This window comes from Pan paniscus, chromosome 8 (assembly GCF_029289425.2).
Source record: "Pan paniscus chromosome 8, NHGRI_mPanPan1-v2.0_pri, whole genome shotgun sequence".
NCBI classification, from domain to species: Eukaryota; Metazoa; Chordata; class Mammalia; order Primates; family Hominidae; genus Pan; species Pan paniscus.
In genome coordinates, this window is record NC_073257.2 from 42,971,390 (window position 1) to 43,043,478 (window position 72,089).

The 72,089-nt window shown below is 42.6% G+C and overlaps 1 protein-coding gene and 1 pseudogene across 3 annotated transcripts; both read right to left on the minus strand.

Annotated features, from left to right (window-relative positions):
* Nucleotides 1–1,921: 1,921 nt before the first annotated feature.
* MTPAP (mitochondrial poly(A) polymerase) lies at nt 1,922–49,533 on the minus strand. Of its 3 annotated transcripts, none has more exons than XM_003821448.5 (9): nt 48,211–49,533; nt 40,562–40,734; nt 39,325–39,549; nt 35,895–36,119; nt 25,538–25,749; nt 21,506–21,732; nt 15,209–15,301; nt 15,054–15,127; nt 1,922–13,082 (listed from the first exon to the last, which is right to left on the minus strand). In XM_003821448.5, exons 1-9 carry the CDS (start codon nt 48,365–48,367, stop codon nt 12,720–12,722), a joined length of 1,749 nt encoding a protein of 582 aa, XP_003821496.1. In that variant the 5' UTR covers nt 48,368–49,533; the 3' UTR covers nt 1,922–12,719. The 3 variants fall into 3 exon arrangements, with proteins under 3 accessions (XP_003821496.1, XP_063463376.1, XP_054948554.1); XM_063607306.1 differs by lacking the exon at nt 48,211–49,533 and adding an exon at nt 47,954–48,204; XM_055092579.1 differs by lacking the exon at nt 48,211–49,533 and adding an exon at nt 47,861–48,204.
* A 13,800-nt stretch (nt 49,534–63,333) lies between these two features.
* Nucleotides 63,334–72,089, minus strand: part of LOC100989155 (golgin subfamily A member 2-like) — a 10,216-nt pseudogene continuing 1,460 nt past the window's right edge.

Sequence of the window (72,089 nt, forward strand, 5' to 3'; positions counted from 1 at the left end):
AGAATTCCAGGTTAGAATTCTTTCTCCACCAGAACTTTGAAGGCATTGACCATTATCTTGCTACTCCAGGATGATATTAAAAAGATCAAACCTATTTTGATTCCTGATATATTCCTTTTCATATGCCCTTTGGTTCCTTTGTACATAATCTTTCCTTCTCTCCCCATCCCCCATCTCCCTGGAGACCTATAGAATCTTCTAATTGCACCCATCAAAGTTCATGGTAATGTGCTTTAGTGTGAGTTTATTTTTACACATTGTGCTGGTTACTCAGTGAATGCTGTCAACTTGACAGTGCGTATCTTTCAATTCTGGCAAATTTTTTTGTTGATGATTTCCTCTATTATTCAGATTTTGGACCTACTGCTTTGCTCCTTTAATTTGCTTACTTTTTCTTCTTGTTTTCTCTCTCCTATTATCTTTCTTTAATCTTTTTTGGGGGGATATTTCCTTAACTTTATCCATCAGCCTTTATATTGTGTTTTAAAATTCCATTATTATATTTCATTTTTCAAGAATGTTTTGTTCTGAGTGTTTACTATGTATATGTATGATTCTGTTCTTAAATGAATGCATACATTCACTTGTTTCTCCAAGTATATTCTCTCTCCAAGTACAGGAAAAGTTTTTATCTTTGAGAGGCTCTTGTTCCTGTAGAGTTTCTGTCCTTCGAGTTACTTTGTTTTGGTTTCTTCCATGTTAAGAGGCTCTTCTGATATTGAGTGCATAATTTCTCTACTGCTGCACAAATTCTCAGACTTGGTGGCTTAAAATACCACAAATTCATTATCTTACAGTTCTGGAGGCCAGAAATCCTAAAATCAGGGTGTTGGAAGAGCTGTATTCCTATGGAAGCTCTAGAGAATGTTTCTCTGATGTGCTCATAATCATGCTTTTTAAAAAGTCTGTTTTGGAGCATCAGTGATGGTTACATAATACTTGCTGGTCTCCAGTTTCCACAGGAGTTAGCAATGGTGAAACCATGCTTACATTCAGCTTTCAGTTTTTACAAGACTCAGACATACTTGAAGGAGGCCTTTTCCATCTTGGCAGCCTCCCCCTCAAATTTTCTGATGGTTCTTTTGTCAATCAGATGGTGGGCTTGCCTGAATCTACATGTCCAATGACGGCAATGTTGATATGATTCTTTGTTTTTCCCATTTTGGCCTTAACCCATTTATGCCAAAGGTTGCAAATTCTGGGTGGTGGGGGGGGGGGGGGGTGGAATCAGACCTTGGCAATGACCTTGAGCAGGATATAAATAACTCCCACAAGCTTAGCGTTCCAATAATGGAACATTAGGCCTAAATGGGTTAATTTAGTGGTGGTTTTCACAATACATATATTTTGGTGGCAAACTTGTTATGAATAAAGCTCTCACAGTCTCCTTTTGGCTGGGACTGATACCCTTGACTTCTTGTTGGCTGTCAGCAGAAATTGCTCTCAACTTTTGGAAGCCACCCTCAGGTCCTAGCCATATGGCCCTCTTAAACATGGCAGTTTACTTCTTCAAAGCCAGCAGGAATTTCTCTCTCCAGCCTACTAAGAAGGAGTCATATTATATAACATAATCACAGGAGTAATTATACCATCACCTTTGCAATCTAATGCAACCCAATCAAAGCAATGACTATTCCATCAAATTCAGATTGCAATCACACTCATGGGGAGGAGATTTTCCAGGGTGTGTGCTCCAGAGGACAGAAGTCTCGGAGGTCAGTACAGAATTATGCCTAAAACATCATGCATTAGTTTGAATCTTTCTTTTAGAAAAAGAAGTTTAAAGATTTAGAATGGAAGTTGAGCTCCTAAATTTTTCTTGCTACCATTTCTCAATACCTTTAGAAATCAGTAGCTAAGAACATGATAAGGGAAAGAAAGTAATGTGTATTGATTACCAAATATATACCAGGCATTGTGCTAGGTTCTTGACATTACAGTTTATTCAATATCAGAAAAGAATTACATTTGAACCAAGGAGGTACTATAAGAAACATGTAACCAAATCAGAGTGTTCTTAATACTGTAAGTGCAGGTAAGAAAATTAGACAATAACAATCGTCATTAAGTTGAAAGGCTAAATCTAGTATTTTGAAAATTTCCTAAAAGTATGATTGGGTATGATTTTGATGGTCTTGGAAAACAAATACTCTACATTTCCCAGTGAAATATGAACATTTTTTCTTTTTAAAGCAAAACAGATTTTGGTTGCACAGAATTTAAAACAGACTGTAGCTTATGTAACTAAATTTAATGTCCTAAAATATTTTCTCCTAAATCATGCTGCACATATTTTATTAATCTATGAATAAAATCTATTCCAGGATGGCACTGCACATATTTAATCATAGTCAAATCTTTCTTCATCTAGAAGATCCAATATAGCTAATATTGCTTAGAAAATAGGAACTACAGAGAGCTTTAGAATTAAGAAATATTTTAAACCACACTTAAATTCAAGTATTGTTTAACGCAATTTTTATCCTGAAGCATCAAGATGGAAATACTGTCTTTGTCCAGAGCAATCAAAATTAAAACATCAAATAATTTCAATTTTTCACATAATTTTATAAATAAAGACTTGAATTAAGGTCTCTGACAATATAATAGTGCTAGAATGTATTTAGCAAATTAAAAATACGAGTTGAAAATTAACTCAAAATAATGACAGCAATTTTTGTTAATTCTGTTACTAAACAAATGTGGGCTACTGAATGTAACTGAAAAACTACAAATATAAACTAGTCATATATTATAGAAATAACTGACTCATAATATACAAACACCTAAATTATTTCACCTATGTAAAAAATTTGTTTTATTCATGAATAAGATATCCTAAAAATAACATATGCTTAAAGTCCAAAAGAGATTTTTTCTAAACTCATAAATCATAAAATTTTAAAAAAGCATTTTGGCCTAAAATGCTCCATTCTTGGTCTCAACCCAGATAAGTATTTTGGAAAACTGGAAGAAAAACTGTATTTCATAGTTGTTTCAGGTATCCCAATGTGGATGGGAAAAGGAGATATTTTTCTCATTCTTATTTGAGCATTTTGTGCACTTATTCACACATGGCACAAATTTAAACTTTGAATTGGCATGTACAAAATCCTCTATGAGGAAATCACAGTCTAGATATAAAAGCTGGCAACTTCTGATTTCTGGAGCATAGCAGAACATTTGCAGTGCCCAGCTTTCATTAGCGGTGAACTAGGCATTCATGTTGGCCAAATTTTGTACTGTTATCCAAAGCTTAATTGAACAGGCACCAGCAAATGAGACATTTGAAAGCTTCTTACAAGGAAGCAAACTAAATAGTACACATTCCTATAAGATAAAATATATATAAGGATCAGAAGCTGGAGTAAAAAAGAATGATGTCCAGTAATGGCAGACTAGGTAATATCCATCAACTCTCTCACTGAAGGAAAACAACCAGAAAAGCTTGGCAAAACAGGCTGGGCGCAGTGGCTCATGCCTATAATCCCAGCACTTTGGGAGGCCGAGGTGGGTGGATCACCTAAGGTCAGGAGTTCGAGACTAACCCGGCCAACATGGCGAAACCCTGTCTCCACTAAAAATATAAAAAATTAGCTGGGTGTGGTGGTATGTGCCGACAGAGTGAGTCTCCATCTCAACAGAAAAGAAAAGGAAAAGACAAGACGGAGGGAGACAGAGAAATAAAGAAAGAGAAAGAGAGAGAGAAAGAAGCTTGGAAAAACAAAAACAGCTGCTTGGAGAGAGAGAGACGGGGGTGGGGAAAAGGAAAGGAAAAGGAAAGGAAGGAGGAAGGAAGGAAGGAAGGAGAGAGAGAGAAAAAGAAGCTTGGAAAAACAAAAACAGCTGCTTGAAAGCATCAGACTGCTAACAAAGGAGTGAAAAATTACAAAATTGTGAAGAAGTAGACTTAAACAAGTGAGCCTAGCATTTGGGGTTGCTAACCCCTAGGGACATCTGCTGATGAAGTAGATCAGAGGGGAGCAGAGGTTTCAAAAAACTTGCAGGGATAGGAGACAAAAAGGACTTCAGGGCCCACCAAGGAAAAGGGACCCTGGTCAGCACTCCAGGTTTTGGACTGAGATCTTCCCCACCACAGTGCAAGTTAATGATGAACTAGAATCTGGAATTGAATCCAACTTCAAAATCTCAAACCCTTTCTGGATTAAAGTGATCCAGGATCATAAATACCCCTACCCATCCCCCAGAAACAAAAGTAAATCCTTTCTGAAGGAAGAGAAAACATCATCCTCCCTCGAAGTAATTCCTACTATTTCTCCCATCCAGTATCAACACACAAAGCCACCACTGCCACCACCAGGTATACCAGGAGAGAAGTCAACATCATGAAAAACAGAAACAGACCCACGACCCACAGGGGAACCACATGATCAACTTATCAGACACAGGCTTTAAAATAACTGTGTCAACCTGAAAAAAATATACTGAAATTGAGAATTCAATAAATTGATTTTTAAAATTAGACACAGATGAAAAAAGTTGATAAACTGTTATATAGGTCAGAATTCTGGCCAAACACAGTGGCTCATGCCTGTAATCCCAGCACTTAGGGAGGCCGAGGCGGGTGGATCACCTGAGGTCAAGAGTTCAAGACCAGCCTGACCAACATGGTGAAACCCCATCTCCACTAAAAATACAAAAATTAGCTGGGTGTGGTGGTGGGTGCCTGTAATCCCAGCTACTCAGGAGGCTGAGGCAGGAGAATTGCTTGAACCCCGGAGGCGGAGGTTGCAGTGAGCTAAGATCATGCCACTGCACTCCAGCCTGGGCGACAGAGCGAGACCCTGTCTCAAAAACAAACAAACAAACAAAAAAGAAGTAAATTCTTGGAGTGAAGGGAGACAAAAGAGTAGAAAATACAGGAAAGTATAGAAGAGACATAGGGAATTAAGCAAAAAGACCTAATAAATGTTAAGTGGAATCCCAAAGGAATGAAGGTGAATGTAGCCAAAGCAATATTTGAAAATTGTTGAGTTTTCTACAACTAATAAAAAATATTTTCAAGTCATTAAGTAATGTTGAACAGCTCATGTGAACAATGTTGAACAATCATATGTGCTGACATCATCAGCATAATCTATGTTGTAGGAACTCCCTAAGACAATCCCCTATCTTCAATAAATTGCAAGCGAAAAAAGAGATGAAGTATAAATCTGGAATCTAAGAGAGTTAAGAAACAGACCATCCAATCACAATATGTGGACTCTAAATTGGATACTGATTCAAACAATTGCACTAGGAAAAAGCCATCATGATATCCACAAGACAATGGGGAGCTTGAACAGTAATCAAATACGATGATATTATTAGAGAATTACTGTTTTTGTTTGTTCCATTTTGGTCTGACAATGATTTTGTGATTATATTAGAACAAAAGTTATCTTTTAGAAATATTACATACTTACAGATGAAATGGCAGAATGGAATTTGCTTAAAATAATACAGAAGTGGTAAGTTAATGGGGTTATAAATTAAAAGCAATTTGCCATGAATTAATTGTTGAAAGAGGTGACGGATATGTGCCAAGTTCATTACGCTTTTCAATTTACTTTTGCCTGTGTTCAAAATTCTCCATAGTAAAGTTTCATACAATTATTAGTGAGCTTGCTTTCCTTGCTAATCAGCCAGTTTCATAACCCACCCCTTTTACTCCAGTTTTCAAGACAGGGTAGAACTAGAGAGAAATGTCAATATGCTTTAATTTTATAAGAGGAAAAGCTTCAGAAATGTAAGACTTCCATTGTACCTAACAAGTTTAACATGTTAAAGAACTTTAGTGACATGGAGCATGATGCAGGCTTAATGTGGAATCTTTTCATTAGTTTGCTCCATTTTATTTGACAGCATCCATTACAGTAACTTTTCAATGTGCCACACTTCAAAATAAACCCATGCAAAAGTAACAACCTATAATTTTATTTTTCACTAATAATTAATTAAATTTATTTATTTTTGAGACAGAGTCTCACTCTGTCACCCAAGCTGGAGTGCAGTGGAGTGATCTCATCTTACTGCAACCTCCAACCCTCAGGTTCAAATGATTCTCCTGCCTCAGCCTCTCGAGTAGCTGGGATTGGGCATGTGCCACCACGCCCAGCTAATTTTTGTATTTTTAGAAGAGACAGAGTTTCACCATGTTGGCCAGGCTGGTCTTGAACTCCTGACCTCAAGTGATCCACCTGCCTTGGCCTCCCAAAGTACTGGGATTACAGGAGTGAGCCACTGGGCCTGGCCTACTTTTCATTAATTTAGACTTGGCCTGTTCCAAATTAGGTATTTTCCCCATACCATGTATTCATCATAGTATAGTATCTAGAGTTTCAAGTTAGATTTTTTCTTCTTTTGTTTTTTTTGTTTGTTTGTTTGTTTGTTTGTTTTGAGGTAGAGTCTTGATGTCACCCAGGCTGGAGTGCAGTGGCACAATCTCAGCTCACTGCAACCTCCGCCTCCCAGGTTCAAGCGATTCTCCTGCCTCAGCCTCCCGAGTAGCTGGGATTACAGGTGCCTGCCACCATGCCCAGCTAATTTTTGTATTTGTAGAAACGGAGTTTTGCCATGTTGACCAGGCTTGTCTCGAACTCCTGACCTCAACTGATCCACCCGCTTCGGCCTCCCAAAGTTCTAGGATGACAGGCGTGAGCCACCGCACCCGGCCAAGTTAGACCTTTTTAATACTCTCTTTAAAATATGCCTTAGCACCACATTCTAGAAGCTTAGAAACTCTGCTATGGGGGAAAATTTTTGCAACATATTCATCTTAGAAACATGAATAATGCTTTTAATCTAGCTTTGACTCCACTGAGTACTGAAAGGGGGTGGATACACACACAGATAACATAAAACACGAGCAATCACATTTAAAAGATAAAGTACATTTTTTAATAATTTGTGGTGATTTGATATATCCTGTATCACAGATACTATAGATTAAAGATTCTATCTACAGTACTTTGAGAGTTGCTACATGGGAATTCCAGAGGAACACTGTAATGTTTATATTCTTTGGAATCCGTATCCACAAGTAATTGAATTCATTGTGGAAACCCAAATAAGTCTTTCGAGTATTTAAAATAAATTTGCCAAGATGAAAAGTGACTTCTGGTCATGTTTTCATTCCTTTCCAAGTATATATGTAAAGAATTTTTCATTAATAAGGCTTTACATACAATCATATGTAAGCCATGAGCTGTTACTTCCTGCTGATAGCTTTAAACTACTTAAGCTTTACTTTCTTATTAAACACTAAGGAGAAAGACTCTTCTGAGGCATATGAGAGACAGTCACCTTCCGGCCTTTTGTGGAAAATTTAACAGCCAAATTTTATCTAACTTAATGATAAAACCTATACTCAAGTACTCAAATTTGTTATTATTATTATTTTTGGCTGAGATGGAGTCTTGCTCTGTTGCCCAGGCTGGAGTACAGTGGTGCAATCTCAGCTCACTGCAACCTCCATCTCCCGGGTTCAAGCAATTCTCCTGCCTCAGCCTCCTGAGTAGCTGGGACTACAGGCACTCGCCACCACGCCTGGCTAATTTTTTTATTTTTAGTAGAGACAGGGTTTCACCATGTTGACCCGGCTGGTCTTGAACTCCTGACCTCATGATCTGCCCGCCTCGGCCTCCCAAAGTGCTGGGATTACAGGCATAAGCCACCGTGCCCGGCCAAATTTGTTATTTTTAAAAGAAAGGAATCATGGCTGGGCATGGTGGCTCACACCTGTAATCCCAGCACTCTGGGAAGCTGAGGTGGGCAGATTACTTGAGTCCAGGAGTTCAAGACCAGCCTGAGCAACATGGTGAAACCCTGTCCCTGTCTCTACAACAAAATACAAAAATTAGCTGAGAGTAGTGGGGCACACTTGTAGTCCCAGCTACTCAGGAGGCTGAGGTGGGAGGATCGCTTGAGCCTGGGAGGTGGAGGTTGCAGTGAGGCTGAGATTGTGCCACTGCAGTCCAGCGCAGCCTGGGCAACAAACTGAGACCGTGTCTCAACAACAACAACAACAAAAAAGCCATGATCTGAAACTACTAGGTATCAACAGATTAATCATCTAAAAGCACTGCTTTTTTATTATCCCTTTGCATGAAAACCATCAATGGGCCGGGCGTGGTGGCTCACGCCTGTAATCCCAGCATTTTGAGGGGCTGAGGCAGGCAGATCACCTGAGGTCAGGAGTTTGAGACCAGCCTGGCCTCATGGCAAAACCCCATCTCCACTAAAAATACAAAAATTAGCTGGGTGAGGTGGTGTGTGCCTGTAATCCCAGCTATTCAGGAGGCTGAGGCCTGAGAATTGCTTGAACCCAGGAGGTAGAGGTTGCAGTGAGCTGAGATCGCACCACTGCACTCCAGCCTGGGCAACAGAGCTAGACTCTGCCTCAAAAACAACAACAAAAAATCATCAGTGATTTACCAATGAAGATATACTCAACCTCCTTAACTTGAAATTGGCAGTTCTTCCCCATCTTGCTCAACCTTAACTTCTGAGTATCACATTAAAAACTACATCCTAGCCAATCTGGACCCCCAGTTCTCCAAACATATGACAGCTACTCACCAACTGAATGTCAAACTCTGCAAAGTGGAGTTGCTACTTCAACAAGATGCATCTGCTTGGATGCTCCTTCTGGCTTTGCTGCACATATTCAGTGTTTGCTTATTTACACAGGCAAATGTAGCATTTCCCTACCATGGCACCAGGAGGCTCTAAAGGGCTGAATATGGCTGTACTTGGAAGGCCAAGGAAATTCTAGGAGCATGGAATGAGGTGGAACAATCTAATTCTGCTCTCACCTGACTACAGCGTAAGCCACCTGACTAGAGCTCTACACCTGACTACAGCAAAAGAAAGACGCCAATAGGAAATGACAGCAGAAAAAAGTCTTATTTCAACTCAACTTTATTTTCCCTTCTCCTTTATGGTAACTGAAGGCTTTTTGGTAACTGAAGGTGAATGAGATAATTACACACAGTTTTCCTATAATGTTTCAGGCTAATCGTTATTTCCTAGAAAGTCTCTGGATAATAGCTCCAGGAATTATACTAGTGGGCTATAGCTGAAATCGTTTTGATCTGGGTAGTCTCCTATCAAAATTACTTTCACATACTTAGTAAAACTCATTACAGGTGAAAGCTACTGAATGAAAGCCTAGTAATAGTTATAGAAGAAAAAAACTTGAAAAAAGTTTTACTTATCATTGCAATTATTTTTAATTAAGAAACAGCAATGACAAATAATTGCTAGTTATCACTATCACGTAATAAAAATATTTTAAAAATCTGGGGTGTGATACACTAAAGTTATGAGAAAATATATTTGTCTGTAGTCTATATTCAGTTGAACAGACTTTAAAACTGTGTATTAAAAGGTCTTTGCAGCCAGGCGTGGTGGCTCATGCCTGTAATCCCAGCATTTTGGGAGGGCGAGGTAGGCAGGTCACCTGAGGTCAGGAGTTCGAGACCAGCCTGGCCAACAGAGTAAAACCCCATCTCTACTAAAAATAGAAAACTTAGCCAGGTATGGTGGCATGCACCTGTAATCCCAGCTACTCAGGAGGCTGAGGCAGAAGAATCACCTGAACCCGGGAAGTGGAGGTTTCAGTGAGCCAAGATCACTCCACTGCACTCTCCAGCCTGGGTGACAGAGGGAGACCCATCTCAACAAAAAAAAAAAAAAAAAAAAAAAAAGGGTCTTTGTAGGCCAGGTGCGGTGGCTCACACCTGTAACCTGTAATCCCAGCACTTTGAGAGGCTGAGACGGGTAGATCACTTGAGGTCAGGAATTCAAGACCAGCCTGGCCAACATGGTGAAACCCCATCTCTACTAACATACAAAAATTAGCTAGGCATGGTGGCAGGTGCCTGTAATCCCAGTTACTTGGGAGGCTGGGGCAGGAGTATCGCTTGAACCCAGGAGGCAGAGGTTGCAGTGAGCTGAGATCGCACCACTGCACTCTAGCCTGGGTGACAGAGCAAGATTTGCTCTTAAAAAAAAAAAAACGAAAAACAAGTCTTTGTAGATTTAAAATTAATCACATAATTAAATCTGATTCTGAAAAGTAAAACAGCCTAGTGTCAAGGCTGTCCTACAAATTACCAAAAAGAAAAGAAAATGCTAACCCATACACATACTTTATGTGCTTAAATAACCATATTACACCTAGCACCAACCTAAAAAAGAAAATATCTGACTAAATATCTGTGAACAGAAAAAAAAATTTCATTTAGAAACCCTGAAGTGGTTTATGCTTTTTAAGCTTTTTAAATCAATATGGATTTCTAGCCCAACAAAATAAAGAACAAATGAAAAATGGCTTTTAAAGACATTGCCTGTACAGAACACTGATATTTGTTGGTGTCAAATGTGCAATCCAGTAGCATAGACACAAGGACACAGAATTCATTTGCTTCATAACAATGCTGAGTTTCTTAAAATATCCCATGCAGAACCCATTATAATTTCTGACATAAAATTTAAATGGGAAAAAATTTTAAAGTACTACAAACTCTAAATCTGAATTTTGAGTAGCAAAAAAGGTAATTACATACCACAAATACCGAAAGGCAACAGTTAAAGAGAAGGAACATTTACTTCGCGCCAGGAAAATGCACTGACCTAGCATTTTCCTACATCCCTCGCTTAATCCTCACGTTGATCTGATCGTGATCCCCATTTTACAGATCAAACAGGGACCCCAAGAGACTGAGTAACTTGTCATCGAGCCAGTCTCGCTCAAGTCTGTTTTTAAACACTATACTACTTGCTTCTTTTCCTTTTTTTTGAGTCTCACTGTCGCCCAGGATGGAGTACAGTGCTGTGATCTCAGCTCACTGCAGCCTCTGCCTCCCAGGTTCAAGCAGTCCTTGTGCCTCAGCCTCCCAGTACCTGGGACCACAGGCATGTGCCACTATGCCCAGGCCTTACTTGCTTCTTAAATAGAAAGTTACTCCACAGAAGCCAGGTGCAGTGGCTCACGCCTGTAATTCCAACACTTTGGAAGGCCAAGGTGGGCGATCACCTGAGGTCAGGAGTTCGAGACCAGCCTGGCCAACATGGTGAAACCCTGTCCCTACTAAAACTACAAAAATTAGCTGGGCATGGTGGTGGGCGCCTGTAATCCCAGCTGAGGCAGGAGAATCGCTTGAATCCGGGAGGCGGAGGTTGCAGTGGGCTGAGATTGTGCCATTGCACCCCAGCCTGGGCAACAAGAGCAAAACTCCGTCTCAGAAACAAAACAAAACAAAGCAAAAAAGTTGCTCCACAGAGAATGTAATGGAAATTAAATTTCAATATACAGTTGCCCACTGAACAACATGGGTTTCAACTGCGAAGTCCATTTACACACAGATTTTTTCCAACCAAACTTGGATTGAAAATACAGTATTCTCGGCCAGGCATGGTGACTCACGCTTGTAATCCCAGCACTTTGGGAGGTTGAGGCGGGCTGATCACGAGGTCGGGAGATCGAGACCATGGTGAAACCCTGTCTCTACTAAAAATACAAAAAAATTGTCCGGGCGTGGTGGCGGGCACCTACAGTCCCAGCTACTCAGAGAGGCTGAGGCAGGAGAATGGCGTGAACCTGGGAGGCAGAGCTTGCAGTAAGCCGAGATCGCGCCACTGCACTCTAGCCTGGGCGACAGAGCGAGACTCTGTCTCAAAAAAAAAAAAAAAAAAAAAAAAGAAGGAAAATACAGTATTTTCACAGGATGCAAGATCTGCTTATGTGCAAGGTGGAATTCTCCCATGCACGGGCTCCACAGGACTGAAGGAGTTCAGTGTGTGCAGATTTGGGTGTACATGGATGGTCCTGGAACCAATTTTCTGCATATACTGAGAGACAAATATGTCTCTTTCCTGCAGGAAGAGGGGAGTTCTCAAAAGAGATGTGAAGGAATACTGGGAATATCACCTTTTAGTTAGAAACAGAATTTTATTTTTGAAAATAGAAAAATCAAACAATATTTTAAAAATGCAATCTATTGATGTCATCATATTTGGTTTGGAATACCTAAGAATGCAGTGACTGAAATGTCTGTTCTAAAAACATAAACATTTTTTGATATCAGTACCAACCCACTTTAATTTATATGTGAATAAGAGAACTTCGCTTGAAAAATACAAATATACATATTCAAGAGCACTACCAAATTTTGAAGCTTAATGTATTCATTGCCAACGTACTGTACATAATTAAAAGTCATTTTAAATGTTTTCTAAACAGGGACTGATGTGGATATCAACAATGGTTTCATCCTAAAACTGAGTTTTAGCATTTGTTTAGTATATTTAGCTATTTAGTTAAAGCACATTACAATAATCTTTCACCCATTCCTTGTGGCTTATGTTTATTTTCATTTTTTTTAGAGATGGAATCTTGCTATGTTGTCCACGATGGATTCAAAATCCTGGGCTCAAGAGATCCTCCTGCCTCAGCCTCCTGAGCAGCTGGGACTACAGGTGTGCACCGCCACACTCCACAGCTGATGTTTTAATAAAGTGCCACTGAGTATCAGACTGATCAGACTGAAAACATCCCAGAACTTCAGACCAGGTTAAGGGGGCCAATGAGAAGATCATGAAAAGTGACATCAGATGAAAGCTGAGATCTGTGAAAGTTTCAAATCAGTTTTTCCAAGTAAGTCCACAGACCATTTGATAGGCTAAGCCCAGTTCTTTACACAATGTAGCAGCCATCATGTCTGAGTACTAATTGTTCTCTTCCCACTGGTTTTTGTGAAATTTTCTGTTCTGTTACCTTTTAAAGATTCTAACAAGTTTTTGACTGTTTCAATTGCAAACTTATTGCTTTTCTTCTTGGTAAAGGACTTTCTGTTTGGAGGAGATGGTAGCAATAGGGATACCAGCCCCCAGGGCCGATTACTTGATATGGAAGGTCGATCTATATCTTCCTGTTGTAAAATCCAGGCACTTTCTCGGGCCAAATCTACAAATTTTTGCAGCTGGCTTTGACTTACATTTTTGCTTATGTTGAGAGAAGTTTCAAATGGATTCTGAATGTACAGAGGAGAAGAATCAGGTTTGTTTTGCTCCCTTCCCTATAGATTATTACACAGAAGAAAAAATGAGTAAGTACATGAAGGGCTTAAATATAAAAACAGTTAACTCAATAAAATGTCAAAACACATAAAACACCAGCATTAACTTTACATAGCAAAGAATTTATTTCTCAGGGGATTGAGTATGTATGCATGGTGGGTGTGTGTACTTCTCATTTTTTGTTTTTTGTTTTCCCTGTTGTAAGTTTTATGAGTGTTCTTTGGAGAAATAACTTAGGGCTTATCATCTATGGATGATGATGTCATTGCTCAAAGAGGTATCTGGACTAAGTCAACCGACAAAAGTATTTTTAAAATAATAACTTTTACCTAACAAGGTAGAGCATGAAAGGGAAAAAAATGATTAAAAAATCAGAAAGTAAGATGAAGAAACGTTTATTTCTGAGACTTGCTAAAAGCATACCTATTACGGTAGAAACAGGAACACACAAAATTAGAACCCTTAAATTAAATATATTAATTAATGTTTCCCAAGTATGAGATGAGGAAAAAGAGGAGGAACAAAGGATTATTCATTATTTATTTAAAACACTAAAAAGTTTCCATTATCTTCCTATAGATCCAACAAAAGGGCTCTGCCACATAAGATAGTATCTCACAGAAGTAAAAAAGATACCTGTAATCCAAGCATTTTGGGAGGCCAAGGCAGGTGGAACACCTGAGGTCAGGAGTTCAAGACAGGCCTGACCAACATGGTGAAATCCCATCTCTACTAAAAACACAAAACTAACCAGGTGTGGTGGCGCATGCCTGTAATCCCAGCTACTTAGGAGGCTGAGGCAGGAGAATCACTTGAACCCAGGAGGCAGAGGCTGCAGTGAGCCAAGATCATGCCACTGCACTCCAGCCTGGGCAATACAGTGAGACTCTGTCTCAAAAAACAAAAACAAAAACAAAAAAAAGAATAGAAAAAGAAAAGCTAAAGCTATGAATCATATGACTAACATAAGCCATTAGTCTATATATCTTTTCCTCTTTCAAATGATACCATAAATTTACTTAATTAACTATTACAAAGCCAATGGTCAAAATTCCCTGATGTGAGCAGCAGCTGTTATATTCCCTAACTTATTTCATGCTTGGCATCTCTGAGCTTTGGAGTACAAAAAAGGTGACGAACTTTGTATGCTTATGACTTTTTCCTTCTAGATAGCATTTGCAAAGCTTTCTGAATGAATCCTTTCTCTCTCCTCTCCCCAATCTTTTATTTTAACAGAGTCCATGAGCAGGTAAGAGGGAAGGATGAAAAACGGAGAGGTGAAGAAATAAGGAGAAAGTATATCTGGGTTTGTGTTTTATGAAGCCAATCTTGTAAGGTTTGTAATCAAGTAGCCAAATGCTAAACAGAATAAACCCAAACAGAGGGCTATCCCAAGTTATTTCCCACTTGCAAACAAATTTTGTCTAGACTTCTGCCTGAGTTTCTTTTTGAAAAGAAAAAATGTCTTTCATCCCAGCTGCTCAGAGGAATCCAAATCATAAGTTCATTTGCTCAAAAAAAACAAAACAAAACAAAACAAAACAAAAAAACACCTAAATCCTAAGGGCTCAAATTGAGGGAATCACTGAAATCTATCTTTGGGACTTAAGTTTATTCCATAGACACAAATCCAGTTTAAAAACAGCTGTATGTAAATAATAGTTTTCAGGAAACTTTCTGGAATGTATTCTACATCATGAGGTATACAGTATTACACTAAGTGAGGACAGAAGTCCCATGGCATAATAACAAGGCAGATGCTAAAGAGCTGGCTTTTACTATTTGGCATAAAGGGATGACTGATCTTAGTCAAGTCATGTAACTTCTCTGGACATCAACCTCCTTGTTACTACAAATTACTACACAAAAGAAATAAATAACATTTTTTAGAGTGTTTTGAAAACAGTTAATTAAATATTAGTACAGTGGAAGACCAGATACTAATAACTAAATAGTAAAACATTATTTACCTGTCGAATATTTATGGAATTTTTATCGAAAGCAAAATTGCCGAAATACTCAAAAAATTCCTTCAGTAGTAATTCTGTAAGAAAATAAAACAAGGACAATCAGAGGAAAGCCTGTTTCAATCCAGAAAGGATCAAGTAAACAGAAAGACACTTACCTAATGTTTCTGTGTTCTGTGAAGGTTTAATTCTACTCAAGTCACGAACAAATGTGCAGTTGTTGCCTTCTATTACACATTTATCTTCTGCATCTTAAACACAAACAAAAAATATTTCACAATTTTTTTTTTTCTTTGCCTGAGACGGAGTCTCACTCTGTCATCCAGGCTGGAGTGTAGCGGCATGATCTCAGCTCAATGCAGCCTCCACCTCCCAGGTTCCAGCAATTCTCCTGCCTCAGCCTCCCGGGTAGCTGGGATTATAGGCACATGCCCCCACGCTCAGCTCATTTTTGTATTTTTAATAGGGATGGGGTTTTACCACGTTGGCCAGGCTGGTCTCGAACTCCTGACCTCAGGTGATCCACCCACCTCATCCTCCCAAAGTGCGGGGATTACAGGCGTGAGCCACCGCACCCAGCCTATTTCACATATTTCAAAGATATTCCCTACCTCAGAATACAAATCTATGATTTAAATAAATTTAAGGCCAGGCGCGGTGGCTCACACCTGTAATCCCAGCACTTTGGAAGGCTGAGGCGGGCAGATCACCTGAGGTCAGGAGTTCGAGACCAGCCTGGCCAATATGGTGAAACCCCATCTCTACTAAAAATACAAAAATTAGCCAGGCATGGTGGCTTGCTCCTGTAATCCTAGCTACTGAAGAGGCTGAGGCACGAGAATCACTTGAACCCAGGAGGCAGAGGTTGCAATGAGCTGAGATCACATCACTGCACTCCAGCCTTGGCAACAGAGCAAGACTCCATCTCAAAAAACAAAACAAAACAAAACAAAACAAATAAATTTAAGTAAATTTCTACTCTATTCTTTATTTAAATCATAGATTTTATAAATGATTGAATAATTATGACTGAATGATTAAATGACGATTTAATCTATAATTTCTTGTCTATGATTTAATGATGTTAATTTTACTATGGCATAACTAATCTCAAATCTTTTTATCTTCTTTTAATGGAGTTAAATTTTAAAAAAAGATTTGAGACTAGTTATGCCACAGTGAAATTAACATTACATTTAATTTAGCATACTAGAATTATTGTCTTTCAACAACCCAATGATTCCTAATCAATTTTTGAGGTAATCAGTTTTCTAACAGTAGATGGAAAGGTAGGGAGGTCCCCCATCTTTCACCAAACCAAATTTCAGCACTACCTCTAGTCAATACTTAATTTACATCTCCAATTCCATTCTTATCATCTTCATACATGACACAAACTGAATGCTAACTAAAAAAGCTTCAGGTAATTTCTAAAATGTAGCACTCTAGACTAACTGGAATTCAGTAATTCAGCAAAACAAACTCAATAACAGCACGTTAGACTCAGATATTCACCTTTTCTACTAGTATTTATATCTTAAGAGGTAATCATTTTCATAAATATACAACAACCATGAAATCCCTGGCCCACACTATCTGCAACAGATACTATGCTGTTTTCAAGAGCAAATTCCCACTCTTCAGAAATCTCATCAATGGCTACTTCCTATCTGAAAGCATTTCATAATTCCAAACTGGTTTTCCATCCTTTCTGTTCCATTCACCATTTGACTTATCTGACTGCATTGTGACTGTTTGTATGCTGTCCACTCCTCTGCCCCAGTCAGGAATTATAAAGGCCACTGTCCTATTCATTATTGCCCAACTCCCCACCACCGACCTGCCCCCAATAAGCATCTAGCATATAGCAGGTATATAATCAATAATCTGGATGATTGCTGATATTTTAATTTTTTAATTTTTTTTTTTTGAGATGGAATCTGGCTCTGTCACCCAGGCTGAAGTGCAGTGGCGTGACCTTGGCTCACTGCAACTTCCACGTCCCAGCTTCAAGTGATTCTCCTGCCCCAGCCTCCTGAGTAGCCGGAACTACAGGCGAACACCACCACACCTGGCTAATTTTTATATTTTTAGTTAGAGACAGGGTTTCACTATGTTGGCCAGGCTGGTCTCAAACTCCTGACCTTAAGTGATCCACTCGCCTCGGCCTCCCAGAATGCTAGGATTACAGGTGTGAGCCACCGTGCCCGGCCCTGATATTTGACTTTAAATGCCTATAATCACCAGAGAGATAAATAAGCCTCCTATAAATTTATCTCCCATTTTTTGTGTTTTTTGTCATTTTTTTGTCAAGACCTGGTTACCTGCATAATTTCTCAAAAATTATTCTAGGTTTTAACATTTTAATAGCACATTTTACGTGCTCTACTATACAATTTATAATATGTTGAAGGAGCTATATAAAATGTATGTATGTATATATATTTCTACTTAGATCTATTTTTAAGGAACCTGAGCACATGTTTTACTATTTCAAGTAATTAACAGTGTACGTTTTTTTGTGACACAGTGTCAGTCACATATATTGATGCTCTTTTAGCTGCTGTGTCTTTTTTCAGGAATGAATCTTCAATTAAAGCACTAAGCACAGAAGTAAATGTAACAAAAGTAGCAAAGCCAGAAAGCATGGAAAACACAAGAAAACAAGACATATGAGAGAACACAGTGGAGATTATAAGAAAACACAAAGAAACAGGGCAATTCAAGAGGAACCAAATATGAAAGTTAATATCATGGTCCATCTTGCCCAGTACAAACAGCCCTCAACTTTAAAATGTTATCCAATCATTTTGAAATCTACATAGTGAACTCCTACTATGAACCCAATACTATTCCGAGAACAGAAGACGCAGAGGTGAAGCAGACAGCTAGCCCTAGAAAAGCTTGACAATGCTGAGGCAGGCACATAAAAGAACTACAACAATCTAACAGTTGTTACAATACAGGTGTGTACCAAGAGCTTGGAAACCAACAAAGCACTACCCACTGGGAGGCAGAGAGGACAGCAAGAAAAGACCTAACAAACGAGATCCTGTACTAGGTTTGTCTGTCTTCTCTGGCTTAATCTTGAGATTCTCCATAAAAAAAAGCGGGGTGGGGGGGAGGGGGAGGCTGAGAGAAGGCCATTTCAGGCAAAAGCATGGAGCAATGAAAAAAAAGCACAAAACATCAGGGATCATCAAGGAGTTCAAGAGTGGCTAAAGCTCCCGACTGGTATACAGGAATCAACGTAAAAGAAGAGGATAAAAAGGAAGGTGATAAAGGGCCCTGCATACAATGTGAAAAAGTTTGGTCTTTAGCTTAGCTTAGGTTCTAAATAGTAGTTTACAAAATCCTAGAAGTTCTGGAAGGTATTCTAGGAATTCATGTTGCCTTCTATTAATAAACAAGCAAGGAAGCAAATAAAATATTTTTTCTTTTAAAAAAGAACAAACTGATTATTTGTATATCAAATGAGAGGTACAGCTTAGAAGAAATGAAATGATTGTACACAAGATTCAGGTCACTTACATGATTAAACACCCAGTACTCAATATGGTTTTGATTGTTTCACAGTTTAAAATTGTTTTCTTCCTTAGGTTTAATGTCCACCAAAGTTGAACTACTGGTCAAAATTAGAAAGTATAAAAACCATGGATTTTGGAGGGAAAAAAAAGGAAAAGGAAAATATTGATAAATTCTCCTCAAAATGATCTTCACCAAATTCTTAATATACATTAATCTAAGACAAGTTGTTTTACAGCAACTTCAAAAACCATAGGTGATGGAAGGCAAAAAGTGTATCAAATTTTGCTTGGCATTTATTGGCAATTCGCACCTACAATGTGCTATATGCCGAGAAGCAATTGCAAAAACTAGCCTGAAAAATTCTCTTACCGTATTTAAAAACTACTGCAAAAATTTAAAAACAATCAAATTTGATGTTTCAAGTGAAATATTAAAGAATTCCAAGCTAGTTTTGCCTGTTTTGATGCTATACGATGTGAACATATTTAAATGTATTTTAATGTAGATTTGGAATTAAAAACTCAACAGGTCATTTAAAATCCCAGCACTTGGGGAGGCTGAGAAGGATCGCTTGAGCCTAGGAGTTTGAGACCAGCCTGGGCAATATAGTAAGACATCATGTCTACAAAAAGTTTTTTAAAAAATTAGCTGAGTGAGTGGTGGCACAAGCCTGTATATCCCAGCTATTGAGGAGGCTGAGGTGGGAGGATCACTTAAGCCTGGGAGGCAGAGTTTCAGTGAGCCAAGATTGCACCACTGCACTCCAGCCTGCCTACAAGGTAGAGCACAGCGGCTCACGCCTGTAATCCCAACACTTTGGGAGACCAAGATGGGAGGATCCCCTGAGCCCAGTTCAAGTCCAGTCTGGGAAACATGGCGAGACCCCGTTTCAACAAAAAATTAAAAAATTAGCCAGGTATGGTGGTGCATGCCTATAGTCCCAGCTATTCAGGAGGCTGAAGTGAGATTACGTGAGCCCGGGAGGTCGAGGCTATAGTGAGCCGAGATTGTGCCACTGTAATCCAGACTGGGCAACAGAGCAAGACCCTTTCTTAAAATAAATAAATAAATAATAAATAAAATTTTTTAAAAAATAGTGACCATTTTTAAAAAAGATAATAGAAAGTTACTGAAGGACTGCAAAAGAGGGTAATACTATCATATGTGTTTGTGAAAATCACTCTCTTAACTAAGAATAGATTGGTGGGAACCAAACTTGAGATAAGGAGGAAAGACAACATAAGCCTTCCCAGGCAGAGGACAACAGGGCCTTAACATGGGCAGGGGTACCAGTACTTGTAAGACTGAAGGGAGCAATCAAGATGCTTAGGAGTAGTCTACCCCAAGTTCAACTTTCTTCTGCTCCTCCTTTTACAGCTTCTACTGTTTCTTAGTTTCTGAACTCCCAAAGTTCCGTGATTTTTCCCCACGATGGTTTCTATGAGAGTAGCATTAAGCATCACTGCACACAGCAGGAGTGGAAAAGGAAGTGCTACTTACAGGTAGTTTAGTGGTGAAGATCTGCCCATATCTTATGTATGGCTTACCTCTCCATTAGATTGTGAGTTATCTGGGAACACTGTTCATACCCCCACTACTCCAATAACACCTGACGCATAGGAAGTAATCAGTAAATACTGAATGAATGACACTAAGGGATGAAATGAGCACAGATATTGATGCTGCCCTTTATTTTAATCTCAAAAGTGAGATAAGTGACCACCACTCTACCCCACTGAAAACTTCCCATTTTCCCTTAACCTATCAAATCTAGCTTTATTTTATTTTATTTTATTTCATTTTACTTTATTTCTTTAGGCTAGTCAAGTGAAGCAGTGAGAGTGGAGAAGGAACACAGAAATTTGTAACTGGTTGTGATCAATTAGTTGTAAACACAAATCAAGCTTTTTTTAAGGTCAATTTCAAACAATATCAACACTTACAGTGTTAACAGGAAGAGATCACTTCTAATATGGATAAAGGAAGGTAGCATGGAAGAAATAATTTAGACTGGGAGAAAACAAAGCAGATTCCAGGCAGAAAAACTGTGTGAACAAAAAGCTAAGATGAAATGTTCCAAGGGTAATCACAGCACTGGCTGGAATGTGGGACACATAAAGAGGAGTAGGGAAGAGCATGGAAAACTGGGCCATGTCTAGAGAGCTAAAGATTTTAAACACCAAGCTATGTAAATAGTTTGCCTCTTAAGGTCATTTTAAACAGGAAGATTCAAGAAAGCACTTAATCGAATTATCAGGCAGCAATTATGTAAGACAGGTAGAAGACAGTATGCATTTGTGTGTATGTACCCCTTAATTATCTTCCCTTTAGCATTTACAATTTCAAGATTTTATAACATAACTTCTCCAGCAGGCCTCAGCAAGGCTGAGGCACAAGAATCACTTGAACCTGGGAGGCATTTATAAAATCATTTATAATACAAACAATATAGTATGTCAAATTTAAAATAATGCACCTAAGACTGCTTATATGCTTTTCATTAAAAACACATTTAGAATCTTTGAAACATCACGAAGCAGTTTTAGTATCTCTAATACAAGTCTAAACATAAGTTCAGATTTGAAAGTCATCTCTGAGACTGTGATCCAATCAAAAGTTGTATCTGAACAAGTTGTATCTGAAAAAGCTCATTCTAGACTTGGTCAACTAGGGTAGAAGCTCCAGCTATCTCACAACTGCTATAAACAACCTTGCCAACTGATACAAAGAAAACAGAACTCTCAAAAAATGCTAAAGGCCCTAGCTTCCCAAATCATCTGCTCTCGTGACTCCGGTAGACTTTAAAAAAAAGTCAAGACAAATTTTATGACTAATAAACAAATAGACGGGACTTTGGTAACACATGGTAATTATATTTACTCATAACATTGGAAAAAGAAAATGGAGAAGTTTCTTTCTAGTCTTACCTGCTAGGGTTTTTAAGGAATCTAGTGTTGGAAGAATAGGGGGTGATCTTCTCTGGAGAAAAAAGATGACCATCATTGTAAGGGAGAAATTTGTAATCCATGCACCAGGAATACTACTTGTTAGTGAATGTGCTCGAGCCCAGCACCGTATACTGAACACCAAGGCTCTCACTCTTGAGTCTAGGGCACCATATATATAAAGGAGTTCGGAACTTGTCAAGGCAATCCTTCAAAAAATAAAAATAAGAAAAATTTTCAAATCCCCAAATTATAAACCAAGGGTAAAATTAAACTTATACCAAGAAACACATCTAAATATCCTACTATATCTGAATGTATTCAGAACATCATTAGGTAATCAAAAGCATTATGAATTTGCAATATAAAATTTAATATGAATGGCTGAATATCAAATACATTCATTCCCATTAAAACATCCTCTTAAAATTGATAATTAAAATGTAAGCCGGGCTCGGTGGCTCATGCCTGTAATCCTAGCAGTCTGGGAGGCCGAGGTGGGCGGATCACTTGAGGCCAGGAGTTCAAGGACAACAAGGTGAAACCCCTTCTCTACTAAAAATACAATAATTCAGCTGGGCGTGGTGGCGTGCCCCCGTAATCCCAGCTACTCAGGAGGCTGAGGCATGAGAATTGCTTGAACCCGGGAGGCAGAGGTTGCAGTGAGCTGAGACCACACCACTGTACTCCAGTCTGGGAGACAGAGCAAGACTCCGTTTCAAAAAAAAAAAAAAAAAGAAAGAAAATGTAGATCTAGGGCCAGGCGTAGTGGCTCATGCCTGTAATCCCAGCCCTTTGGAAGGCTGAGGTGGGCGGATCACCTGAGGTCAGGATTTGAGACCAGCCTGGCCAACATGGTGAAACCCTGTCTTAAACAAAAATACAAAAATTAGCTGGGCGTGGTGGCGCATGCCTGTAATTCTAGCTACTTGGGGGGCTGAGGCAGGAGAGTCACTTGAACCCGGGAGGCGGAGGCTGCAGTCAGCCGAGAAAGCGTTATTGCACTCCAGCCTGGGTGACAGAGCAAGACCCTGCCTCAAAAAAAAAAAAAAGAAAGAAAGAAAATGTAGATCTAGAACTCAGAATATGTATGTATTTATTTATTTATTTGAGACGGAGTCTCGCTCTGTCGCCCAGGCTAGAGCGCAATGGCGCGATCTTGGCTCACTGCAAGCTCCGACTCCTGGGTTCACGCCATTCTCCTGCCTCAGCCTCCCAAGTAGCTGGGACTACAGGCGCCCACCACCACGCCTGGCTAATTTTTTTGTATTTTTAGTAGAAATGGGGTTTCACCGTGTTAGCCAGGATGGTCTCAATCTCCTGACCTCGTGATCCACTCGCCTCGGCCTCCCAAAATGCTGGGATTACAGGCGTGAGCCACTGTGCCCAGCCTAGAACTTAGAATTTTTAAATCAAAGTTTCTAAACATGATTTAAATAATACGTAAAACACACAAAGGCTCTTTATAATTATTAATAAATGGCTGGGTACAGTAGCTCACACCTGTGATCTCAGAACTTTGGGAAGCTGAGGTGGGCAGATAGCTTGAGCCGAGGAGTTCAAGACCAGCCTGGGAAACATGACAAGACACTGTCTCTACAAAAAATACAAAAGTTAGCTGGGTGTGGTGTCGCACACCTGTAGGCCCAGCTACTTGGGAGGCTGACGTGGGAGGATCACCTGAGCCCAGGGAGGTCGAGGCTGCAGTGTGCCAAAATTAAGCCACTGGGCTTCAGTCTTGGCGACAGAGTAAGGCGACAGAGTAAGGCATCATCTCAAACACACACACATATATATATATAAAATCGATAAAGACAAAAAGGCATTTATTGGCTGGGCACTGTGGCTCACGCCTGTAGTCCCAGCATTTCAAAGCAGGAGGATGACTTGAGCCCAGGAGTTTGAGACCACCCTAGGTAACATAGTAAGACCCTGTCTTTATAAAAATAAAAAATGTATATATAAAAGAAAAACAAAATTTTAAAAATTTAATTAAAAAAATAGTCAGGCGTGGTGGCATGCACCTGTAATCCTAGCTACTCAGGAGGTTGAGAAAGGAGGATTGTTTGGGCCCAAGAGTTCGAGGCTACAGTGAGCTATGATCACACTACTGCACTTCAGCCTGGGCAACAGAGAGAGACACTGTCTCTAAAAAAGTAAAAATAGAATTAAATTAAATTAAAAATATTAAGTTCCTACTGATCAAAACGTGTCTTGTAATTTCTCCAAGAACCAACAGATGGCATAAAAAAATAATTTAACAGCATCAAGTTAAAACTCTCTCTAAAACTGTCTTTAAAAAGAATAGAAGAAACAAGGCCAGGCGTGGCGGCTCACACCTGTAATCCAGCACTTGGGAGGCCGAGGTGGGCAGATCACCTGAGGTCCAGAGTTCAAGACCAGCCTGGCCAACATGATGAAACCCTGTCTCTACAAAAATTAGCCAGCATGATCACATGTGCCTGTCCCAGCTCAGAAGGCTGAGGCAGGAGAATTGATTGAAGCCAGGAGGCGGAGGTTGCATTGCAGTGAGCCAAGATTGCGGCACTGCACTCCAGCCTACGCGACAGAGCAAGACTACGTCTCAAAAAAAAAAAAAAGAAAAAGAAAAAGAAGAAACAGCAACTTAGAAATTCATGGTGATTAAGTGTTTTATGTATGAAAATGAAGCTAAATTAAGCTAAAAATAAATATCAAAAAGTATAAGGTATCTTGATATAAAAAAACATAATTACAAAGATAAATGTAATTTTGTCCTATTTTACATACTACAAAGAAAATATAATAATGATAGAAAGTACAGTATTATATTTTTATATTAAAATTTGGCAAGAAATCACAGACTTTACTCCATGAGTTTTACTTGAGAGAAAGTCGCAAGTACTTATGATTGGCTTGTGGGTGAAGATTCGAGTTTAATCAAAACTGCTCTAGCCTTGATTTTCTGAATCTATTTTCAGTAATGATTATTTAGCTAACAAATAACATAGTGAAACGAACTCATGCAATGAGAAGTTAAGAAATAAACTTCTCAATTAAGAAATTTTCCCTACTGTGGGCCAGGGTCAGTGGCTCACGCCTGTAATCCCAGCACTCTAGGAGGCCAAAGCAGGCAGATCACTTCAGGTCAGGAGTTCGAGACCAGCCTGGCCAACAGGGTGAAACCCCGTGTCCACTAAAAAAACAAAAATTAGCCAGCGTGATGGCATGCATCTACAATCCCAGCTACTTGGGAGGCTGAGGCACAAGAATCGCTTGAACCCAGGAGGTGGAGGTTGCAGTGAGCCGAGATCGTGCAGTGTGCTGCACTCCAGCCTAGGCAAAAGAGCAAGACTCCGTCTCAAAAGTAATAATAATAAAAAAATGAAATAAAGAAATTTTCCCTGTTGTGAAACCAGGAAAAGTCATCAGTACAAAAGAACTTTTCCCACCCCACTTTTTTAAGCAAACAAATCACTAGGATAATACAATGCACATAGGCTGAACAAAAGCCATCCGGTCTTAAGCTCTTCCAACCACTTTTAGACCTAAGTAAAGAGGACATTTGTCTAGTACACAAAGTTGACTATATCTGGAGGCAATTCAAAGGTCAACTTCAAGTTGGTATTTTATTTTCTAAGTATTCTTAGAAGACTTGTACTATAAATAGGCATCTTTCTTTCTTATTTTACTTTTTTCTTTTTTTGCCATCAGAAATTTCTCCTAAAAAATAGGCATCTTTCACACTACACACTACCAGGCTGCACAAGTAAGAATAATGAAATACATTTCTTCTCAGAGGTTAGATATGTGAACATTTTAACACAATATCCTAACACTGTTTAGGAACACCAAATTATCAACAGGTATAATGTAAGAGAAAAGATTACTTACTTTTCAATCCAAGTGATAAATTTTTTAAAAATTATTATTCAAGCATGTTTAAGATTACAAAGCCACTGTTTCTGTGTGAGAAAAACTAAGCTAATATATCAGAATATTCATATTTAAAATAATAAATGTAAGAGATCATACCTATTGTTCGTAGTCAAATCACACTGAAATCCAGAGGCCTGGTGTGAGAACCTCACGAGCGGACACCGGGCATTTAATATTTTTTGCACACCCACACAACCAGGGCCAAAGTGGTCAAGGCACTCTCCTAACACAGACAGGATCTTCTGAGTTGCAATTCTTTCTGAAGGAACATTTTTCACTTGAAATTCCATCAGAAAATTTCCTGAGGTCTGAAAAATAAACACATTTCTAAACAGGAACTTTTGGTAAAAAAACAATTTTTTAATAAGCTTTTGTAAAAGGATGCTCTAAATCACTGCTGGAAAGCAAAACAAAATAAGTAAAAAACAACCCACAAAATAAAAACTCTTCAAGAAATCACAGCCAAAAGCAAACTTAAAAGATCCCCAGTTGCCTTTTGTTTCTCCAGAATATAGAGAAATACAAAGCACTAACTTGAACGATCACTGGTTTTTGTAATTAACTTATGAACTACAGTATAAAATGAATCATAAATACTATGCATAGAACCATTCACCCTATAAATTCAGTGAACATATACTTGCCCCTTCCCAGTTGACCATTATATTTTAATCTATGCTATAAACCCACAGTAGTATGGAAGTACAGGCACAAGAGCTTATCAGTAGAAGAAAGAAGACTAGATGGTGTAAACAGGCTTGTACATAAGAATTTAATATTTAAGGCCACAAATTACTAGGGGAAAATTCCTATTCAACAAATGAGTTAAGTGGCCATCAAAAAAAATAAACCAGATCCTTTGTTTAATACTAAAACTCGCCGGGTGCAGTGGCTCACGCCTGTAATCCTAGCACTTTGGGAGGCCAAGGCGGGTGGATCACTTGAGGTCAGGAGTTCAAAACCAGCCTGGTCAACATGGTGAAACCCCATCTCTATTAAAAATACACACACAAAAAAAAATTAGCCAAGTGTGGTGGCGGATGCCTATAATCCCAGCTACCCGGGAGGCTGAGGCAGGAGAATTACTTGAACCCAGGAGGTGGAGGTTGCAGTGAGCCAAGATCACACTACTGCACTCCAGCCTGGGCAACTGAGTGAGACTCCATTTCAAAATAAATAAATAAATAAATTACTAAAACTCAAGTAAATTCCCTGAGCATGGTGGCTCATGCCTGCAATCCCAGCACTTTGGGAGGCAGAAACAGGCAGATAACTTGAGGTCAGGAGTTCTAGACCAGCCTGGCCAACATGGTGAAACCCCGTCTCTACTAAAAATACAAAAATTAGCCAGGCATGGTGGCATGCACCTGTAAACCAAGCTACTTGGGAGGCTGAGGCAAGAGAATCACTTGAACCCGGAAGGTGGAGGTTGCAGTGAGTCGAGATCACACCACTGCACTCCAGCCTGGGTGACAAAGCAAGACTCCATCTCAAAAAAAAAAAAAACTGAAGTAAATTCAACATGGATCAAAGACTAAAATGTAAAAGGTGCATCAGTAAAGTACCAGAAGACAATGAGTGAATGCTTTTACGATCTTAGAATAGCGAAGGATTCTGTAAGCATGACATAAAATTAAAGAAGACACAAAAGAATATGATTGCATAAAAAATTAAAACCACCTTAAGGCAAAGCATCCATTCACTACTAAAGAACAAAGCAAATAACACACGTCATACAAACGGGTAATTTACGACAGTTTTAGGCAAATGAAAGGGAGAAACCCATCAAATTCTAAAAATGGGCAAAAAAGACAAAAAAATTCACAGAAAAAATAAAAATGGCTAAAAACCATGGTAAAAGTTGTGCATGTTTTCTAGAAACTAAACAGAAATTAAAACAGAAATGAGATTTTTTATTTTTTAGCCTGGTAAAGACAAACAGGTTAGTGACCAGAACTAACGGGTATGAGAAAACATGTATACACTGTTGATGGGAGTGTAAACAAGGGACATACTTCTTGTAGAACTTGTCCATATCTACTGAAACTTAATAGTATACGTTGGCTAACTATTAAAATGGTTAGAAATTACGTCAAAGGAATATTTGCATAAATGAGCCAATTTACAAAGATGTTCACTCACTGCAGTACTATCCATGTGGTATACACCTTTTGGGAGCTGTATCTAGTTTAATAAGGTTCCCTATCAACAACTATTCCCTCTTCTAGAATTCATTCCTCCTAAAAGGATGAAGGCTCCAACAATGTTTATCATGGACATCTACCCCCTTCCTTTCAGCTGAATGGACTGGGCAAAGACAGCTGATCTAAGCACTGTAGGAGTGTACCCCACATTCATTTGGAGATCTCTACTGGGAACTGGTTACTGGGAACAGGAACTAAGTAAGGTTCAGAGGCAACCATGTGGCTAAAATATCTAACTCAGAAGCTTTGGGGCAGCCATATTTATACAAGCATGAAAAAGAAAAGAAAATCAGTGGGGGTAGGGAGGAAGGCGTTAAGGACAGAGAGAGAGAGCAATAAATGAAGTAAAAACATGTAGACAGAAACAGAACACATCCTAGGTTGTTTTGTTGTTGTTTTTGAAACAGGGTATCATAGTCTGCCTGTGGTGGCTGTAATCCCAACACTTTGGGAGGCCGAGGCAGGCGGATCACTTGAGGTCAGGAGTTTGAGACCAGCCTGGCCAACATGGTGAAACCCCATCTCTACTAAAAATACAAAACAAATCAGCCAGGTATGGTGGTGCAAGCCTGTAATCCCAGCTACTCAGGAGGCTGAAGCAGGAGAATAGCTTGAACCCAGGAGGCCAAGGTTGCAGTGAGCCGAGATTGTGCCCCTGCACTCCAGCCTGGGTGACAGAGTGAGAATCCAAAAAAAAAAGGGTATCACTCTGCCACCCAGGCTGAAGTGCAGTGGTGCAACCAAGCTCACTGCAGCCTCAACCTCCTAGACTCAAGCAGTCCGCCAGCCTCAACCTTCAGGGTAGCTGGAACTACAGGTAAACACCACCACACCTCGCTAATTTTTTTATTTTTAGCAGAGATGCGGTCTCCCCCAGCCTATGTTGCCCAGGCTGGTCTCGAACTCCTGAGCTCAAGTGATCCTCCCGCTGCAGCCTCCCAAAGTGCTGTCATTACAGGCATGAAGCACTGGGCCCGGCCACTTCCTGGGTTCTTGATGGTTTACACTTCTTACTTCTAGTCCTTTCCTAAGACTCATCCATATTCCTGGCCCTGGGTTCTATGATGCCTCCTCTACTTCTTTAATTGTTTAAGCTAACTCGTGTTATTTCTCTAATGTATAATCAAAGAATATTAACTAATATATAGTTGGCAATAAAGAGGGGAAAAGTTACCTAGTGGTCCAGTGCCTAGGATTTGGCACTTTCACTGAAAGAGGAAAAAAAAAAAGATACCACCCTCATTATCCAACAAAAAGAGGACTGGTTAAATAAATTATGGTACATCCATTCAATGGAGTATTTTGCAGCCACTGAGGGCGATACAGTAGATTGAACTGCCAAGACACTACTAATGGGGAAAAAAAATGAAGTTAAAGTTATTATCGGTAAAGATTATGTTCTGGGTTTTTTCTTTTTAAAAAAAAAGCTTTTCTACACGCACAGGAAAAAAAATCCAGAATATATTAAATTATTCACCGGGTTATCTCTGGAGGCAGTGTGACCAACAGAGATACTTATTTATTTCTATGTCTATCATTTTATAATCAGAAAAAAATAGATTAAATAAATCACTGTATACAATCCCTACAAATAAACATGTGGCATTTTCTCTACTGATCTGTCATTTAGATATTTTTATATTAAAAGGACTAAAAATAAATTTCCTTTAAAAAATTAAAATTTCAAGATTCTTCCTTAGCCATTTTGTTATAATTTACCTTCATAACCTATTTCCCTGTCCATTCTCTTTTAAAATACAAACACACACAATTTATGTTAGGAATAGGAATCCAAACAAAAGCAAAGACAGATTGGGGGTCTATCTCAGGATGGCAAAAAGAGGTCAAGTGAGAAAGCAGTATTAGAGTACATCAGGGAGGAGTCATGGTGGACTCAATCTCAGAAGCAACAGAAGGATTAGAATCACTCAGAAGAAAGGTGACAGAGATTTTTTAAATTAAGTACTATAAATGAGAGAATAAAATCCTTGAGGTAACAGAAGTGAAAATGACAAGAAAAAACAGCTCTGATTAATGGAACTGGGTGCAGGAAAGTGGTGAACTGTGAACCATGAGCAGGAGTGTGGTAGTTATTGAAGCTGCTCACCAAATGTTCTGTATCACCTTTCTGGCAATTGGAAGATCTCATGTTCTTGCCCCTCTAAGGTTAAGCAAACTCATGTGATTTGCTTTGGCCAGTGAAATGTGAGCAGAGGTTTTAAGTGTCACTTCCAGGCAGAAACTTCAAGAGCCGATGCTCAATTCCTCACTTTGCCGTTCCACTATTCAGTGATGGTAGCCCAGGTGGAGATGAAACACTGGTCAGCCTGGGTGCTTGAGCTACTACAATGTCTAGAGTGCCCATGCTGACCTGCTGTGACATATAACCTCAGCAACAGATAAACAGGTGATGTGTTAAGCCACTGAGATCTTTGAGATATGGGAGTTGTTTGTTACCAAAGCATCAACTAGCCTAACCTGACTGACCAAAAATGCAAGCCACGGAGAATCACAATGGACTCAGTACAGAAATAAAACACTGCTTTTAGGGAAAATTTAGATGAAAATTATACTTATTATGAGCAAAGGAAAGATATTCTCAAAAATGACTGTCCTCTATTAAATAAATAAAAACTAGAAAAACTCTTCACAGACAGTTAGATCCATAAATACTTCCTATTAATGTGTGCTATTCCTACAGCACTATCTATTTATTAGCAAATCATCTAATAAAGAAAAAACAGAAGTTAAGCACACTGTCCACAGCAATCATTCAGATAACAGAAAGCAGTACTCAAGACTTAGCCACTAATTCTTACTTTTATTACCTAAGTCCTCTAAGATACAGAACCCTGTAAGAAAAAGCAAAACTGAAGGAAAGACCAAAGGCAGATTTTAGTTTAGGATTTTGCGCTAACATGATCTTTGTGATAAGTCAGGTGACATATTTCACATGTAACCAACTTTTACACACACTAAAAAATTTATGAACATTAAAATCTACATTTCAGTTAGTAAATAACTTTTCTTCTTTTTTAGTCTTGCTCTGTCACCCAGGCTGGAGTGTAGTGGCACAATCTCGGCTCACTACAACCTCCGCCTCCTGGGTTCAAGCGATTCTCCTGCCTCAGCCTCCCGAAGAGCTGGGATTACAGGCATCCGCCATCATGCCCGGCTAATTTTTGTTATCTTTGTAGAGACGGGGTTTCACCACATTGGCCAGGCTGGCCTTGAACTCCTGACCTCAGGTGATCCGCCCACCTTGGCCTCCCAAAGTGCTGGGATTACAGGCGTGAGCCACCACGCCTAGCCGTAAGTAACTTTTATTCATTCATTAGCAAATAATTTTAGTCCCTATCGTGCATAGGATATCATACATAGTGCCATAAGACATGCAAAAAAGTCTAACACACTCTTCCTAACTCCTCTCAGATTGAGTTGAGGAATAAAACACACACACAAAGAATTATAAAGCAAGGTGTAGTGTGAAAAGATATAAAAGAAACAAAAGGTAAGAGAAGAGCTCATGAATGCAGAAAGTAGTCAAAGAAGTTTTATGAATCTGATGAATGTAAGAGTACTTATATTTTTTATTGTATTTTATTTTTAATATTTTTACTAGCAAAGCTATTATAATCTTGAACAAAAACATATTTCCAAAAAATCCTTAAATAAGCACATGTATGTTTATAACAACACTTTCCTAATTTAAACTGACACAGGAAATGCCAAGTTCTGGTTATTTCTGTGTATGTATGACAGAGTCTTGCTATTTCGCCCAGGCTGGAGTGAGGTGGCGTGATCTCAGCTCACTGCAACCTCTGCCTCACCGGGTTCAAGCAATTCTCCTGCCTCAGCCTTCTGAGTAGCTGGGATTATAGGCTCCCACCACCACGCCCAGCTAATTTTTGTATTTTTAGTAGAGACGGGGTTTCACTACATTGGCCAGGCTGGTCTCGAACTCCTGACCTCAAGTGATCCACCCGACTTGGCCTCCCAAAGTGGTAGGATTACAGGCTTGAGCCACTGTGCCCGGCCCAAAATGCCTAATTGTTTAGTAAGACTGGAGCACTGTCTTTAAAACATCTTTTTCTAAATACCTCTATACCTCAGAAATCTAAGAGTAAGACTCAACTAAAAGTTTCTAGGCCAGGTGCAGTGGCTCACACCTATAATCTCAGCACTTTGGGAGGCTGAGGCAGGAGGATCGTTAGCCCAGGTGTTCGAGACTATCCTGGGTACCGTGGTGAAACAACATGTCAATAAAAAAACAAAAATTAAAATGGCCGGGCGCAGTGGCTCACGCCTGTAATCCCAGCACTTTGGGAGGCAGAGGCAGGCAGATCACGAGGTCAGGAGATCGAGACCATCCTGGCTAACACGGTGAAACTCCATCTCTACTAAAAATACAAAAAATTAGCTGGGCGTGGTGGCGGGCGCCTGTAGTCCCAGCTACTCGGGAGGCTGAGGCAGGAGAATAGTGTGAACCCAGGAGGCGGAGCTTGCAGTGAGCCGAGATGGCACCGCTGCACTCCAGCCTGGGAGACACAGCGAGACTCTGTCTCAAAAAAAAAATTAATTAATTAATTAAAAATAAATTTAAAAAAAAGAAGAAAGTTTCTAACTCCTCCCTGTTTCCACCAAAGAAAAAATTTTGCCTCCCACTTACATAACAGTAAAATTATATTGCTGTTGATGGTGGTCAACATTTCAACACCTACTATGTGCCATAAGCACTGTTCTAAATGTTTCACACTTATTAACTCAATAAATCCTCTCAAACATTGTATGAGATATGTGCTATAACACCATTCCAATTTTATAGTTAGGACAATTGAGGCAGAGAGAAGGTAAATAACTTACCTGGGATCACATTACTAGTAAGTAGAATTAAAATTCTGCAGCTTGGTGCCAGAGCCCAGGCTTTTTAAACCATTACAACACACTGTTATGCTCCTTGATTATTCAGTTACAATCCTTTATTTAAGACAGCCTAATGTAATTTAAGTGCCACTGCCAGGAACTTAATATATTTTCAAGTACATGTTAGTCTTAATAAAACTGATTCAGGCTGGATGCGGTGGCTTACGCTTGTAATCCCTATAATCGTAGCACTTGGGGAGGCCGAGGTGGGTGGATCACCTGAACTCAGGAGTTCGAGACCACCCTGGGCAACATGATGAAACACTATCTCTAAAATAATTAGCCGGAAGCAGCAGTGTAAGCCTGAAGTCTCAATCACATGGGTGAGGCAGGAGAATTGCTTGAGCCCAGGAGGCAGAGGTTACAGAGAGCTGAGATCATACCACTGCACTCTAGCCTGGGCAAAAGAGTGAGACCTCATCTCAAAATAGTAATAATAATTATTATTATTATAATAAAACTGACCCATTTAATTTTTATCTGTTTCCTATGCCTGGCTAGCTTCAATTCAATAAGCATATGGTGAGCAAATTAAGTACACAGTACTGTGGAATAAGTATATGAACAGACATGATTCCTATCTGCCCAAGTTTTATTATATAGTGGGAGATACATACATCAGCTACTCACTAAACATGACAGAAGAAATTTGGAGACAGATAGAAATACCTGCAAGATACTACAAATAAGGAGTGATTAATTTTGGCTGGAGTGGAGAAAAAAATCAAAAGCGGTTTCAAGAAGGTAGAATTAGAACTAGACCTTGAAAGCTGCGTTAGGAATGAGTCGAGGAATGGAGGGAAAGTGCACTCCTGAGTGAAGGCACAGAACAACTGTTTGATCATTATGATATTTACAAGTGCCTTCTATTACTGGAAATGGTAATTAAACAATGTGGTTGGGGCCGGGCATGGTGGCTCAAGCCTGTAATCCCAGCACTTTGGGAGGCCAAGGTGTGTGGATCACCTGAGGTCAGGAATTCCAGACCAGCCTGGCCAAAATGGCGAAATCCCATCTCTATTAAAAACACAAAAATTAGCCGGGCGTGGTGGGGCGTGCCTGAAGTCCCAGCTACACAGGAGACTGAGGCAGGAGAATCACTTGAACCCAGGAGGCAGAGGCTGCAGCGGGCCAAGATCATGCCACTGCACTCCAGCCTGGGTGACAGAGTGAGGCTCCGCCTTAAAAAAAGAAAAATAAAAACAATGTAGTTGGAAAATTGGGTATGTAACAATATATAATGGGAAATGATGACTAAAATTAATTAAGACACAGAGGATTTCAATACTATGCTAAAGAAAAGAAGCATTCTAAGTTTGTGGGAAAATTCAAACTGTGAGTGAAGGTAACTCCAACAAAGACTGAAGGTTAAAATATCAAGGCATGACACAAGGAATAAGAAGTGGAAACAGAATGTAGTTACAATAATCTAAGTGAGAGTTTATAAGGGACTGTGAAACTATGAATACAAAAGATAACAACTTAGAAGCAGAATTAAAAGAATGGTTAGCAAAGCTAAAATGCCACTAATTAACATGTGAAACATATAGAACTTTTGTAAGAACTTAGAAAGAACATTTGTGGGAAGATGAGTATAAGTTGTCTCAAAATATTGTTTGAAATATCAACTGGACATCCACATAAAGACTGATGTTCACTACTAGTTTGAAAGACGTAAGGAAAGATACAGCCATAGAAACTAAACATTTTATAAAAACACATAACCTTGGCCGGGTGTGGTGACTCACGCCTGTAATCCCAGCACTTTTGGGAGGCTGAGGTGGATGGATCACCTGAGGTCAGGAGTTCAAGACCAGCCTGACCAATACGTGAAACCCTGTCTCTACTAAAACAAAAAAATTAGCCGGGCATGGTGGCCCCTGCCTGCAGTCCCAGCTACTTGGGAGGCTGAGACAGGAGAATTGTTTGAACTTGGAAGGCGGAAGTTGCTGTGAGCCTAGATCACGTCACCGTACTTCAGCCTGGGCAACAGAGCAAGAGACTCTATCTCCAACAAAAAAATAAAAATAAAAATAAATAGCCTTTTCAACACTGTAATTAAATTAAGACATCATTTATATTGTTTGGGAGGATGGAAGAGACACTGGTTAATTTTACCATTAGACATCGTGTTAAAGAGAACATAAATGGAAGAAATAATATCCAAACTTGAAAGAGAAAAAAAGGGTAAGGAGGAAAGTGCAGGAATAAAGCAGGAGTAATCCAATAAAAGGAAGAAAGAAAGTGAAAAGCTGCTGGGAAGTGGCCCATGCCTGTAATCCCAGCACTTTAGGAGGCCGAGGGGTGTGGATCACCTGAGGTCAGGAGTTCAAAACCAGCCTGACCAAGGAGGTAAAACCCCGTCTCTACTAAAATACAAAAATCAGCTGGGCATGGTAGCAGGCGCCTGTAATCCCAGCTACTCAGGAGGCTGAGGCAGGAGAAATCACTTGAACCCGGGAGGTGGAGGTTGCAGTGAGCCGAGATTGCACCATTGCACTCCAGGCTGGGCGACAGAGTGAGAGTCAGCCTCAAAAAAAATAAATAAATAAAAGAAAGTGAAAAGCAAAAGCACAGAAAATAGGAAATAAAAAATAAAACAGGAGAAATTAGTCCAAGAATTATCAGCAGTAACAATAAACATATTGAACTCAAAGACTGATAGACTGGAGTAAAAGCATACTGCTATTTATAAGAGATACACCCAAACTAAAATAACATATATAAAGGCTGAAAATAAAGAAACAGAAGACATGTGAGACAACTATCAAGCGGCCATATTAACAAATAAAATAGAACTTAAGAAAAAAGTATTTATAGAGATGAATAAAGCATGTATGAGGGATATAATAATAAAACAATCTAATAAGGAAATACGATGATCGTATACCTATATGTAGCTAATATAGCCTTTGGATAAAACAAAAATCAAAAGAATTTTAAAGAGAAATTAACAAAACCAAGAATCATGAGATGTAAAAACATCTCAGTAACTAGATCACAAGGTTAAAAAGAAAAAATTAGTTAAGATACATAATTTGAATAACACAATAGGTAACTTTGACTTAACTGAAAAATTTCTGAACGCTTGAAAACAATTAACTATTTGATTGCATATCTACAGAATATTCACAAAAATGATCACATAGTAGAACAATACAAAGAAAGACTTCACCAAAGAATCAATAACAAATACACCTTATTCTTTAACCACAATGTTTAATAAGTTTAGAAATCAACAGTTTTATTTTATTAAGTTCAAAGATTTTTCTTTTTATACTTTCTTAACTTTAAATGATTATAGTGGTCAAAAGAAATAGACTTACCTTGTGAGCGCTGAGGTTTCTGGTTTCATCTAGATCCAAAAACATGTCCAAATCACATCCTAACTTCCCAAAAGTGTTGACTGAGGAGCCAAAGGGTCTGACTATGCAGTCTGGAAAATATGCAGCGGCTATGTCTTCAATAAGAGAACAGGTGAGATATCGGAGCTTAGTGTTCTCCTCTGTTAGCTGGAACTCCTTCAAGAGAGTGTTCAGCTGATCGTCTATCTAGCTAGCCGAAACAAAACCAACAAAATAGAGAAAAAGTATAGGTCACATAAAAAGTTACCATTTTACTTTCAAAGATTTGGTGGTGTTGAAGACCTACCTTAGAAATATGCAAAGCCTGGCGCAGTGGCTCACGCCTGTAATCCCAACATTTTGGGAGGCCAAGGCAGGTGGATCACCTGAGGCCGGAATTTCACGACCAGCCTGACCAACATGGAGAAACCCAATCTCTACTAAAAATACAAAATAAGCCGGGCATGGTGGCGCATACCTGTAATCCCAGCTACTCAGGAGGCTGAGGCAGGAGAATCGCTTGAACCCAGGAGGCAGAGGTTGTGGTGAGCCAAGATCGCACCATTGCACTCCAGCCTGGGCAACAAGAACAAGACTCCGTCTCAAAAAAAAATACTATTTAAAAACCACTGAGAAGGCCAGGCGCGGTGGCTCATGCCTGTAATCTCAATACTTTGGAAGGCCAAGGCGGATCACATGAGGCCAGGAGTTTGAGATCAGCCTAGGCAACACAGCAGGACCTCATCTCTATTTCACTAAAGAAATAAATTATATAATATTTTAAAATTTTTAAAAAGCTCTGAGGAATGCCACTAGCAAAATGAAAGTTGGCTAGAATTAAAACTTTGTAAGCGATGAGTATAAAGTATTGTTTTAAGAAAATGAAAGTAGTAAAGTACTCCAGAAGAGGTTAAAACAACCACGTTAGACATTTTAAACTCAAAGGGATGAAAGACCAATGTTAAAGGGCAAGAAAAACTAGAAATACTCAAGTAATGAAGGCCCAAGACCTCTCAGTTTCTCAGAATAACAATCCTGTCTATCCACTAGAAGATTGGCATTAAAATGATCACATACTGAAATTGTGTACTGGAGTATCTGAAGTGAAAAAAAATCGTTAACTTCAAATGCTCTTATTTGAAACCAACATTGAAAATATCAACTGGCTGGGCACAGTGGCTCACATCTGTGAACTACTGGAAGGCCAAGGCGGGAGGATCGCTTGAGCTCAGGAGTGAGATCAGCCTGGACAACGTGATGAAACCCTGACTACCAAAAAAAAAATACAAAAACTAGCTGGGCATGGTGGAATGCATCTGTAGTCTCAGCTACTCAGAAGGCTGAGGTGGGTCACTTGAGTCCAGGAGTATGCAGCTACAGTGAGCTGAGATTGCACCACTGCACTCCAGCCTGGGCAACAGAGCAAGACTCCACCTCAAAAAATAACATAACATAACATAACAACATAACATTAACATAACAACATAACATTAACATAACATAACATAACGTAACATAACTGAACTGAACTGAACTAAGCATTCAACTCAAAAATAATAAAAGAGGCCGGGCTCGGTGGCTCATGCCTGTAATCCCAGCACTTTGGGAGGCCAAGGCAGGCAGATCACATGAGATCAGGAGTTAGAGACCAGCCTGGCCAACGTGGTGAAACCCCAAATCTACTAAAAATACAAAAAATTAGCCAGGTGTGATGGCGTGTGCCTGTAATCCCTGCTACTTGGGAGGCTGAGGCAGGAGAATCGCTTGAACCTGGGAGGCGGAGGTTGCAGTGAGCCACGATCAGGCCATTGCACTCCAGCCTGGGCAACAAGAGCAAAACTCTGTCTCAAAATAATAATAATAACAATAAAAGTAAAGGAAATAGATTAGAAGCAAAAATTTTCTTATTAGAAAATTAAACCTTGAAAATAGTATTTTGATAAATAAAGCCATGAGTTGATTCTTTGGAAAGACTAGCAAGGTCTGGCAAGTCTGAGTAAGAAACACCAAGACAGGCCAGGTGCGGTGGCTCACGCCTATAATCCCAGCACTTTGGGAGGCCAAGGCGGGCGGATCACAAGGTCAGGAGATCGAGACCATCCTGGCTAACTCAGTGAAACCCCTTCTCTAATAAAAATACAAAAAATTAGCCGGGCATGGTGGTGGGCGCCTGTAGTCCCAGCTCCTTGGGAGGCTGAGGCAAGAGAATGGCGTGAACCCAGGAGGTGGAGCTTGAAGTGAGCTGAGATCACGCCACTGCACTCCAGCCTGGGCGACAGAGCAAGAGTCCGTCTCAAAACAAAAACAAAAACAAACAAACAAACAAAAAAACACCAAGACAAATACAAACAATATTTGAACACAGACGAGACAGAATCTTGGGCCGGGCGTAGTGGCTCACACCTATAATCCCAGCACTTTGGGAGGCCGAAGTGGGCACATCACCTGAGGTCAGGAGTTCGAGACCAGCCTGGCCAAAGTGGCGAAACTCCGTCACTACTAAAAATACAAAAGTTAGCTGGGTGTGGTGGTGCACACCTATAGTCCCAGCTACTTGGGCAGCTGAGGCATGAGAACTGCTTGAATCGGGGAGCAGTTGCAGTAAGCCAAGATCATGCCACTGCACTCCAGCCTGGGCAAGAGCGAGACTCCATCTCAAAAAAAAAAAAAAAAAGAGAGAGAGAGATAGAATCAGAAAGAAGACATTTTAAAATTGACAGAAAACCATGTACAATTTTATGTCATTATGCTGGAAAGAGAAAGAAAACCTAAACTGTTCAAAAGGCCGAAAACTTCAGAAGAATGTGGTTACCTGTAAGTACAAATGGGGCATGGCGGGGAAGGAGCAGACAAGGATTACTATCACTTTTCATTCAACATATCCTGTAGTTTGAATTTTTTAAAAGCAATCCCATTTATTTATAGAGATATTAAAATTGTAATAAAAATATTAGCACGACAAATGTAATAATGCATTTTTGTAAATACACCTTGACTAAGTAGGGTTTATTCTGTGAATGCAAGAATGACTTGACATGAGGAAATCTACAGTGAATCTACAATTCACTACGTTAAGACATTAGGAGGGGAAAGAAAAAGACATTAGGAGAAAAACCATATACAATCTCAAGACCATATGCCAGTCATCAATACCATCTCAAATGTCAAAACTCAACATCTACTCAATGTGTTGAGCATGACGACATTCTTAGAAAGCTAGAAATAGAAAAAAACTTTCCTTCATCTCATTATGCATCCACCACCACGATTCATCTCCGTAACTCTTTTCACCTTGTAAAACTGAAGATCTATACCCATTAAACAATAATGTAGCTTGAATATTTTACAGGAATCTTTATTGTTCATAAAAAAATACATAGTTCTAAAAGTTGAAGTACACCTAAAAACTTACACTTTCTGCATAACAAAGTAATTCAAAAAGCTGCTTGTTTGAACGTGGCAACTGATTACTTGACCGTACGCGTGACCGTTCAGAAGTCTGGTTTTTCAACTTCAGATTGAAGAAACGTGATCTGAATGGAATTGCAGTCTCCATGGCCGTGCTTGGAGTATGAGTCCCATTCTGCAGTGAACCTATGCTTTCCTTTTGGCAAAATTCTACGACAGCATAGAGACCCTATACCAAAAACATAAGAAAAAACAGAACACATTTCACAATATATCTAACATACTATTTTGGCTCATATATTAAAACAATTATCATAATGCTACAAAATATCAAGTCTTTAAAATTTACAAATGATATGATTCTAACATAGCATTAATTTTATTCAATTTAAGTAGATTAAGAAAAGGAACACTGGGCCGGGCGCAGTGGCTCACGCTTGTAATCCCAGCACTTTGGGACATGGAGGTGGGCAGATCACCTGAGGTCAAGAGTTCAAGACCAGCCTGGCCAACATGGTGAAACCTCGCCTCTACTAAAAATACAAAAATTAGCCAGGCGTGGTGGCAGGTGTCTGTAAGTCCAGCTACTTGGGAGGCTGAGGCAGGAGAATCGCTTGAACCCAAGAGACGGAGGTTGCAATGACCCAAGATCATGCCACTGCACTCCAGCCTGGGCAACAGAGTGAGACTCCATGTCAAAAAAAAAGAAACAGAACCTTAAAACAATGTTAGTTAAGAGAAGCTGAAAAGACTGAAAAGAATGATGAAGCAGAAAAATCCAAAGGCAAAACAAAGATCCCCTCCCACTGGCCTTCATCCGCAAGTTAAAGAGACAAAGTATTCAAGCTGGGTGTGGTGGTGCAGGACTGTAGTCCCAGCTACTCCAGAGGCAGAAGGATCACCTGAGCCTAGGAGTCGAGGCTGTAGTGCAATATGATCGTACCTGCCAACAGCCACTGCACTCCAGCATAGGCAACATAGTTGGACCCCGTCTCTTAAAAAATAAAATAAAGCATTCAAATAATGAAATCAGTCATAAATGACTTATAATCCTAAAATACCGCTATAAGAATCCCATATCAAAAACAAAACTCATTAAAGAAATCTAGATAAAGAAGATGCAGTACATCAAAGAGAACCTACCTACCATATTGCAAAAAGCAACAGCAAAAAACAACTAATGGAGACCTCCACCCTTGAAAAGCATAAACGTTAAGTTAGATTGTTTTTCAAATACTTACAAAGCTTTCATAGAAGAAATGATTATTAATAGGTCCAAATTGGGATAAATATTTAAGAAACTTGTTTTCACTGATTTTCTCTGGGCAATGTATTAAAACAGTCCTCTGTGCCTGTTCTCGTCTTTCATTTTGCATCTCAGAGAATCTCCTTTTGGGAATCTTGTCTTCAAAGCCTATGAACAAGACAAAAACATTTCCACCACACGCACACAAAATTTTAAAAATATTTTGATAAGGTGTTTAAAGACTTCATATATGACTAAAACCAACTTCACCTAATCTATTTTTTCTCTTCCTTTATAAGGGTTAAACTATACTACAGTAGTCTCCCCATTACCCACAGGGGTTATGATCCAAGATGCCTGTAAATGCTTAAAACCTCAGATATTACCAAGCCCTATATATACAATGTTTTATCCTACACATACATTGCTATGATAAGGCTTAATTTATAAATTAGGCACAGTAAGAGATTAATAACAATGGGCCGGGCTTGGTGGCTCATGCCTGTAATACCAGAACTTTGGGAGGCTGAGGTGGGTGGATCACCTGAGGCCAGGAGTTCGAGATCAGCCTGACCATGGTGAAACCTCATCTGTACTAAAAATACAAAAATTAGCCAGGCATGGTGGCGCGCGCCTGTAGTCCCAGCTACTTGGGAGGCTGAAACAGGAGAATCACTTGAAACCAGGTGGCAGACGTTGCAGTGAGCTGAGATTGCACCACTGCACTCCATCCTGGGCAACAGAGCGAGACTCTGTCTCAAAAAAAAGAGAGAGAGATTAACAACAACTAATAATGAAATAGAACAATTCTAATATACTGTAATAAAAGTTATATGAATGTGGTCTCTCTCTCTCTCAACATATCATATTGTACTGTGCTCACCTATTTGTGGACCACAGTTGACTGTGAGGAACCGAAACTGTGGACAGTGAAAACATCGATGAGGTGGAATTACTGCACTTTCAGTGTTCGTTTGACTACTCTCCCATGACTACTATTAAAACTGCCCACTTTCTCTGTTTTGATTTACTATGCTTGATGCAAAGTGCTGAAAACGGAGTTCCACAAAAAAAAAAAAAAACCAGGAAAGTAAAATCACTTTTTAATACTTGCACAAATATGCACACACAAAATTGTGCAAATTGTAACATTCCAAAGCCTAAAAGAAATTATTACAAGCCTGAGTGTAATGAGACAATGAGTTTGGAAATTCGGTGTTTTGACGTAAGCTATTAAGGCATTTTTCTTTCTCAAGGGTCTTGATCTGGCTCAAACAATTAACAGTGAGTTACCAACTATCATGCGCTCTGTATCAGGGAAATCAAAGAATTTAAAACCTCGTTGCTGCCCATGAAGAGCTCATTGATAATTTTACTAAGGAAAGAAAGAGGCTAGGAGTTTTACAATCACAGGGAATCAAGACAAGAATTGTGACAGTGAAGAATTAAATATTAATAACCCACTAGCCACAATGGGAAGGTCAACAAATGAACTAAGTATAGAGAGAAAAAAATTATTCAAGTTCTAAGAGAGTATTAAAGCACAAACCTGAATGTTAACAACTAATTTTTTTCCCCCAAGATTTTAACTTCCAGTTAAGTAGTTTAAGGTGTTTCTTTAAAAAGTCTGGAATGGTAGACTCTAGAGATCATAAACCACCAAGTCTGATATCAATACCCTTAACAAGGCCAGACGCGGTGGCTCACACCTGTAATCCCAGCACTTTGGGAGACGGAGGTGGGCGGATCACCTGAGGCCAGGAGTTTGAGACCAGCCTGCCCAAATTAGCCAGGCGTGGTGTCGTGTGTCTGCAGTCCCAGTTACTTGGGAGGCTGAGGTAGGAGAATCACTTCAACCCAGGAGGTTGCAGTGATCCGAGATTGCACCATTGCACTCCAGCCTGAGTGACAGAGGGAGACTGTCTCAAAAAAAAAAAAAAAAAAAATTCTTAAAATTCCAAAGAAATTAAATAGAACAGAAAATGTAAATGATGTATAGAAATCAGCAGAAACTTTTAGCCTCATTTTCTTCCAAAAGGCTATGAAACTGATGGATCAAGGAAATACTCCAAACCCACTATCTTACTATCTTTTTTCTTTTTTTTTTTTTTTAAAGAGACAAGGTCTCCCTCTGTCACCCAGGCTGGAGTGCAGTGGCACACCCCGGCTCACTGCAATCTCTGCCTCCCAGGTTCAAGCGATTCTCATGCCTCAACCTCCCCAGTAGCTGGTATTACAGGCGTGTGCCACCACGCCCAGCTAATTTTTGTATGTTTAGTATAGATGGGGTTTCACTACGTTGGTCAGGCTGGTCTTGAACTCCTGACCTCAAGCAATCCTCCCTCCTTGGACTCCCAAAGTGCTGAAATTACAGGCATGACGCCACCACGCCAAGCCTGAAAATACAGCTTTTAACTATGTGCCTTCGCCTCCATTCCCAATGACAATTCTTTAACATCAATCTCTTATTTCAGGCCTGTATCACAATAATCTGACTCCTAAACTAGTCTCATTCACCCTAGTTTTGTTTTTCTCAAGCTATCCTCCACATAACTGCCAAAGTGTTCTTTATAAAATGGTCTTTTTTTTTTAAGTCTTATTCTTTGGCTTACCTGCTTAAATCCTTTAATGGTTTCCCCACTGCCTTTAAGATCACATCTCAACTCCATAGCATGGGTATAAAGTGCTTGCACCATGTTCCATCTCCCCTCTTTCATGTCACTTATACCATTTCTTTCTGTTGTACTTTTCACATATGGTACTCTACACACACAATACTATCACATGCTATGAACTATCTATGTCTTCTTCCTTCTGGTTGGAATGTCTACCTTCTCATTTTCTGTCTGGCAAACTCCCATTCACCCTCCAAATCTTGCTCAGGTCTGTGAAGACTTCTGACTCTCCATGGCAGAATCTCTTCCACCTCTGTATTACCTTACTTTAACAACTATGAAGGAATGTAATTCATAGTGTTATATTTATTTAACAATATGGAAGAATACTTTCTTCCATATTGAGGGCAGAGGCTATTCTTTTCAACTAGATCTCAGTCTACCAACTGTCCTTCCTCCAAGTGGTCCTTATTTCCTTCTCTTATGCTACAGGCTCTGCCTAGACCACCTTACCACCTTTTCAGTTGTGAATGCCACCTACACACTTGTCTCTGATTTTTACCGAGTCTAAACTGATGTCCAACTGCGTATTGTAAAAGTAAAGTCAAACAGCATAGAATTTTCTTTTTTATTTTCCAGACAGAGTCTCACTCTGTTGCCCAGGCTGGAGTGCAGTGGTGTGATCTCAGCTCACCGCAATCTCCACCTCCGGGGTTCAAGCAATTCTCCTGCCTCAGGCTCCCGAGTGGCTGGGATTACAGGACCTGCCACTGCGCCAGGCTAATTTTTATATTTTTAGTAGAGAAGGGGTTTCACCATGTTGGCCCGGCTGCTCTTGAACTCCTGACCTCAGGTGATCCTCCTGCCTCAGCCTCCCAAAGTGCCGGGATTACAAGCGTGAGCCATGGCGCCCGGCCCAAACAGTGTAGAATTTTCTCAGGTAGAAGCATAAGTCCTCTCCCAGTCCTCTTACCCTAACAGCCAACCATTAAGTTGTGGTACTTACCTTTTCAGACATTTTCAAGGTATATGTAAACATATACACTTGTATCCATAGATACACATCTTTTACACAACTGAAATTTACTGAAGTCTTACTATATATTCTGTAACATGCTGTAAGATATTTAATATATTGGGGACATTTTCCCGTATCAGAAGATACACATTTACTTTATTTCTTTTAAAAAGTATATGCTCTTAAATATGTATTTATCATAGTTTAGCCAAATCTCTATTGATAAATATTTAGGTGGTTTACCATTTTTTCACTATTACAAACAATGCTGCAATGTCATCTGTATGCAATGTCTTTGCACATTTATGCAAATATATCCCTGCAGGTGGACTGCTGGCAAAGAGCAGGGATTACATTTGAGAATGAGATAGAAAAGTTTGGTTTAAAAAAATGGAGCAATGTGCTTGAGAAGATGAAAAAGGTAGAATCTAAAGCCGTAAACAACAGTAGGTTAAGAATGATGTAGACACGATGACAAAGTTGTGAAGGCGGGAACAGAAAGTTGAGGTAATTTATTGCCTCACCAAAGGTTTATCAAATCTATAACAAATTAAAAGGAAGAACTAATAAGTGCTAATATTTTATGACAGATTGAAATGTGCAATGGTCTTGATAATACAATATGGTAAGCACAAACTAACATTAAGAAATGACTGAATAGGCCAGGTGCAGTGGCTCATGCCTGTAATCCCAGCACTTTGGGAGGTCAGGGAGGGTGGATCACTTGAGGTCAGAAGTTCGAAACCAGCCTGGCCAACATGGTGAAATCCCATCTCTACTAAAAATACAAAAAATTAACCAAGTGTGGTAACGCGTGCCTGTAATCCCAGGTACTCAAGAGGCTGAGGCAGGAGAATCGCTTGAAGGCGGAGGTTGCACTGAGCCGAGATAGCACCACTGAACTCCAGCCTGGGTGACTGAGAGACTCCTTCTCAAAAGAAAGAAGAAAAAAAAAAAAAGACAGAATACTATCCTGTATTTAGAATTAAAAACAAAATAAAGATGCATGCACGTAATGGGGGAAAAATTAACCTAGCAGTTTTATAAAAGAGGCCTGAAAGTCTAATGCATCATAGGAATGTCTTAACTTCTGGATTGAGGATAGGAAGAGAATGAATTCATATATAGAACTTCAGGCCTTATTGAGACAAACGTTTTTAAAAATCCAAATTTAAGGGGTAATAACACTTCTTTGGTACTTACTAATCAGGCCACATATGGAGTATATGTTCTACTCTGGACATAATAGATAAGCCAGAGAGCATCCAGAGAGGAATAACAAAAAGTCTAGAAACTCTAATATACAATTACTACAGATAAAGAGAGGATTTACAGCCTGGAAAAAAAAAAACTGTAAGAATCTGAGAGCTGAGCACTGGCTTTAAACATAATATAGCACCTTCTCTTAATAGTTTTCCAAGCACTGTCACATACACACTCTTCTGAAATTCACAATAACCTTTTAAGATAGACAGGGTAGGTATCACTGCAGGTGAAAAAAACTGCCCAAAGTCAAATACCTAATAAGCTGGGTAGCCTCCTGCAGTTTAGCTGTTGTTGGTTTGGCTGCTGGCATCCAAACAACAGCTAAACCTGTTCAGGTAACAGTTCTGGTAACAGCACACCCCTGCTAGTAAAAAACCACTCTATGTGGTTGTGGTGGAACTGTCACACTTATCCCCCACCCCATGAGATAGGGATTATCAGACTATTTTGGACACCTCCTCTTCATCCAAAGGGTGGGCATGTGATCAATCAGAAGCCGCAAGCATGTGAACGTGGAGCTGCTGGTGACCATCACCCCCACCATCAACATCCCATGTAGAAGAGCCCAAGATTATAAGGCCACCAAAAAACAGCTAAGGAAAATGAAAATATCTCACACTGACCACGTCAAACCAATTGACCTTAAAGTATGATATATGTCTCTTTCTGGAGTATGGTTACACAGATTGGTATAGTCTCCCTTTTCTACTTAAGCTATTTTGAGTTAGTTTCTGTTACCTGTATCAGAAAGAATCCCGAATAATACATCACGTACTCTTATTGTCTTTCTACTACAGCTCTTTCCACTACTAACATGAAACCTATGTCAAAACTAAGACCAACCTGGAAATGGGAAATTAACAGATTTTAGCTCACTATAAATATTTTTCAACCATTAGAGGCTGACCAAAAATGGAATTGACTGATTTATGCAACAATGTTCCTTATTGCTATAAACTGGTAATGAATCCTCACACTGAATGAAAAACTGAATTGGATATTTCTCAAGTTCTTTCCAATTATAAAATCACATGCTTCTAGGTGAGTATAAGGTGTACTTAACTGTCCTTTTTTAAAATGGTAAAGACATCCAAATGAGGATTTTGTTATTTCCTGCAAGAATCCCTGAATATTTAGTCGTATTATTCTAATGACACAAAATGAAACATTTCCTTAAAAAAGAAAAACAGCAAAGCTACAGTAAATGAAGAATATAGTCTTGGAATTAGAAGTGGGTTTTACTGGCTGGGCGCGGTGGCTCACGCCTGTAATCCCAGCACTTTGGGAGACCAAGGCAGGCAGATCACCTGAGTCTGGAGTTCAAGATCAGCCTGGCCAACATGGTGAAACCCCATCTCTACTAATAACACAAAAATTAGCCAGGCGTGGTGCCACGTGCCTGTAATCCCAGCTACTCGGGAGGCTGAGGCAGGAGAATCACTTAAACCCGGGAGGCCAAGGTTGCCGTGAGCCAAGATCGTGCCATTGCACTCCAGCCGGGGTGACAGAGCAAGACTTCGTCCCGAAAAAGAAAAAAAAAACAGTGGGTTTTTTAATTTTTGCCACCGAATAGCTGAGTTTAGCTTGAACTACTCAAGCTACCCTTGGACTACCCTGTTCCCTCATCTATAAAATGGGGTAACAGTTATTTCCTTCCACACCTACGCTACAGGGTTGTTTCATATATCAAAGAGCATATGAACATACTCTCAAATTTAAACACCCATACAAATGTTAAATTACAATAGCTTTTTTGGCAGAATCCTTACTCAAATTTTCAGCGTTACTTAGAAATTTTCAACAGAAGTAGCTTCCACTAAATACAATCCAATCAATATTTGAATGAAATACATAAAGATTTCTCACTGCCTGCCAATGTAAGTCTTTTATACAGTCTGATGAAGACACCAGCTTATTTTAGGGAAAAAATAGCTCCAAGGAATCGTAGAAATCAATACATTTTGTTTAATAATTTGACTAGAAGTCTAAATTAACTGAGCTATTGACCTTGCCTAAGTTATTTACCTCTTTGAGCCATTTTCTACATCTGTAAAATGGACACAGTGATACATTTCTTGCAAGATCGTTTTAAGAACTGTAAATAGAATACACAAGCTCTTGAGTCACAAGAGAGGTTCAATAACACTGGCTTCTCAATACACAAAGAAGCATATAAATGTAGAACGAACGCGGGACAACAGCCTGTTGCAGTGAATCCAAATCTGTTACCAGACTGATTTGGTTAAAAATGGCCAAAAAGAATAAAGTAAACGGCAGTACATTTCATAGACAGAACCCTATGTCTAGGAACCAAGAATCCTCTTGATTCATCAGGCTACAATATAACTCGGCCTCCAGCAACAACTTAATGTATCAAAATCAGAAATATACGTACACGATGCAGCGACTGGCTCAGGTGTGTAGCATTACTATCATTGGGAACACTATTTCGTCAAACTGTAAAGTGCTAGCAAACTGGGTTCCTGACCTGAATTTCATGGAAGTCTAAACAACTCCATTACTGTACACAGGAGTCGCCCCAAACAAACATCACACATCTCACTTCTGCCTCAGCAACGGCGGCGACCCTGGGTTCCCCTACAGAGATCAGAGGAGATGACAGGACACAGCCCCACCCTCTTGCCAAAGGGTCCACAGCCGTTTCCACAGGCCACGTGTTTCCCCGTGATCCCAGACTCCTCGCCCGCTGTGGGACGGAACTACAGGGCAAACCGGCGCCATCACCTGTCTCCACGCTCCCTGAAGGCTGCTCGTCTCTCCTAAGGTCTTTGGCCACAGTTCCTGGGCAACTCAAAAGCCTGACGATAGGCCGCTGGACTCGAGTTCTTCTCTGGGCACACAGGTTCAAACGGGTCAAGAGCCCCACGCCGGGAACCGCCATTGCTAAAAAAAAAAAAAAAAAAAAACAGCACTAGCGCGAAGCTGAAAGGTCAGCGCGTTTTCGCGCATGCGTGGGGGGGAGGGGGGGGGCAAAAGAAATGGGAAGCCTCGAGGGTCAAATTAGGCGAAAGAAGTTCGCTTTTAGAGGAAGAAAGGAAATTGAGGCCGGAAAGAAGATACCTAAGCTTTCAGACATGGTTTACTTCCACAGTCACACAATTTACCAAATGAAAAGTTCCATAGAAGGAGCGCTCCACCTACTCTTGTAAATAGCATCATGAAAATAGAACCAGAGCCCGGGCGCGGTGGCTCATGCCTGTAATCCCAGCACTTTGAGAGGCTGAGGCAGGTGAATCTCCTGACGTTACGGGTTCGAGACCAGCCTGGCTAACATGGCAAAACCTTGTCTCTACTAAAAAATACAAAAAAATTAGCTGGGCGTGATTACATGCCTGTAATCCCAGCTACTTGGGAGGCTGAGGCACGAGAATCACTTGAACCCAGGAGGCGAAGGTTGCAGTGAGCCGAGATCGCGCCACTGCACTTAAGAGATCGTGCCACTGCACTTAAGCCTGTGCAACAGAGCGTGACCCTGTCTCAAAAAAAAAAAAAAGTTAAAATAATGGAAAGGCTTTTAACCTCTCTGAAAGGGGCACCAGGAGCAGGCAGGGCATCATCTTCTTCCTTGAACCATGTGAGGACATTTTACAACCTCTGCCAATATGCCTCAATTCAAATTAAAATTCAAGTGGTTTTGCCAGCCCCTCCTCCAAGTGAGAAGTACATACCTCATCTTAAAGCCATACGAAAGGCATTGGAGAGGACTGGTTCAGTCTTCTCATTTTGGACATGAGAAAGTGGGGCACAGATCAGACAAGGACTGGCTATAGGTCACACCTGGGGAGTCAAAGTTTAAAGTCAGAGCTCTGCCCTTGATTCAAGGCTCCTCCTCAGTGCCTGTGTCATAACCAGTGGCCCTTGCTCGGGTGCCTGGGAAAAGGACATACGAAACAGTGCAAAGAAGCCTGCAACTGAAGGCAGCCTCCCGGGGGGAATACACTGCTGCTGGAGGCGAAAGGAAAGCAAGGGGCCTCGCAATCGGAGCGTGAGAGAGGACAAACCAGCACTGGAACTGACTAGCCAGCTCTGTGTTAGCATGGTGCTATTGCCTTGCAGGTATTTTCCTTTTTAATCATCTCAACAAATCTGAGTGATTAAACCCATTTCATGGATGAGAACACGGAGGCTTAGAGACAGTAAGTAACTTGCCTAAGGTGGCCTCATTAGAAGTTGGCTGTGCTGGCTGGGTGTGGTGGCTCACGCCTGTAATCCCAGAACTTTGGGAGACCAAGGCGGGAGGATCACCTGAGGTCAGGAATTCCAGACCAGCCTGGCCAACATAGTGAAACCCTGTCTCTACCACAAATACAAACATTAGCCAGGTGTGGTGGTGGCCACCTGTAATCCCAGCTACTTGGGAGGCTGAGGCAGGAGAATCACTTGAACCCAGGAGGCAGAGGTTTCAGTGAGCCAAGATTGTGCCACTGCACTCCAGCCTGGCAACAGAGCAAGACTCTGTCTCAAAAAAAAAGTTGGCTGTGCCATTTGACCCCAGGTCAGTCCCCAGATCCTGGGCCTTCCACTCAGACACACACTCAAGGCCACCCTCAGGCCACACAGAGTCCTGCCACTCCCACATGGATGTTGAAGAATCTCAAAGTTAGATAGAAGTATATTTGATTTTGACACTTCCAAGGAAAGTCCTGCGTAAGCAATGAGTTTGGGGATGGATGTGAGGACTTTTTAATTTTTGTGGGGGATATTTAATCCCTTTAGCAGAATAAAATGTTCTCCAGCCACTTGGCAGTAGCTACGTTTTTTTTTTTTTTTTTTTTTTTTGAGACAGAGTCTTGCTCTGTCGCTCAGGCTAGAATGCATTAGTGCAATCTCAGCTCACTGCATCCTCCTCCTCCTGGATTCAAGCAATTCTCCTGCCTCAGCCTCCCAAGTAGTTGAGATTACAGGCACCTGCCATTATGCCCGGCTAATTTTTGTATTTTTGTAGAGACAGGTTTTCACCATGTTGCCCAGGCTGGTCTTGACCTCCTGAACTCAGGTGATCCACCCACCTCGGCCTCCCAAAATGTTGGGATTACAGACGTGAGCCACTGCACCCAGTCGAAAGTAGCTATTTTTATAGAACTATTCTGTTGTAAGGTATTACTTCTAGCTCACTGGCCTGCATCTTCCAGAAAAGAAAACTTTGCATTTAATGTTTAAAATGAAATAAATGCTTATTTTTATAAGGTTGATATGGTTTGCATCTGTGTCCCCACCAAATCCATGTTGAGATATAATCCCCAGTGCTGGCCGTGCGGCCTGGTGGAAGGTGTTTGGATCATGGGGGTGGATCCCTCATCAGTGGCTTAGCGCCATCCCCTTGGTGATAATTGGATGTGTTCCCGGAAACCTGGTTGTTTAATAGTTTGTGGCACCTCCCCTCAATTTTGCTCCCGCTCACTCCATGTGACGTGCCTGCTCCCCCTTTGCCTTCTGCCATGATTGTAAGCTCCCCGAGTCTTCCTCAGAAGCAGATGCCAGTGCCATGTTTCCTGTACAGCCTGCAGAACCATGAGCCAATTAAACCTCTTTTCTTTGTAAATTACCCAGCCTCAGGTATTTTTTATAGCGATGCAGGAAGGGCCTAATGCAAAGATGTACTGTTTTGTTTCGTTTTCAAGCTAAGGTATATTGTTTATGCCTTATTACAAATTTGAGGGATATCAGAAACTGGGGGATACTGTAAGCCCAGCAAGGGGAGGAATACTCTATGGATTCAAGCCTGGGCTCTCATGCATATGGGGTTTCACAATGGGAATGGTGCTTGATGCATTCAACTAATACCTTATTTGTAGACATCTGTATCATTTTCAGCTTTTAAAATATGATCAGCTACATTGTAGCCAATATCCCCAGTTAAGTCATAGCTGATATACAACTTTATTTCCTTATAATAAAATACTAGAAGTTACTGGTCAGATTTAAGATGTTCAATACAAATTGCTCTCTAGAAAAACTGTTCCATTTTACCTTCAGATAGCAGTTATGAAAGGCTCATTTTTCCAAACCCTCATGGTTTGGAAACTATACTCATGGTTTCCAAATCTCCTGTGTCCCCACTAAATCTCATGTTGAATTCTAATCCCTAATGTTGGAGATGGGGCTGGGAAGTAATTGGATCGCAGGGGCAGATTTCCCATGAATGGTTTAGCACCATCCCCTTGGCACTGTCCACACGATTGTGAGTGAGTTCTCATGAGATCTAGTCATTTAAAAGTGTGGCACCTGCCCCCTCACTCTCTCTGGCTCCTGCTCCCACCTTGTGAGATGTCTCGCTCCTCCTTTGCCTTCCACCGTGACTGTAAGTTTCCTGAGGCCTTCCCAGAAGCTGAGCAGATGCCAGCATCATGGTTCCTGTACAGCCTGTGGAACTGTGAGCCAGTTAAACTTCTTTTCTTTAGAAATTCCCCAGTCTCAGATATTTCGTTATAGCACTCACTAACACTCACTAACTCTGAGTTTGCTTTTTCTTTTTTATTATTACTAGATGAATATTATTTTATGTATTCATTGCCCATTTGTATTTCTTCTTTTCTGAATTGCCGGTGTATTTCCTTGACTCATTTTTTTCTATTACTGTGTTTGTCTTTTTCCCGTTTGTTGATGAGTACCTTCATATAGTGGGAATACCCACACTGATATACTTCATTATATAAAAATCGAAACTTCTGTATGTTACAAAACACCAGAAAAACAAATGAAAAGACAGAAGAAATTATTGAGAAAAACAAATTTACAATGAATAGAACAATTTTTCTTCATACCTTCTGTACAGTACTGAGCATCACACTTAGAAAGTCCTTCATAATCCCCAAGATCATGTAAATGTTCATTTTTTGTTATCTCTTAGTTTGTTAGTGTGTTTATAGTTTTATTTGTTAACATCTTTACAACAACTGGAATTAGTTTCTGGCATGAAGTTTAAAGCAGTAATAATTTTAGCTTGATTTTTTCCCAGGAAGTTAATTAATTGCCCTAACAAAACTTATTGAATAATTCTTCTTTGCTCACAGGGTCTTAACTCCACCTTTATAATATGCTAAAAAGTATGTTCTTATAAAAATTCAGATTTGTTTCTGGACTTCCTATTCTGTTATTCTGTTCCATGATCTGTGATCTTTTCTAAATTCTAAAGCTGTCCCTATTCCAACAAGGGCTCCCAAATTCTCAGAAATAGAGTTTGCATTGCTTTGGTGATCTCTGTTCATATTCTTATCTCTTATGTTAGACCGTGAGTTCCCTGAGGAATGGGAACTCTCCCTGTGACCGTGAGTTCCCTGAGGGAAGGGAGGTCTCACTCCTCTTTGTACCCCGAGAGCCGAGTGTGGTGTAATGAAGGGAGGGCAAAACAGCACATGGGGAAATGAGGAAGCCCCAGGATTACAGTTGCCAGATTGAGCAAATAAAATAGGCAGTTAACCTACAATATCAGATAAACCACAAATAGTTTTTTGTATGAGTATGTGCTATGTAATATTTGGGATATGCTTATCCTAAAAGTTATCCAGACATCTCCACTGAAACACTCATCCTCCTCAGACCTCAAACCTCCACCTACCATGAGATCCAAGCTGAAAAACCAGGAATGCATCTTTTACATGCCAGATGCCGCAAGTGACACAGGCTCAAGTTAGAGGCACCCAACAGGCTGAGCATGAGAGTGGGAAATACGACCTTCCACGCTTGCAGAGGCAGCATCACAGGCCAAGAATGAACTGACTCACTGCTGTTCCTCCAAAAGCCTCTCCCCCAACCCCCTGCACCCTGCCCCATGTCCCTGGTCCCCAGGGGCCCTGAGCTGAGTGGGGCAGGGCAGACACTGTATGATCCTACAGCTGACCGTTCATAGTCTCTAATCTTTCCTTCTCACATAAAAGAAAAACAGGGCTGTCCTCTGATGCTACCCAGCATGTGACACCTGCCTAGACACACCCAGTAGGCACTCAAGCAATGGTGGGGATGCAGTTGTTCTGTTTCTCGTGGTTTTTTGTTGTTGGTAGTGGTTGTTTGTTTTTGAGACAGAGTCTCACTCTTTCACCCAGGCTGGAGTGCAATGGTGCGATCTTGACTCACTGAAACCTCCACCTTCCGAGTTCAAGCAATTCTCCTGCCTCAGCCTCCCAAGTAGTTGCGATTACAGGCACCCGCCACCATGCCTGGCTAACTTTTTGTATTTTCAGTGGAGATGGGGTTTCACCATGTTGGCCAGGTTGGTCTCAAACTCCTGACCTTAGGTGATACACCAGCCTTGGCCTCCCAAAGTGCTGGGAGTACAGGCGTGAGCCACCGCACCCAGTCCCATTTCTCATGTTTATCCATGCATTTCCACAGGGGCTGCAAGCCTACACAGCCTATGCACTTGGTCCAAATGGCCCCTAGTTTGTGTCAGGCACAGTGCTAAGCATTGGAGTTACAATGGTGAACAAAAACCAACCTGGCCCTTGACATCATGGGGCTTACAATCTAGTTGGGGAGATGGCCATAAATCACGTGATCAAAAATTTTTTAATTGAAAAAGTATAAGGAGATATAAGAGCGTATAGTGAGGGACCTAATCTGATGGGGTGGGTAGTCAGCACCCCAAATGAGGACTATTTGAGAAGGCGTTCACTGTCCAAGAGAAATGCTTCTGGCAGAGAGAACTGCATGTGCAAAGGTCCTGAAGTAGGAGGAAGGGTGCCTCAGGGATCTGAGGTGAGTGAGAGAGTGAGAGAGAAAGAACGAAGCAAGAGGAAGCTGCAGAGGCAGGCAGGGGCCAGATCCTGCAGGCCAATAGTGAGTCAAGGCCATTGCAGAATTTAGCAAGAGAGTCACTTAATAATACTGGGCTTTTAAAGATGAATATGGCTGCAATTCCAGAATGGGTGGTTGGAAGAGGCCAAAGTGGAAGCTACTGGGGAGGTCTCTGTAAGAGCTGACAGTGACCTAGTGGTGGAAATGGGGCAGGAGAGAGGGAGACTGTGTTGGGCTTCATCATGGTTGAATGCGGGAGAGAAATGAGGTATCAGGGAGATGCTGGCACAGCCAGGGAAGACTTTCATCACCCACTGGGCACGGGGGAGGGTGTTTAAACTGTGGGGAGAAGCAGGGCTCTTAGCCAGGATGGAAAAGAGAGAGAGAGTGAGGAGAAGGAGCAGGAGCAAGAGAGCTAAAGCTGAGAACTCAAAGGACCAAGGAGATGCTACAGGGCCGGCTCACAGAGGTGGGGCAGAAGGGACTCACTTGTTGCCCAGCTTTCTCTCATTTCAGTCTCAAAAGCATCCCGCCTGCTAGGGGGAACTTTTCCCACTTTGCAGGGTAGTCAAATCAGATCCTTTCCTAAAATCACAGAGCTGGGACATGAACGCAGGTCTGTGTAACTGTAAAGCTCACACTCTCCTCGCTCCCAAAAGCCCCACTCCTGCCCCCTGATCCCTGGGCTGATGAGTTTACATCGAGGCCTGTAGCCAAAAGGAGGGCTCAGAGACTCCCCAGCAGTGGAGGAAAGTGGCTGGGTGGGAGGGCTAATTCTCAATTCTTGTAGTTCTCCCAGAGCCTGGAGCCTGGGGCAATATGGGGAAACCAAGGCAGACACAACGTGGAGACAGCAAAGGGTAGTGTTTCTCAACTTTGGCTACATGTTGCCATCATCAGGTGAGCTCTGAAAACTCTTGGTGCCCAGGCTGTCCCCCAGCCAATTAGCTCAGAATCTCTAGGGTGGGGCTGGGGCTCTAGAGTGTGTGGGGAGCTGGGTGTGTGTTCAGGCCAGTTGCTTCTCTCTGTGCCTCAATGTTCCCAGTACCATTGGAGGGGCTGAGATCCTGGGGATTCCTGGAGCCTGGCTGCATGGCCTGGCCACTCTGATGCCCTTGTGTTCTCCACGCCAGGCCAGCAAGGCTGAGGAGAATGCCTCCGACAGCTTCATGCACTTCATGGACTCACAGCTGGAGCGGCAAATGGAGACCACCCAGAACCTGGTGGACTCCTACATGGCCATTGTCAACAAGACCTTGCTGGACCTCGTGGTTGGTCTCCTGCCCGAGACCATCATGCACCTTATGATCAACAACATGCATGCACTGCCTCATGGGAGCAGGGGACTCCTGTGGCACTAGGGGTGCAGGTTGGCCTGGGGGAGGTGCCGACCAGCCCTATGGGACCAGGTGCAGGGAGGGAGGCACCGTCCAGACTAGAGCTCCCATAGAAATATAACATGAGACTGGGCACAGTGGCCCGTGCCTGTAATCCCAGCACTTTGGAAGGCCAAGGTGGGAGGATCGCTTGAGCCCAAGAGTTTGAGGCCAGCCTAGGCAACATAGTGAGACCTGGTACCTACACAAAAATCTTAAAAATAGCTGGGCTCGGTGGTGGCACGTGCCTGTAGTCTTAGTTACTCAACAGGCTGACGTTGGAGGATCACTTTGAGCCCAGGAGGTTGAGGCTGCAGTGAGCGGTGATCTCGCCCACTGTACTCCAGCCTGGCGACAGAGTGAGATCCTATCTCCAAAAACAATTTAGGAAAAACTGAGTAGACAGGTGTCCTGGTGGCATGATATGTCCTAGGTTCCCTCTCAGATCTGTGACGTTGGACAGGTGACTTTTCCTCTGGACCTCAGTGTCCCCATCTGAATGAGAAAAGGCGGTGGGGAGGCAGATCTTTGAGTCTAAGCAGTGTAGAAGCCGCATCTAAAAAGCCATACTCGGGGCTCCAAGTCCAGCACACAGTCCCAGCAGGGACCGACGGGGTGGCCAGAGTGGCACAGGCATCAGGTCCCAACCTTTCTGCCCACTCTCAGACCAAGGAGTTCATCTTCTCGGAGCTGCTGGACAAGCTGTACTCGCGTGGGGACCAGAACACGCTGATGGAGGAGTCGGCAGAGCAGGCCTGGCGGTGTGACGAGATGCTGCGCATGCAACACGTGCTGAAGGAGGCGCTCAGCATCATCAGTGACATCAGCACAAACACCGTCAGCATGGTCATGGGGACCCGTGGATGACTCCTGGCTGCAGGTGCAGAGCGTCCCAGCTGGACGCAGGTACCAGGGCTGGCCCCCACAGCCCCAAAGCCCACCAGCCTCCATGACTAAGCCTGGGGGCTCTTGGAACAGACTCCATGCCCAAGCTGGCAGGCATGGGTGCTTTCTGGAACTATCAGAGAGGGCAGAGAGCTCGTGGTTTATGGTGTAGGGGCTGGGAACTTGGAAGGGATTGTCTGTGGGGCTGGACTCTGAGACGGCCAGAGACCTATGAACGTCATCCTGGGCACACCTGTCATGCAGTCTGAGTCATGCTGGCAGGGCAGGGCATCCAGCTCCCAGCCTGGGAGTGCAGAGCAGGTGTGATAGTCAGGGTCCCACCTCCTCTATCTGTCGGCAATCCAGTGGTGATCTAGGATAAAACCTTGAGAGTCCCATGCACACGGTTATCCCACAACACACCTCACAGGCCAGGCAGGGACACACAGCCCCCTTCCCTCCCTCCCAGGTACCATCATAGCTGCTAGCATGTGGCTGAAGCCAGGGTCCCTGGCCCCCGCTGAAGCACTACCACCAGCCAGCGGCCTCATGCACCTTGGCCTGTTGCTCTTAGGGGTTGCCTATGCTGTTCAGCCAAGGGGACCGCAGTACCTCCTGGCCCAGCTGAGCTCCACCCAGTGAGCCCACCCGCCGTCCCTGCCATGGACTCTCCCTTTTCTGCTTTTCCCAGCAGGAAGTGCCCAGCCTCACCTATGCAACCTGCAGCCCCCCAACCAGCTGAGGCTCCCCTCTTAGACTTATAAGTCTATGGCCAGTGGCATCCGGCTGCCTGCTCTCCCTGCCTCCCCCAGGGTCCCTTCAGAGGGTCCTGGGCTTTCTGACCACCCAGAAGGGCCTCAGGTGCACCCTCCAGCCATCCATCCCTTTTAGCTTCACCACCCTGGTTCAAGCAGTGTTCTTTCTCTATCAGGCCTGGCAGCTGTTGTGTGGAGCTCCCCAAGGCGAGAGGCGGCCCTGGGCCAGTGGGTTGGAAGACAGGGTGACCAGAGAAGAGGGAAGCCCGAGGGGGCTGAGCATTGGTCTGAACTGTTGGTACACTGCCTGGGTGCCGTGGGAGAGGCCAGTGTGTGTAGGGTGTGGAGGGCCACCACAGCCCCCAGGACCTACCTGTGAAGCTCCAGCTCCTCCCTCCATCTTCCTCCCCTTTCCCTTCCAGCCCCTCTCTTCCAGGAACCTTGCCACACCCACATCTGCGCCCTCCCTTCCCCGGCCCTCCCACAGCTCCTGCGGCTTGCCCCTGCTCTGTGCTTGCCTCACCAGCTCTCTGCCCACTTTTCTCTCTACCGTTTTCTCTCTGCTTTCTCTCCAACTGCCAGTCAATCGATCAGGTCAGGCAAATCCGTCCCATCCTGAGAGCCTCAGGCCCCACTTCGACCTCTAAACAGATCCCTCCTCTTCTCAGAGACCTCCCTTTCCAAGCCTGCCTGGGCGGCTGTTCTGTGACTTGACAGTGGCTCCCCCAGCCCCAAAGCTTCATCTGTGACTTAGTCTGTTGTAGTGGAGAGCTGACACATCCAGCTGTTGCTGAAAACTTGTGCCACCTCTGTGGTATGCCCCTGCCCTGTTCTATAAATATCTATAAATAGGCCGGGCACGGTGGCTCACGCCTGTGATCCTAGCACTTTGGGAGGCCGAGGCAGGCAGATCACAAGGTCAGGAGTTTGAGACGAGCCTGGCCAATATGGTGAAACCTCATCTCTACTAAAGTTACAAAAATTAGCCGGGCATGGTGGCAGGTGCTTGTAGTTCCAGCTACTCGCAGGCTGAGGCAGGAGAATTGCTTGAACCCGAGAGGCAGAGGTTGCACTGAGCCAAGATCGTGCCACTGCACTCCAGCCTGGGCAACAGAGCGAGACTCCGGCTCAAAAAAAAAAAAAAAGAAAGAAAGAAAAAAGAAAAAATCTATAAATACTCGTATGCATATATATATTTATAGATCACACACACACACACACACACACACACACACACACATACACAAACACACCCATACCTGGCCAACTGCCTCACCTCTAGTGCTGGGAATCAGTCACTGTGCTGTCCTTGTGGAGTCTTGTGGCCCAACAAGAGAAAGCTGTCCCCTGACATTGCCCCTCCACAGTGCACCACCTCCAGTGAGCATCGCTGTCATGCCCAGCCTGTGGACAGCCAGCCCCCACCATCCCTCCTGCCCCCCACCAAGCATGGGGTTGCTGTGCAGGCAGCTGTGTGGCCTGACAGTCTACCAGTTCTGCTGTCCCTCAGCTGAGAATCAAACCCATTTCTGGATGACAGGGAATGTGTCCTCTGCTGACTGTGTTCTCTGCGGAGCTCTGGGGAGGGGAAAGTTCAAGCCATTTCTAGGGTGCTATTGGGAGTGGTGAAAAGACCACACCCTTTGCAAGGGACACTTTTCCTGGAAAGCCCCTGGAGCTTAGCTGGCTCTTACCCTGTGAAGCTGGCTCTGGCCACTAGAGGGCAGGACCGTGAACTCAGCCTGGAGGGAGCCTGTGGGGCAGCTGGCACTCTGGAGGGACAGACAGAACAGACCACCAGGTGCAGACAGGAGAGGGAGGCAAGGGGACGGAGAACGGAAGATGCCTGGGGTGGATGGAAGTCAGTGCCGTTGGATGCTGGTACCTGCCTTTCCAGTCACCACTAGATCAGGCTTCTGAGCCTGTTGGCTGTCAGGGCTGGACTCACCCCATAGGTGTCATGGCAGTCCCTGTGAAATTCTCCAGGTGTCACCAGGCAGCATACACGTAACAGGCCTGGAATGTCCCAACAGCCCAGCTAGACATGCTCAGACACTCTGGGGCTCCTTGTTCAGTGGCACAAACTCCAGGACCCAGTGAGGGAAACAGGAACACACCAGGTCAAGCAGTATGGCTAAAGCCATTTATTCCAAAATAAAAAGCAAAATAAACAGGAGTCACATCACCAGGGAGCCACGACCCCATCCCCACCTCCTTCCTCTGTCCTATGCTATCAATAAATAAGTTTCCCAGCCACAAATAATTATTAGAACCTCCGCCCCGTATACCAGCTCCAACCTCTGCTAGGTACAATACAGGGGGTGGCCCTACCCCCCAGAATATACAAAACGTTACACAGATACAATATGTACACTGGGGAAGGGGGGCCACCCCAGCAGCCTATGCCCTCACATAGTCTACAGTTAGCCCCACTGTTCTGCCTCAGCTGTGCCTCTGAATAAGAAGATGGGAGCCCCCCAGAGGGAAAAGTTGCTTCGGTGCGAAGGCCTCCTCCAAACAAACCAAAACTCCACCAGCCTCTGGCTTGTAAATAACAAACATCATCATCCAGAAATTTAAGGACTCAGCCCTGGTCAAGGTGGCAAAGGATCTGTTTGTCTGCCCCCACTAAACAGGGGTCTTGTCTTGCTAACCTAATGGTAAAGGGGTGACTGGGAAGGGGTGTTAGGGACATGGTGGGGGTGGAGACTCCAGCCCCACTTCTCCAGGCTTTGCTGACAGGGGCCTGCTTTTATTTATTTTTATTTTTATCCCATGACTTGCTTTTTAACCCCTTAACTTCTTTTTCATAACTTTTTTTTTATAACTTTTCGCAAAACTTTTTTCTACTTCTTTTCCACAATTTTTTTGCCACAACTTTTCCACAACATTTTTTATCCCATAACTTTTTCATCCCATAACTTTTTAAATCCCATAACTGTTTTGTAGTTTGTGTTCTTTTAATAAACACACTTGCAGAGTTATATTACAATTTTGTAAAAATAAAAACAGATTATCTCATGCCAAGCCTGCCCAGCATTTGCAGTCTCAGTTCCTTTAATACTATAGTTTTCAAGACATACAAAATAAAATTTTAAGGCAAAACCAGCACTTTGCAATAATTTAATAATTTATTATATTACAGTAGCATCACAGGAGCAGTCAATAATACCAATTAAGGCAAACGTCTTTCAGTATTTCCATTATACATTCTGTTTACAAGAATTCATAAGTTGGTAAAAGTCATTCTAAGAAAACTTGGCAAATAAAGCTTTGGACTGGAATTGGCATTTCTTTCTCTACTCCCCCTCCCCCACCTGTTTCTTTCTTTTAAACCACAGTATTCATATTTTAAAATGTTTTAACTAATTTCAAAACATTAAGATAGCAGTTATATTATTTAATAGTTTTATTATTTTAAAATGACTTTAAGATAAAGTTTTAGAGAAACTATATTATGGATAGGGCTGATTTACATTTTCAGATTTTCTAAAAATCAGCTTTGGTTTTAGAACTGATTTTTTCATTTCTGGAAAACCTATCAGGTTTAATCAAACACTTTAAAAATGATTATCATATATTGCAGTCTTTAAATAGGTATTTTGATTCTTTACTTCCCACAGAAATTCAATTTTTTTCAGTTGAACTCACATTTTAAAATTCTACGTTTCTGATGAACTCTAACTTTCTAATGTTGGCTTCTGAGCAAATTGAAAGCTGCCTTATACTGAATGAGGAAAAGAATACTTGGCTGAATGAAGTATTGCAAAAGACTGCACGCACTTTGAACAAAGACTTAAGTTATTGTCATATGATTTTCATTCTCTTTAGCTTTTTCTTAAATATCCAACAAAATACATACACAGAGTGGTATTTCCATTAATATAGTAAATTCATTTTCCAGACTGACATCCAGCTTAAATATGCCAGTATGTGATTTAATCCATAGGTACCTGGTGAACACATTATTGTCAGATTGGTTACAGCTGCCAAATGCTATCTGAGGGTCATTCCTCGTCATTTATATTTATCAGGGTAAAAGTGAAGTGATTTGAACTATAAAAACACCTTTGAAATAATTTATCAATGTATTAGATAAACCTAGTTTCAGAATTATAAAGAAAAAATGTTAGACCAAATAATGTGGCTAATTAACAGGGGTACAATTTCCAGCCCGAGGGTTTAAAATGGACTTAAATTAACTGTCTTTAAACTAAACTTAAAGAATGCAAAAGTGGCAAGTTCAGAAAATAAAAGGCAAGAACAGGACTTTAAATCCATTTTAAACCCTTGGGCTAGTAATCACACCACTGTTAATTAGCCACATTATTTGGTCTAACATTTTTTCTTTATAAGTCTGAAACTGGGTTTATCTAATACATTGATGCATTCATATAATTTGGAAGAGTCAGCTGAAATCAAAAGGACCCAATATTTGCACTCTTTCAGTGAATGCAGGCAAATCTGTAATTTCATCTATAAAATCATATTATTGCTCTCCTATTAATGTCATATTTATAAAAGTATCATGAGGATGCCAAATGCTAAAAATGGAGATGGTCTAGTAACTAGAAATCTCCACCCCAGGGAGCACACATACATACCTCCCTACATCCTAACAGTGTGACGTATTTTGGAACACAGACATTAGAACTTCATAAAATTTAACTGTTGATTCTTTCCCAAGCATCATAAAGTCACACATTTAGACAATGTATGACTGAAATAATTCATTCATAATGTATAGGCACATTAACATAAATATTGCACAAAATATGCCTCTAACTGAAACTGAGAGGTATAAAAACATATTTCACTCTTTGTAAAGAACTTTGTGAGGAAATATAACTCTGTGATTGTATAGACACTTTTCTTGATAATACTTAGACATTCACAAACAGTAGATTGCACTGCAGTTTGTAAACATTTTAAGTTGCATAAACTTCTCCTTGATTTTCAAATATAGTATAATACTGTCTACTGAAACTCTTTTTTGTTTCAACCAAGTACTCTCACAAATATTAGTTTATAATAATGTTAGTTGTTATTTTTTAAAGTGTTTTCCATTCAAGGAAAAGAAGTAAATTCCTATGTCAGAGTAATCAATGTGGTTGAAGAATAGGTATTAGCCAGAGAGGTCTAGATGGTAAAATCAATCTTCTAGCCTCAAAGAAGCTCCATGAACAGAGAGGAATGCCAGGTGTCACACAGCTTTCCTTCACTCTAATTCATTCTTGACTAGAGCCTGTATGACTTTCTGGGACATTTAAACTTTAAAAGGATTTCTTATGATCTTTACTAAATACTTTAAGATGAATGCCAACCAGTGCCCTTTTGTGTACTGGGACATGTAGTCATGTGATTAAAACAGGTAACATGAACTCTGACTTTAAAATGTATTATAGATATAAATGCTCTAAGCTAGGAAAGGTTTTCCACATCCACTGTCAATGATGGGAGCCTTTCATGTCTCAGAAATAATCCCTTTTTAGGTAATCAAAAAAGGGTACAATAGCCACAACTCATGATGCAATATCTTCATGAGCCCAGAGCACATACAAATCCTAAGGGAACTACCATAGTACAGTGCTCATTCTTGGCACCGGAACACATGAAACATACTCTATCCTGCACACACCTGCCAGAGCAGGCCATTTTCCTCTCTGTGAGATTTTAAAAGCTCCCCAAAATGTTATTACTCCCATCCCCAATACACAGAAAATAAGGGTAGGGCTGTTTCCAGTCTTGGCCTTTAAACAACTCTAAATGTCAGTACTCATAGTGGCATATTACAAAGTAATAAACAGTGTGCGCTTGAGGGCAAACCACATATTGAGCTAATGAGCTCACCGTGATTCGAATTCGATCAAACATAATAGCAGAACATAAGCAAATTTTATCTGAATTCTGTAATGAATATACATGCTGCAAGAACATTAAAAAAGTATGGCGGCCTACTCCAAACCAGAAAGAACAGTTTTGTGCAAATAGTGAGTCTTTGTGTGTTTGAATTCCCACCATGTAAGGGCGAACTCAATATGCATTCTAATGACCTACAATTATGGAATTAAAAAAGAAAAATACTAAGGGATGCCAGAGTGAACAACAGGGAAAGACCCACTCTCCTTTAACTTTTTACAAATAAATGTAAACTATAAATTAGAAACACAAATAATCATGAGTGACTCTAACATTCAAATGAAGTAAATGAATTGTATAGGAGATTAACCCCATAACTTTTTTTTCTTCTTTTTTAATTTCTTGACCAGCTCCTAGATGATGGTGATGTTTAGCTCCCTGTTCTTGGCAGCCTGGTAAAAGAATGGCATGCAGGGGCTGCTGCCCAAGCCTGGGTACTCCTGGGGGTCCTGCATCTCAGGAAGCAGCTCCATGAGCTGCTGTGCAGTGGGGTTGTCATGGGGACAACCCTCCCTGGCCTCTCCTGGTGCAGGCTCCAGGCTGTCGGCTCACCTCACAAAAATCTTTGGAGAGAGGGGGGCGGGGATCTGAGCACAGTGCGAGCCTCCCCTGCTCCTGCCTGGCCACCCCACCTGAGGGCTCTACTCACCACCCTGCTTGTCAGCAGCCCCAAGCTCCTTAGGGGCTGGGGCCCCTGGAGCAGGATCATCAGCAGGGTTCTGGGCAGCGGCCAGGAATTTGCCATGCCTCTCGTTGTGATCGCCTGCAAGCCGCAACACCAGCTCCTGCAGCTCCAGCAGTTTCACCTGAAGGGAGGGGTGCTCAGCTGCCACGCTGGTGCCAGTGCCCCTGCCCTCGCTCATGCCCACCCCACCCCTACCCCCACAGAGGTGCTACACGCCCCATCTTCATCTCCTCTTTGTCCTGGGCCAGCCTGATGATGTCCTCCTCCTCCTGGTGCGGCGTCTGTGGCGCTGCCCTCTGGCCCGCATATGTTGTGATTTACTTTCCTGTGGGAGGACAGGGCTCAGATGCTGGGGCCCCTCCGATGGCCCTGCAGCTCCCCCTGCCTTCCCTGGCCTCTCACTCACTGATGGTGTCTGTCTGTCCTGAGAGGTGAATGGATCGAAGCTCTAGTTTCTCCACCCACTCCTTCAGGTCCACCTTCTCCTTCAGGAGGTCCATAAAGCCGCTCTGGATCCAAAATAATGGGGTCACATCTTGAGAGCGACCTGCCCTGCCCTGCTCTGCCCCCAACCTTCTTGGCCCATGCCAGGACTCACTCACCTGCAACTTCTCCATGGACCCCTGCAGGGCCTGATGAGTCTACCCACACACAGACTCATCCCCAGTCCCTGGGGCTGGTTCCACTACCTCGGGCTCCTTCTGGGCCAAGGCCACCTGGGTGAGTCAGGCGCTGGCACCACACCCTTTGCTCCTTCAGCTGCCCACATAAGCCATACCTGCTCCTCCTGGGCACTGGCTCCAGCGGAGTTGAAAAACGCCACCTGAAGGCAAGAGGCGAGTATTCTTATAGAGGCATATACAGAACAAACGAGGCAGGGAGGTAGAGCGCAGCCCCTTCCCTTGGGGCCTCAGAGAGTGCACCTGTTGGTGAAATGCACAGGTGAAATGATGTCTGACCACTGGCTCCTGGAAGGAGTGAGCGTCCACGGAAATCAGAAGGTGGGGAAACCAAGAGCATAAGGGGGTCGGGGAGGGACCACAGAGGAAGGTGGCAAAGCGGGGGCAGAGTGAGTCACACTCACCATTACCTCCCTGCTCTCCAGGTCCTCCAGGATGCTCAGCATGGGCCAAGGCACCTCCTCTTCCACGTTGTCCAGATGTTCTCCTCCATCTCCTGTGGGGGGTGGCCAGAGGGGTCCTCAGACAACCCAACAAGGGAGGTACTACAGACCCACCTCTGCCTTCATCCTCACTGTGTAACCCTGAGCCAGCCCCTCCCCAGAGGGGAATGAGCTGCTGTTCTTTATCTTTACTTTCAAGAACCAAGATCTTGCTATATTGCCCAGGCACAGTCCCACTACCAGTCGGTGCAGGAGTTCTGACCTACTCCCTTTCTGACCTGGGCCAGTTCACCCATCCTTAGGCAACCTGTTGGCCCCCTAGCCCAGGAGGTCACCATATTGATGCCAAACTTGGTGCAGACACCCGGTCAGCATAATGACCAGCTGTTCTAAAGGTCTCTTCCAACTCCTCAATCCTATGCTGCTAACAGTCCCCCTTTCCTTCTGGGGCTCTCTCCTTCTCCTCTGAGAGATCTCCTGTACCTTGCCTAGGGACTGCCATGAGGCTCAACTGGGCCTGTAGCTGCTGGTTCTGCTGGCTGGTACCTTCCAGGTGCTCCTAAGGGGCCAGGAAAGAGAGTGAGAAGGCACAGAGGTTGCCAGGTCATCTCCCTCAAGGCCCCGTCCTCAGCAATTCCCTCCCCTGGGTCTCCTGCAACTTTTGGGGGGCCATCTCGTCCACCGCTTTGCCCCAAGCTTCCTGCTGCTGCAGCTGGTCCATGAGCTGGGTCTGCAGCAGTAACTGCCTGTGCTGCGCCTCCTTCTCAGAGGTCAGCTGCTGATAGGCAGCCACGTGCTGCTGCAGGTGACCCAGGGACTGGTATCCCTGCTGCTGCAGACTCTGAGCCTCTTGGCTCTTCAGCTTCACCTGCAGGAAGACCCTGGGCATGAGGGCACGTTGTGGCTGGCTTCCAGATTCTGGGCCCATTAATAGGGTATTGAGGGCACTGTGGGGCTCTGTTGCCCGCCCAGGCCCCTGGCCCCTTGCTCCAGGCCTAAGTGACTGCCTCCCTTTCCTAGAACCCCATGCCTTCTTCCCCAGCCTCAAATCTTACACCTTTCTTCCCACCATTTAAACTGTAGGCCACAGGCTGGTGGAAAAGCAGAGGGAGCCAACCACCATCTCCTAAGTGTGCCATATGACTAATACTTTCCGTGTATTATCTCATTTAATCCTCAGCACCTCTGCAAGGAAAATGCTAACTTCCTTTTGAAGTTAAAGGAACAGAGACTTAGAGATGCAAAGTGGTTGAATGGCAACCAGTGGAACTGAGGCTGGAATCTAGTTTGAATCTAAGGAGACTTTTTTGTTTTTGTTTTGTTTTGTTTCGTTTTGAGACAGAGTGTCACTCTGTGGCCCAGACTAGAGTGCAGTGGTGCAATGTCAGCTCACTGCAACCTCCACCTCCCAGGCTCAAGCGATTCTCATGCCTCAACTTCCTGAGTAGTTGGGATTACAGGCATGCGCCACCATGCCCGGCTAGTGTGTGTGTGTGTGTGTGTGTGTGTGTGTGTGTGTGTGTGTGTGTGTGTGATATTAGTAGAGATGAGGTTTTGCCATGTTATCCAGACTGGTCTCAAACTCCAGACCCCAAGTGATTCTCCTGCCTCAGCCTCCCAAAGTGCTGGGATTATAGGCGTGAGCCACCATGCCTGACATAAGGAGCCTCTTATACCACGACTCCTCCCCTGTGATGGGGGTGCTCCATGCCTCTAGCTGGGATGATGATGTCCACACCTGGGAGGAGCCCAGGGCTACCCACCTCTAAAAGTCAGAGGGCAGGAAGCAAGAAACAGTCACAGGACTGCCCTGGAGGGAGCTGGGGTCACCTGCCCCGGGGCTGGAGCTGCTTTTGGCCTCGCACCTCCCCTCCCCAGAGGCTGGTGCTCACCTCCCAGCCTTTCTTGGATGGGCAGAGGTTACAGTCTCCTTCAGCTTGCCCAGCTTCTCCTGCAGCTCCTTTACTTACTGCTCCAACTGTAGTGCCCTCTTATTCTCATCATTCTGGACAGAGAGAAGCAATCAGTGGCCACCCACTGCAGCTGGAGACCCCAGAACTTGGTGTCTGCCTCCCATGGCACCAGGAAGGGTGGAGGCAGGTTAGAAAAATTATCCCCTCTCTCCCACAGCCATCAGAGCGGGGCTCTGTCTCACAGGTGCCTTTAGAAGTACCATTTCACGTGAGGGCTACATTGCCCCATTTTACAGGTGGGAAATCAAAGGCCTGGAGGGCAAGGGAGGAGGGCAGGCTCACGAGGCGGGGCAACGCACCAGCTCCTCTAAGCCGCTCTGTGGCCCAGCCAGCTGCTAGTCGAGCTCATGGTTCTGAGAGAGCGCGTGGTTGATGGTGGTGTGGTTCCGCAGGGCCTGCATGCACGTCTCTGCCTGCTCCGCCCAGAGCTTGGCTTTCCCCCCCAGCTCCAGCAGCCTGTCCTCCTGCTCCGCAGCCTCTCCTCCCACTCCCGTAGCCTCTCCTCCCGCTCCCGCAGACTCTCCTCCCGCTCCCACAGACATTCCTCCCGCTCTCCCAGCCTCTCCTGCTCCTGCAGCTTCTCCTCCAGCTCCTGCAGCCTCTCCTGCTCCCGCAGCATCTCCCGTTCCAGCAGCCTCTCCTCCTGCTCCCAGTTCAGGTGACTCAAGCCTTGATTGTTTTGCACCTGAGCTTGGAGCTGTCCTGCCAGACTCTCCAGCTCCTTCCTCGGGTGCTCGGCCTCAGCTTGTAGCTGCTGTTCCACCTCAGAGGGCCCTGCTGGGGGCTCCGGGGGCAGGGGTTCAGCTGAGAAAGGAAGCAGACAACAAGGGCCTCTGGGTTAACAAAACAAAACAAAACAAAACAAAACAACAAATAAAAGCCCTTCTGTGCACAGATCCTCTCAGGCTCCCCAAACTTGGCCTCACTGCTAATGATTCCTCGCTCTCGGATGGTAGCCAATCTTCCAAGCCACTTTCAGATAGAGAGCACTGTGGGTGGCTGACAATGAGCACTCCTCCCTCTTTGTTGATGGGGACACTGAGGTTCATGGAGATTATAAGACTTGCTGTCTCCTGGCACAGACCTCTTTCTCTCTGCCTCAAAGCCCTTCCATCTACCCACCTCCCTGGGGCATTCTAAGCCACCCCCACAGCCCTCTGATGCCAGTCCTGCTTCCAGGCCATGCCAGCCCCATCTTACCCATCTAGTTTTTGAGGTTGGCCAAGCTCCTCTCCAGCTCCTGTACCCGATGCCTGTCATGCTTCTTCTCCTCCTTCCATGTGCAAACCTGCCCAAAGCACGGGGGACAGGGCCCTGGAGAGAGGGGCTGGTGGCTGGACAGGCTACCATCTCCCTCTCTGCCTCCACCTCTACAAAGCCCAGACCCATGACCTCCTCTGGCTGTACTATTCCCATTTTACAGATGCCCAGAAAGATCCAGTGACCTATCTAAAGTGGGGGGCTTAAGGGTCAGGTCTCACCTCCTCTGACATTTTCCATACCCTCTGCTGCCACCGGGCCCTCTCTCCTTTTAGATGTTGAGCATATTCATCTGTCTCTAGCTGGACTTGTTCCATCATCTGCAAGAACGGGCGCAGATGTTAGGAAGGGCTGTCACTGGTCCTCGCCTGCTCCTGGCCACCTGGCGTCATCTTCCTCCCACATCCCTCCCTCTACAAAGACACACCTGTGTCACGTGTGCTTCCAGCTGTGCCCGAGCCTTTACCGACTGCCATAACTGCCGCTTGAGGACTGCTTCACAGCGGCTCGAGGACTGGATGGTGAAGAGTGAGAAGTTTCGATCTGGGGAGCCTGGGCCGTTCCACACAGTGCCCCTTAAAAGGGCTAGGGTTAGGCTCAATATACAACTTGGTCAGTAAAGGTCAAGGCATTTCTAAGCCTGTGGTCTGGTTTTTAAAAGAACTCAGTAAAGTTGGAAGGGACAGGGAAAAAGATCGAATTTACAGCTGGCTAACAGAGGCCCAGAGAGATCAGATAATATTGCTGTTGTTATTACTGTTATTACTACCACTGTTTGAACCTTTATTGAGTGCTTCACCAGTTACCATGCTAACGATCCCATTGAATCCTCATAATGACCATATGAGACAGTTACTATGATTACCTCTATTATTAGTATTAGAGTTACTATTAGAGTATTAGAGTTTCTATTATTAGTATTAGAGGTTAAGTGCTTGCCTAAGGTCACTTAGACAGAGCCGGGATTTGAATACCCAGGTCTATCCTATTCTCTAAGCCCATTTTTCTTGCTGGGGGTGGGGGCACAGATAGGAAGGGGGAAATTAATCTTTTATTCACTTTTTGAAAGGATGATACATTCACATAGTCCAAAACTCAGAAGGTACAGACGGGAAGTTTCTCCCAGCCACCCTGTTGCTCTCTGCTGAATTTTTTACAAATCCTTGCAGACATGTTTTATGTATATTATCATAGTACGTATGTACACACACACACACACACACACACACACACACATTCCCCCTCTCTACACAAATGGTAACATACTAAAGGTACTCTTCTGTACCTTCACAGTACAAGTATGCAATCCCCCACCTAGGACTTTCTCAAGGCCACAGCCAGGTAACGGCAGGGTGGGCACTTGGCCTCCAAGCTCTGCATCCAGTGCTCGCTCCCCACAGTGCCCCGCAACTAACCCACAGCAGCTGACTCAGCCCCAGGCTGCCTCTAACAACCACACACAAAAGCAGCAAGAAATGGCCATGCTGCCTTCTGGGCAGGACATTCCACCCTGCAGCAAAGAGGGCAGTAACAGAAGAGCCATGCTGCATGCTCCATGCTCTGGGGTCCCTCCGGGTGAGGCCTGGGCACCCCAGCTCCCCATTTACCCTTGGCACCAGAGGCCCCCAGACCCTTTCTTCAGGGCCCCAAAGGGAAACTGAAGCCCAGGATTGGCAGCGTGGAATCAGGGGACCCCACTGGACTCTTAGCAATGACTCGGTGTTTTCATTGAGTTGATTGATTGTTGTGGAGCTCGAGTCCAGGGCTACTGCTAGTTCTTGGTACTGGCTCTGAGGCACATGCAGAGAGGAGGAATTGGAGGAGGATTGCGGGGAGAGGTAGAGAGAACAATCATTAGGGCTGGGGTGTGTGTGGGCTGTCTCAGCTGGCAGAGGGGCACCCAGCCCCTGCTGTGGGAGGAGGTTGGGGGGCTGGCCTACAGGGTCACTGCACTTTGGCCCAGGGCCTCTTACCTCCAGATCCTTCAGGGTAGCAGATGATGCAGGGGTAATAAAAATAAGAAATTCAAAAAAAACAAAAACTTCCATCAAAAACAGTTATGGCTATGGTATAAGTATAAAAACAGCAAGAGGCTGGGCACAGTGGCTCGTGCATGTAATCCCAGCACTTTAGGAGGCTGAAGCAGGGGAATCACTTGAGGCCAGGAGTTTGAGACCAGCCTGGGCAACATGGCGAAACCCTGTCTCCACTAAAAATACAAAAAAATTAGTCTGGCATGATGATGCATGTCTGTAATCTGAGCTACTGGGGAGGCTGAGGCATGAGCATCACTTGAACCTGGAAGGCAGAGGCTGCAGGGAGCCAAAATCACACCACTGCACTCCAGGAGAGAGAACGAGACTCTTCAAAAACCAAAACAAAACAGCAAGAAGGAAATATGGGGATCTGGGCCTTTGTTTCCAGAACAGAGAGATCCTGGGCTGGGCACAGAATCTCAGAGCATGAGGAAACAGGCCACAGACCCCCTAATCTACTGGACCATTGGCAGAGCAAAAGCCAGATACTCAGCTGCAGGATTCCCCTAGGCCTGTGCTCCCCACCGTTATCATTCAGTGTCTCTTCTGAGCCGGCAAGGTGAGTCACAGCACCTGGACAGTCCTGACCGACTGGGGGTAACAGGTGTGATGACTGAACAACTCTCTAACAGCAGCCAAGGGTGCTCTGTCAGTCCCCCTCCCCATGCCCATCTCCAGCAGGATCTGCCTCCATTTGTGCCCTGCTCCTCTGGCTTGGCAGGAGTCCCCCAGGCAAGTTAGATACGGAGGAAATGCCAAATCACAGCCAGAGGAGGTCATCTCCAAGCCCATGTGTCCCTATGCCCTGCCTCCCAGCAGGCTCTTTGTGCTCCTGAAAGGTGCTCTATGAGTTCATAACGATGGCCATGACGTCACCGCTCCCCCTGCCTCCCCCACTCCCCATATGGATGAATGTTACCCACCTTTAATCTTCCAGCCAACCTCAAATGTCACCTCCTCCACCCTCAAGTCCATTCAGAACCAACCTCCCACTGAGCTGAGCATTTGGAATGTTCCAAACTTCTTTCTTGCCTCCTTCAGAGGAGTCTGCCTCCCTCAGTCTGCACCCTACCTTGTTCAGCTATTCTCTCCACTGTTTATTTAGCAAAGTGCCTTTGTTGTCAAAAGCCCAATAAATATGCTAAGTGTCCATTTGATTTTCAAGAGGTGATGGTCTTAGTCACTCATCTGTTTGGTTAACCTCACATCATTTACAGTTAGTTCCTCTGAAAAAATAGCTTCAACCCTTCCAGCTATAATGTGAACTCATTTTATCTTAACCCTATGTTCCCTACTCTTAAACCAAAGTGAATTAATCCAAAATAAGCACAAACTTTTATGTGGTCTATAGATCTTTGCCTTTAGGACAAAACCTAAAGGTCAGTTTTGTTTTTGTTTTTCATCTCTCTTAAGTCTGAGAGTACCACACTGGGCATTCAAAAGCCCAAGTCCCAGGCCAGGCATGATGGCTCAAGCCTGTAATCCCAGCACTTTGGGAGGTGGGGACAGGTGGCTCATTTGAAGTCAAGAGTTCAAGACCAGCCTGGCCAACATGGAGAAACCCTGTCTCTACTAAAAATAGAAAGATTAGTTGGGCGTAGTGGCAGGTGCCTGTAATCCCAGCTACTCAGGAGGCTAAGGCAAGAGAATCACTTGAATCCAGGAGGCAGAGGTTGAAGTAAGCGGAGATCACACCGCGGCACTCCAGTCTGGGTGACAGAGTGAGACCCCGTCTCAACAACGACAACAACAAAAAGCCCCAGATCCCACATGCCTGCTCTGTACATTATTCCCAAATTACTTTTAAACTTTAAGGTATGTCTCACCTTCTCCAAGATGACAAAAGATGCAGGGAAGG

What these genes read in the sequence shown, in the direction of transcription:
- MTPAP (XM_003821448.5), bottom strand. Translation starts at nt 48,367, where the DNA reads ATGGCGGTTCCCGGCGTGGGGCTCTTGACCCGTTTGAACCTGTGTGCC. An exon ending in GATTTGACTACGAACAATAG is followed by an intron (nt 21,733 to 25,537) that starts GTATGATCTCTT and finishes TATTTTTTGAAG; the next exon opens with GATTGCCTTGACAAGTTCCG. An exon ending in TTCCTTAAAAACCCTAGCAG is followed by an intron (nt 15,302 to 21,505) that starts GTAAGACTAGAA and finishes TTTGTGTTTAAG; the next exon opens with ATGCAGAAGATAAATGTGTA.